The sequence below is a fragment of the Anguilla rostrata genome, chromosome 4 (assembly GCF_018555375.3).
Source record: "Anguilla rostrata isolate EN2019 chromosome 4, ASM1855537v3, whole genome shotgun sequence".
Classification (NCBI taxonomy): Eukaryota; Metazoa; Chordata; class Actinopteri; order Anguilliformes; family Anguillidae; genus Anguilla; species Anguilla rostrata.
The window spans coordinates 56,614,831-56,686,551 of record NC_057936.1 but is presented as its reverse complement, the minus strand read 5'-3'; the positions used below and the strand labels follow the sequence as shown (position 1 = coordinate 56,686,551).

Genomic DNA, 71,721 nt, shown 5'->3' with positions numbered 1-71,721 from the left:
TAGACAACAGTTTTTAAATATCCCAAGTTTCATAGAAAATGGTAGAAGGAAAAGCACTGGCTGCTGAAGTTTACCCAAGTACTCCCTGTCTATATCACTCATGATGGTTGTGATATTACAATTTACATTTGTGGAACATTTATTTTGCAAAAAAGAAAAAATAATAATTGCCATAATGATTTGGAGGATTTTCCAGAAAAACACCATCAATAGGCTATAAAGTGTAAGTGTACCATTTTTGCTCTTGTTGTTCTCCAAATTAAACCATGTTTATTATTATTATTATTATTATTATTATTATTATTGTTGTTGTTGTTGTTATTGTTATTGTTATTGTTATTGTTATTATTATTATTATTGTTGTTATTATTGTTATTATTACTGTTATTGTTTTTGTTGTTGTTGTCGTTATTGTTATTATTATTTCAGAAAAACCTGCAGGTACATGTGATGTTCATGAAAAATCTTATAACTCGCACTACATGACTTGTTTTTCACGCCAAGGTGTATTTCTTAAGAATGAAACACAGCCTATCATTAGCACTAATATAGCTGTCAGGCCCGACTGTGTAATGGGCCTCTTAGAGAAAGCAGGTTTTTTTTTCTTCAAATTATACCTAGGTATGTGTCAAGAGAGCATGCAGTTTTGAACAGCCAAGTGCTTTTGTATTTTCATCTTCAGAAAAAAAACTTCTAATCAAATGTGTTTTATTTGAACTGACTGACTGCATTACTAAGCTTCATTGCCAGAGGTGTCTGACATGTTTATGGAAGGTAAACTGGTGATGGTCTTGGAGACATGGTCACCTGCTTACAAGACACAAATTCAGTACATTTTCTCAGGTTAATCTTAGTTTTTATTAGCAATTTATCTATTCTCTGTATCTGACACAAATATATTTTTTTTTCTACTTCCCGTTCAATTTTCACTGAGAAATCAAATTGGAATTCTATCTGATGTGAAGCTGCTTCAGCCCAGTTGGTAATAACCATTCATATTTCACATATCAGCCATGCCTTACATGTCAGCAACAAACATCATTTTCCAAAATCATACAAATTCATACAGCTACAAAATCAACTGTGAAGAAGTGAAGAAAACCTGGCAACACACTGATTTCAAGAAAGGAAACAAATATGCTTAAAGAAAACATCCCCCTGGAGATGTGCTGAGATAAGAAAGAATTGTGTGCATGTTACTTGTGTACATGCCAATAGTCAGAAAAATATCTATTTTTTTAGCACAGAAACACAAGTAAATCATGAAATTAATTGCAATTGCAGTAGAGCCACAGATACCATCCTATTTTATCAGTGATTACCGGAGATTAATTATATTGAAAGCCTCTGTTTCATCAGAGGTCTAGATCACCATAGATTTCTACAGAACATCAATGTCTACTTACCTGAGGTATATGATGATACACAAGCCAGTGGTAGGCTACTGCAGTGAACTTCGACCCAGACCCAGACTAACCTGAAAAGATTCACATCATCAATTAATGTGAGCCACTCTTTGTTTTAATAAACAGTATTCAGCTAATTACAGGTACAGCTGTCAGACACACACATCAAAAAGCATGTCAAGCAAACAGTACAATTTTTGCTTAGTGATACTGATATTCCTGTTTATTCATATGTAAGTAAACAGGAAGCAAGCAGAGGAAACATACTTCTGAATATATACAGTATATTCTGAATTGTGAATATTGGCTTAACTTGCAATATATATATATGTATATATATATACATATATATGTATGCACTATAGGTATCCAATGGAGCTATTATTTTACTTACAGAAGGAGAATCCCTGGCTGGGGTGAGTACAGTGACTATAGTACAGAGCTCAGTTTAGTTTAAATGCTGAACTTAGCAAACCCGAATGGAGAAAAGCACAACCCAAATTATTATCTGCTTATCATGTGAAAAATACAATTCAAATGAACATGGTCAACGTGTTTCCCAACATTTCGGGTTTGTGCCTCTGCAGCTGAAGACTGGGTAGTTATTAAAATTATTGTATTTTGTTCAGTGGTCTGAAAGAGCAGCTGATCTCAATTTTCCTTGAGGGAAAAAGACTGTGCTAATTTGTTTGAAGAATCACTGGGGAGCAAATGAATACTTTCCCTTGATGCCACCAAGGCCTCATCCTGATTGGAAAGCTATCCATTTTAATGGCTTGTTTTTACTCAGCTAACTAGGGGAACCCTTACATTAAAATAAAGAAGTAAATGAAGCTTCGTCTATAAAATCAGTCTCACTATTAAAAGAGAGAAAGGCTGAAACTAGCAAAACAATACAAGCTAGATAAATCTTCCTGACAGAGGAGTTAGTGAGATTTACAGTCTACTCAGGATAGTGCAGAAAAAGATTCATGTGGTGTGGGAATAGTATCTGCATAGTATTTTACTAAATATATTAATGCAATTGTTCTAATTACACTCTTTGTCCTTTTATTCCCCGACATATATCTCAGTCCTTCCAGATTGTGCCTGGCTTTGGTAAGTGAAATCCAGCACACAGTCCACAAACAACCAACGATTAATCCATGAGCTCAGTTCTCCAACAATAACATTTGCTGCGTGAAAACAACTGACGTTGATCTGAATCAAAAATGCAGCGTTCGTAAATGGAGAGATTTCCCAAGGTCACGTTGCCTGGCAGACATTAGATATTTACATTGCGAGGAATACACTCCCCAGGAAATATTAATGTGTCCTCACTAACATAAAGGCATATCGAAATCAATTTGCTGGCAAACCGCCTCTCGATGAAAAGTAATGGATTTGACCTGTCATAAAGGGGGGCCATGTCTGCACCAAGTAGAACCATCTCTGGGAATCCCTGACAGAAGCCATTACCTCTTTTATTATTTATTTCTCTTGTTGGAGAGGGAGCCCAATTGATTTCCTCCCTCCCTGTAGATCTGTCCAAGCAGCATCCAACACGAGACGAAACCAACCCTCAACAGATTTGAAAATGGAGTAATTTGTTTTTACTGTATATCAGAAAAAAAGAACTTGTGATGCTTATTCAGCTTGTGTATTGCATACTGGCATCATTGATGATTTATATTCCAGTTTAAAAGATAGTTATTGGTTATTCAGCACACTCTATGAAGAAAGGGCCAGATACCCTCAAACAGACATGGTCCCCTATTTTATATCAGGGCCGTAATTAGCAACACATAATGATTATATAGTACCAATAATGAATTATGCTAAATATTTGCACAAAATATTCATATTGAATAATTTATAAATAATCCATATTTCATATGTTCGTATGTACAGAGCAAAGTAATTTCATTATAAAGATTTGCTAATGGTGTTTTCAACAGTAATTATAATTCCTGGAAGCATAACTGGACATCCTCAGAAGAAAGAAGAAAGAAGAAATCCTCACAAAAGAAAATGAAACAATATGTTGCAGGGATATTTAGAGAATGAATAGCTATGAATGTTGCAAGTCTTAAAAATGCAGATGCATTCAGGAATCAAATATAGTGCTTATATATTTCTGTACACAGATATGAAAACGAGATTTGAAAATATCTCATATTAGACAATATTATGATTGTGTCAATATAGTTGTGTAGGCCTGTGCTGTCTCATTTAGCAATGTTGAACCATAAAATATTGACGGGAGAGAGAAGTTATCACAAAAACAAAACTGGTAGAGCTATCATAATGTCAGTTACTCAATGATTTTAACCAATCCTTATGTTTTACTCCGGAGAATAAAACCTGGGCTCATTGACTGCTTATTGTATATCCCCCCATTACAGTAACTAACATTTTACCATCTTTACACTAAACCCCTTTGTCATACCAATCAGACACAAACCTTGGAAAATAGGCGGTAAAAAATTATACTTTATTCATCCAAGCTTAGCATACCTCCTTATCAAAGCATCTCATTTATAAGACTTGACATTTGCACAGGTAATATAATTAAAGCTGTTCCCATCATTGAGAAACTAATATATTTTGAGCTTGGGCTATTTTCACTTGACATTTACATACATTAATAGCAGATCAGCTTTAATGCAATAATTTTCATAGGCAGCTTTAATGTGTGCGTGTGAGGACACACACGTTTATTTTTGCACCAGTGGCGGCTGTTCAGCTGACAACAGATGAGGCGGAGAAGTTCCCTTTAAACTGATCATTGGTCTTAACAAGGTTTCATTTTTTTTTTTTTTGATGAACAAGTGTGCCAATGATCTGAATAATCCACTGCCTATACACAAGATTTATTTCTTCAGTTCAGGCCATGTTAGGGAGATTAAATTATAAATTCAGCACAAAAAAAATACTGTTTTAAGTATACACATAGCAAAAAAGATGCATCACTGTTAGCTACCACGTTGTCAGGATAGCCCACAATAAAGGTTATCTAACAAAGCCTGTGCTTCAAGATCATTTAAATTTGTGATGAATATTCTCCCAGTGTGGGTGTGGAGAAAGAAGAGCATATACATCTACAATTTAAAAAAATGTTCATGAAACGGGCACAATTTTGTGATGCAAATAAAAAGAACATCATAACTTGCCTAAATAAATGGCTATATCTGATGGTACTGAGTATTTGCTGAATTAACTGCTGTATTGTCTATCAAGGAAAATGAAGGAAACCAGGTAGAGACCAATGATCAGTTTAAAGGGCAGTTTTCTGCCGAATCTATTTTCAGCTCAACCACCGCCACTGTTTTGCACTTCAGTATATGCATTACTTAAATTAATAAAGAACATAATGAAGCAGACCTTCCAGAAAACGGTTTCTACTTCATGTTTATTTCCATAAAACAACATTTCGAATGAGCTATAAAGGTTTGACTATTTAAAACTTCCCCCCATGGTAAACTGCATTTCTTAGCAGATAATCAAGGTTCACATCTTTATTTATAAGCTTTGCACATTTTACCTTTTATCTGCTTTCTGAAGATGGTGGTTGATAACCATGAGTATTGTGCTAGTTTGGGTGAAACCTGCACTCCAAGCTGTAAAGTCCATATCTCCAATATCACATCACTTCTCATATCAGATTTAAAAATGGCCCAGATATGACAACTGGTAATTTAAGAGATTATCTGGTGGTGGTTATGGGTGCAGACTTATCCCAAAACATCTGTGCATCACATAATGAAATAGATAAAAGGAAGGTGGTTTACTTTTAGTGCTACTTCCGCGCATAACATTCCCCACAGTCTTCATGAACCCATTTGATCTGTTGGTTAGATGGTACTGATAGGTGTAATTTCCTCTAATGGTATCCTAAAAAAAAATGCCTGAGGCAAAAGCGAATTAATGTGTCTGCATGACACAACCAGGTTTTAAAGTGATCGATGTACCACAAGCACCTACTTATAGTGCATGCATTGTTTTATAGCTGTTTAATAAAAAAACAGTAATGACAAGAGCACCCTAATAATCCGATTGAGATACCCACATGTAAACCTACATACCCCTAAGTCCAAGACCCCCATAGGCCAAGAAAAAGGTCACGGATATATTATAATGTTAACATTTCCCTGAAGTTTAACACATGCCATTGCACAAATTGTTCATCAATTAGAACTGATTGAATCTGCCATTTATTAGTTTTGACAGGGGGCAACACCGAGATCTGTCTCTTCTTTTGTTCAATTGAAGCCTGTTACAATTCAGTCAAATTCATATCTCCCTACAATATGTCAGATTATTCAACTACAATTGATTATGTCAGATTTATTTGAGACAGATTACTTTGGTTATTTGTAAAACATTTAGTGTATTATTTCAGTACTGTATGTCTTGTAAACCTGTTTGAAACAAATGTGACATATCTGTTTGGAACACACAAGAAAGGTTTTTCATAAAATGTACACACTTTTGTATATTTTATATTTTCCTGGAAATACCCAGGTGTCCCAGCTTTAAAATGCTGATCAATGTTCATATTACATTATGTTGCACTTTAACACAAAAGTAAGATTAATGAAAGGTGATATTACATTTTTTAAATCATTTGAGCGTCCAAAGATATTGCATACGACATCTGGCCATTTCCACATCAAGTGAAATGCCAACAGTAAAGTGTGGGATTTCCACAACTTTCCAGGGGTTGAAAATATTTAATTTCATGTCGGAAGCTGTTCATTATATTTAGTTTTGCAAGAGTAAAGAAAATGTAATTAACAAAATCTTTCCAGGTGTGCATGGGTTGTTATTTATAAGCTCTGATTTGTTAGTGCTGTCCTTTCTTGTCTTGAAGCCTGGAGCGCTTTTCGTGTAATGACCGCGGCAGAGTCAGGGAGGTCTCTTAATGATTCCGCCAGGATATGAGGATAATGAAGGCCTTTGCCCCTCAGACTGACTCCTCCAGAATGCCTCACCATAATAAGCAGCTAATCTGTGTTTGCAGACTTTTTTCCACTCATCCTTTTCTCACCTGTCTTAGATGACCCAAGGATGAGAACACAGATATCCCCAAACACTTCAAAGCCACCGAGTGGCAATAGAATTCATTGTTTTCGAAGCTAATTGCTTTAAGTGCCTGTCAGTGTATATAATGAAAATGAAATATTTGACAAGGACTCTCTGCCTGCCGCTTGTGAATACATCATACCACACACTGTATTATGATTGCAGAAGAGTAACACTTGCTTTAAGGCAGGTAAATGAAATAAAACTTAGAAATTACTGTAGTCACCTTGTGCATGGTACAGAGGGCAGGGCAAGGGTTGCGTGAAATCCAAATTGCAAAAGATTTATTCATATCTTAATGAACTTTGGCCAGGTTGGCTGCACTGCTGCTACCAAAAATAACAAAATACTTCCATTTGGATTTTCCAGAAACCTTATTGAAGCAATAAAAAATTACCATTCCAGTTGGAACTGGTCATCAGCAATATGCTTTAAAAAAAAAAAAAAAAACTTAGGAACCAACACTATACCGCGGAATAATTGAGTTTATTGTGTCTATAATAAACAGATGTTGCTGTATAAAATGACATTTTTTATCTTCAATGCCCTATTCACATTTACTGGAACTACTGTCTGTGAAATAGCAAGATGAGTCTCTGGGCCTAGGCAATGAGTCACACATAGCTGGTCACTGAGTAAGATCATTAAAAAAAAGGTACTCACACTCAAACCGTCAAAAAGGAAATACAAGGAGACCAAAAGAGAAGCTTATCTGAGTTTACTAGCAAACCTGGCTGAGGTTCAAGGTGCAAAAGAGTACAAAAACGTCTCGGCTTAAACCTTCAGAGCGGCATCGAGGAAGGCATCTCAGCAAAACATTTTCTCTTTTCACGTCACACTTTCACTTTTCAGTTTGAAGGTAAACTGACTTTTTTTGTGCAAGTCCCTATTTCAAGCTGCAATCTCCAAAAACGCTTGTATTTCTCTCCTGCCCAAAGGAGAAAATGTAAGCAAATGCTGATCTCATTACCGTGATGTGAATTGCTTAATATGTTCAGGACAGTCTGTATGTGCAATAAGATCCTGTATTGTAGTTCTGCACTCCAAACTTACTACTGAGAAACCAGAAGAACAGCATCCATTCAAACCGCTGTCAGTCTGCTTGCCTGGAGGTTATTGATTATCTTGGGCGGTCTTTCTTTAAAAAGCACATAGATTAATCAGGATCTTTATATGAATGCAGATGCTGATTGTTTTCTGGCGTTTTTTTCCACATATACTGCCTATTCAGGTGAAAACAATACTTACGCTCCACAACTACACATATGAGTGTCCATCTTATGTAAGGAAAAACACTTCACATTGCATGCATAAAAATAATTACACTGTTTCCTTATACATGGCTGAATACTGCTTAACTAATAAATGACAGTCTGACATACATGACAAGAAATGCTGAGCATATTTCAGCTGGAATTCAATCAGAAAATAGAATAAACATGATAACACTCTGTGATTCTCTGTTATGGTTCTGTACAAATTAAAACTAAGCAGAGACATTAACCATAACAAGATGTTGACTAGAAAATATCAGATATTAAGGAAGTCATTACAAGGTTTGTTACTCCTGTGTTCACTGCTACTTTTACACACTTCAGCTCCCCTTGAAAAACCAAACCTGGTTTTTAGAAACTTGAACAAGGTGAGAATGTGAACCTCAATGAGTCAGAGTAATCTGATTCTTAAATACATCTGCTGGTAATGAAAAGAACTGTAGTATTTGACAATGTTATCAGAAAAGGATGCCAATATTGAGACATACTGAACAATGCATGATTTTGTAAACAATTGTTAGTGCCATCTTTGACACAAACACTAGCTGTCAAGCACTTGGCAGCTATTCTTGTATCAACAACAAAAAAATCTATGAAAAAATCCATAGTCTAAATTGAATAAAATTAACATAAGTTCTAAGGCTTCCCATTTTCTGTGCTGCATGTTTCAGAAACACATAATAGAACTTAGAATAATATCTTTTGTTATTATATTGCCGAACATATACCCCACATATTATCTGACCAGAAGCAGAGGGGACTTGTATCTCCCCCATTTTTAACACAAGCCTAAAAATGATACACCCAAAATAAAATGGTTACTTTTCTTGAACCCTGTTACAGTTATAATAATAATAATATTTTTTGAAGAACACGGTTAAAGGTGCTTACTGTGTGTGTTTATGTGTGACGGGGTAATGAAAAGAACTATGCAAAACAAATCTGCCAAAAAACATAACCCTGGTCAGCTAAACAGAAAATACGGTTCCTTTAGAGAGCTCATGAATTTTCTCCAGGCGGTATTTTTGACACACAAATGACGGCACAATCTCCAACAGTAATCATTCTTGAACAGAATGAAAAGTGACTCGTTCGCTAGCTTACAATTCCATAAATTTGTATTTAACCGGTTTCTATCATGTTTCCTTTTCGCAGGAACAACTTGCTGCCTTATGCCAGTCATTCAGCGTACATACATGTTTACAGCAGGCTACGACGCCTTCGTCTTCGAGTCACCGTATTTACCGTGCGGTGTAAGGTGACCTCGGTATATTGGCATCTAGGTGTTTTGTGGCACGTGACGATGCTGATCTTGGGGATAAATGGATTCCCCTTACACAGAGGAAGCAGTACGCTGTCACTGTGGAAGGAGTTTAATATTACTGAATTTTTATGTGACTGCAGATTGTGTTAATCGGTGTGGAAATCTTAGGCACTGGCATGCAGGGCCTCCCTGATGTCTGCTTGTGACAGCCGTGGTCTTTTTTCAGAGGAGTAATGAATATAAGTACTCATCTCCTTTTTGTACCAGAAGTCAGAGGTGCAGAAAATTGTGACGATTATTTTATAAATGTTTTCATTTAACATTTTTAACATAATTTTTTAATGACTATCACTATATATACATACATAAACTGCTGGCTCTAACAAAAGGGATACAGGGGAATTGTTCAGTCTCTTATATAATCACCTAGTCTAGTTCTCTTCAGATCTGCCTGGCAGAATGATGTGGAGGGGGTGTGGTCTACTGTTCACATTCGCTTACTAGACAGGCCAATATGACATGCGATATTTTAAATTATTATTATCTTGTACTTTTTCGCAGTTGTGATTAAAGTAGGAATGTCAGGAGTCCTCAGTGAAGGCTTTTGATCATTTTGCATTTCCGTATATGTGTTGAATGGTGGGAAATTAAAGCTTGCTGTAGAAAACCCTGATAAAAAAAGATGTGATAAAAAGAGGGGAAAAGCTTTGGCACAGTAGTACTGTTGTCATAAATGTGAATTATAAGGCCTTAGGAAGCAGAAAGTAGGTAATACTCATTAAATTTCTCTTGGTAAATCTTCATATGTTATGGTGCTTTTGACATAAAGACAATGGCCAGGAACTTTAACTCACAATTAAATGTAAGCGTTACATTGTCTGCCTAACATGTTTTAAAGTTCAGGGATGGATTACTATTTTTGTATAATTAAAATAACTGCACTAAATGTTCAGTTAAATTAAATTAAAAGAAGCATGTTCATTTTTAAGTAATGGTCAAAAGAGGTTGATTAATTCTAGTCCAGTCTCTTAAAATGACCATTTTTCAAAGTTGTGATATCATGCAAATGTTATGGCCTTGATATTCATTTTGGGTGGTTTTTATTTGCCAGTTTCTATGTTTGATAGGGTTTATGATTTTAGAATTAGTGCCTCATTAATGCCTGCTGTTCGTTTTTTGTCTGTCACCCGAAGCTTCTTCTTTAATAAATTGTGGAGTATGCGGTACAGTAGTCTTATTTCACTTTGTGCAGGAAAGATACAAAAAGAAAAGAATAACAAAAACAATAACGATAATAATAATAATAATAATAATAATGTTTTATTTGCCACATGTATTCTCTTCAACTATCACAATGTACCAGCACCAGCAACTTCAGATATATGCCCCAGTTTGCCCATTTCATGTGGCCTGCCGGCTCAAGTATACAGTTGTCTCATCAGTTTGTGACTAGCAGAAATCCTTCTCTATAAATTTGTGCAGGATAATGTTTATAACACAGTTATGCAACATTTATCAATACCCCATACCATGAGTATTAGGTATAATGTTGTTTACATACAGGGAAAAATAATCACTAATAATAAATGTCAATGCAATGCAGTTTAAAAAATCAGATGAGCCAAAACACCCACAGTTTTCTGACCACCAAACTGTTAGACAAAAAGAGCAGCTGATAATATTAAAATAAGATTTTTTATGTGTGGGCGGTGTCAAGCTAGAATTGACTTCAAAGATTTCTGAGTGGGAAGGGGGCAACCCAAAGCATATTCATAAGAACTGGACATTGGCGAGAGTGTTTAGCCATATGACATTCAAGCAAAGAATCACACAATTCTTACAAGTTTATTTACTTGAAAGGGGGATAATGGGAATTGCTGCTAAATTTGGCTTTCTTCCCATGAGTGATGCCAGTGCCATTGTGATAGGCTGCACCACCAACTTTAAATACTGGAACCTAAAAAACGTCTTGGATCTGGGATTGAGAAATGCAGGCCAGCAAGAACAAGTACAGTTATTAGAAAACAAAATGTTTTATTGGTGATTTTACATTATTTAGTCTTTTTTCAATGTGCTTGATTTTTTATTTATTTATGTTTTTTTTAAAAAAACAATCATTTATGCTCTCAAGGGTGCTTTTGCACCCATTAAAATGTCGGCAGAAAAAACTTACAAGCAATTCACAAAGCACATTCAGTGGGTGGAAAATGCATTCAACTGCACTGTCGGGGTGATAGCAACACAGTGCGCTGTTGAGTCATGCATATTGGCTCAATAAATGGTCAAATTTACAAAGATCACTCACAATAAGAATGTCATTGTTAAGGCAACCTGAATCTTTCTAATAATGTGTTGATTTAAGAGCCATTGGATTCAATGCATTGGACAGCTCCCTGAAATTCTGCATGAACAGTGTCAATGGAATTCTCCTAGATGCTAAATCAGGTTAGCTTATGCTATTAGAAAATAGGTATTTAAACGTAGTCCTACAATATGTACAATACACAAAAACAAATTTTGTATTATGGCATAATTTTATTGGCCTACCTTCAGCATCCAACTCAGCTTTGTCAATACTATACAATCTAATTACTTTTCCTGGTTGAGTACTTGGTTGAACAGTTTCTTCCAGATCATAGATTATATGATAATCTGTTCAACTGCTCGATTCCAGATCCCTGACTTGAATTGAATCTTTGGTCCACTTTTTAAAACAAGTCTATTTTTTTTTTGTTTACACTTTCTCCATCTTGTTGAGCAACACTTACATTTTCTGTGATTGTGTTTCAGATCTGAGACAGCTTTCGGTTGATTTTAAATTTCTCACATTTGTCCATGACAAGTTGCCAGGTCACCAAGATCCCAAGCTCCTGTTCTGAAAACCTGAAGCTTCTCTTCCTCCAAGGTATTGTTTTCACTCACTTACAGGTATCTTGGTGTTGTGCTTTTGTACCACCACTAGCTTCACTTGCTAACATTTTGGACATGGTTGATTTGCATCAATGCTTGTCAAATATTGTGCACCTATATTGTTGAGCTTGTTTACTCATTGATGTGCCATGCATACTTGTTAATATGACCCCTTTATATGTTGGCTCTCCTAGCAGACTCCAGTTCCACTGGATGCTACATGCTATACTATATTTTTATGATATGCTATCATAATACTGAGTCTACAGTGAGGAAACCCACTGTCACATGTCATGGGAAACATTAATATCTAGCAGAAGGAATAGCTATGTTTCTGCATTCAACCATTACTGCAATACAGTATGCTGTAAATGAAATGGCAATGCAGTGCATTGGCATAGCAATGGAATAGCAATTAACAACAAGCATAAAATCATAAATACTGTCAGATGCATATCCTGCAAGATGTCATCTGAAGTGTGTGCCTTAGGCACCTTCTATTTTACACAGAAGAGTTTGAGCGTAAATTGAAAAAAAGAGAAAAGTTTCAAATGCAAGCTACGATTTGTATACACAGTATTTTCCGGCAGTAATCACTAAACTCATCACTGACACATGCAAAAAATTAATGATTTGTTACATGGAATTATGGACAATTTGGCATTTATATTGCTTTGCCCCCTATATACTATGATACAAAGGCATTACAGTTTTATTTATTTATGTTTGTTCATGCTAGATGTCTATTGTGGAGGGAGACTGTAATACTCAATTAGATTTTGTTATGGGGATGAAAAATATTAATATCCCTTGAAATGTGTTTTCCATGATATTAAAGGGAGCCTCCACTGGGGAAAAATGCAGAGAATGGGAAATTAAGAATATCTCTCATTTGGTTCCAGTTTCAAAATTGCTTATTTTTTCACTTTTTAAAAGATTGTGTCATTTGTTCATAAGCAGAATTGAGAAGTGCATTGTGGGATGTCTGGTTTACTGGTTACAAAGTGTGTTCTTTTGAAGGAGCAGTTCATTGTTCTTGTGATGTGGTTTTACGTCATGCATTTAAATTAATGTAGATCAACAATAAACCATGTGCTGGACATCCAGAGCAGTTTCCTTTACATGTGATAAAGGTGCAATAAGCTACTACATGATATTCAGATTTTAATCATAGAATGAAGTATCCCTATTTGAAATTGGCCAGCAGGATATGGATAATTGAAATGTTTATGATTATTTGTGAATATGTAGGACATAAGCCTACTTAATTTTTTTCTTTTGTTTTTTTTTTTTAACTTGTGGTTTCTCATTTCAACCAGAAAAATGAAAAAAAGAAAAGAATATTGAGTACTTATTCAACCAACAAAGGGCAAAATATTCAACTGAGTATCTGGGTGGATTCAAAATGTTATTAGAATGTGGTTACATTTTCACCATCCAATCTAAATGTGAAGAGAGCCCCTGTCAAAAATCAATATTCTTTAAAATGTACAGTTTTAAAGTTTTTTCCTTGCACTTGGACTTGAACTTGCTTGATATCTCTCATGGATAATTCTTATTTTGAAATTGTTGCTTGTTTTTAATTATTTATCATTTTCTTTCGGCAGTTACCTATACTTCATGAATGAGTCATGAAGTATAGGTAACTGCAGACATATCCAGACATATCCATTATTTTCTTCCTGAATATGCTCTGGCTTTGGGATATTTAATCTTCTTGCCTACACTTGAGGGAAAATGACCATCAGGCTGTCCTCAACATGGTTTCCATCCCTTTCCCTTTCAGCCCAAGTTGCATGCTGTCATGTAATATATGTGATTATCGATGTTCCTCACTTTCCTGCACTGTCTTCATCGATGGATGAGACCATCAATCATTACAACATTATTCTCAATCCTCAACGAACTTCCTTAAAAAGTAAAGGGGTGTGCCACCAACAGGGACTCTGTGCCATGGCATAACAATGCCTTGCGATTGATAATAACAGCAGGCCATTGATTAGTCTGTGGAAAGGACCAGGTTGAGCTGCTCTTGCTCAGCCTACAGCAGACTATCAAAGGGTACATATGGCTGCATGGTTTTATCTGTTATGGTGGTACTGTTGAGTGTGACAATAAGAACTCCATGTCCCCTTCGGACAGACATACCTAAACCCTCCTCCATCTTTAAATACAGAGCAATGTGAAAAAAATCAAGGATGTCTATAACACTCCCCAATCTACTTCCTGCATTTACCACATTTTGCACATTTACTTGCTTTGCACAATTCAACATCCATCCATAGTGAGACTGCCAGCTACCTTTTAGACCCTATCCATACATTCAAAACCCATCTATTATTATTGTGCCTATTATTCGCCTAGCTTTAGCAAGCATCATAAATATCTATTGGCACTAGCACTCTATTGCCAAGAAAATGACTTTCTGTTTCGATTTCTCCTACCTTAGGTTAAGACTCTGATATCAACAGCAATTGCAGACTCACGTCCAATCTGCCTTTACTAGTGCCTTTATCATCACCCTAGTTTTATATTGATGAGTGGAACCCTTTCCGTGTGGGTTTTGAATGTGGCACACCAAAATCACTCCAGAGTGACTTAGCTGGCTAAGAGGCTGACTTTATTAATATCAACCTGTTGCTGGATCAACACCATCTAATCCTATATTATGAGATACCAAGAGAACATTCTTCAGAGGCTCAGATCATAACCTAATCGTAGACGTTTGTTTGCAGGCCTTATTTCTTGGCCTACTGTTATTATATTCAATGCATAATTTTGTCAACAACAAATTGAAAGTGATTTGAGGTTAACTGCTTTGACACTTTAACATCTGCCTACAATAAATTCTCAATGCACCAATAACACTATTGCTTTCTCTCAAGAAAATGAATGTTATGATATAAAAACTGCACATTATTGCACATAGTGTTGTGTAAGAAATATTATTAAATTGTAATATTTGTTTTATTTCACATCTCTAATGTAAACAGCGATCACTTTACAGCTTATTTATCTTCATTGGTTGAAAATACTATCTTATTTTTTTATTTTTTATTTTTATTTTACTTTAGTAGGTAGATAGTTGATTTCCTGTTGAGTGTGGTAAGCTGCAAAAAGTAGAATGTGAACACCAGACCTATTACCTACCCGTTCCTATCTCAGGTTCCATATGTCGTGTGATGTGAATTAAAGTGGTAAGACCAAGAGAGATTGACTCCTTGACCTGCTCTTGTTATACTTGAACAACAATCATACAATAGCAGTTATATTGTAGAAACAGAAGCTAGAGGTTCTGTCCTTTGAAAGTAACTGTCTCTCCTTTTTTCTGGCCTTTGAGTTTCCTCTTTTTAAATCTTTTTGTTTTTGGGGAAAAAACTTTTTTGGTTCATTTTGACTTGAACCATCTTTCAATATGTGCTGAACATTTTTTTTCAAAAATGCATTTCCAAAGCCTATGCCAGGTTCAGATGGTGAGAAACAAGTTTTATAACATCCATCACTGGCTACTGCTCTAAACACTCTCATCTTGCAGCTAGAGGCATTTCAGGATACAGCAGTGAGAGTCCTCTTCAATAAATCTATCAAGGGTTACTTTTGAACCTCCATTAGCACTCCATAAAGTCCAGTACTGAATTTAAGGTACTCTTTTTCATGTACTAACCTCTTCACGGGCCTACCCTTTCTCATTATTATATCCTAGGCTACCCTACTGTCCTCGGACTACCATCTTCCTGCTACTGTCCGCTGCCTATTGATCTGCACACCAGGGGTCCTGGAACTGGGCCTTCCTACCTTCCCAATTTAGGTCAGCTATTTTACTGTTGAGACATCTCTGTCCCCTTTTGTAGCCAATTTGTATCCACTATTTTAAACTCTTGCTGTCAATTTGGAAAGCTCACAAGTAGGGATTTACCGATTGATCAGCCAAAGATCGTTATAGGCCGATAATACAAAAATCGTATTATTAAAAACAGCCGATGGTCTGCTTTGATTATGTCTTGTCAATCAAAAGAAAAAAGGTCTATAGTTTATTTGTAATCCAAAAGTTTGTTTTCATTTGCCTGTCAGATACAAAATTATAGCATTTTGTTTTCCACATTCATTGCTTCCCCTATAATTGCATAGGCTGAAATAAGAGTCAACCTCCGTGTTGTTGCCTGGGAAACTTGACGTGATAAGTGTCACTGCGGTGTTCTTTGCTGCTGTCAGTCTCACTGAACTGGTCTGAACTGGAACCCTTTGCTTATTTCTGCAAAGCAAAGTGAAAGTAAGTTTCTGATATTTAATATTTTCTTGCAGGACTGCACAGTCAACCTAAAGTTACCATATTGTGTCGGCATGGTTGTTGAAGGTTGTGGTATAATGTATTTTTACTGTGAAGAAGAAAATTTTCCTTACTCAACCAACAGGGTTCTATGTATGTAAATGAAATTCAGAAAAGTGTTAACACACTATCTATAAATGGCAACATATGCTAAAGAGTTAAGAAGTGATAGGTAGCTAGCTATGTCAAACTTTTGTCATTTTGTATTCCTGAAAGTAACACTGATGTTATTTGATACTCTTCATTGCTCTGCATAAGAGTGACTGCCAAATGATTGTAATGAAATGAGAACTCTGCAGTAATTTGCATTTGAAAGTACAGGTAGTTAGGTACCAGGAAAGGTCCTAGCTACCTGAAAAGTTGTGAATTTGTTGTGAGTGAAAGTGACCCACAGAACAGGCCTGTGCCACTTTGCTTCACATAGAAGTTTGTCATTGGATTGTGCTAGCCTGAGAACAGCTAAGGAAGCCTGAGCATAAGAAAATGAAGTTCAATGTTCAATTCATTATTATCGATATAATACACTTCAATGAACTAACACATTCATCAGGCAACTTGGCTATCTAGCACCACTGATCAGCAATGACCTGCACGTGTTCCTGTGACACCAATAAATTAGTAACTATCAAGTATGTATGCAAGTATTCACAAAACAAATGGTAACTAAATTAATTATCATATGTGAGTAACTGGTGAATCAGGAAGTCTTTTTTTTTTTTGTAAAAAGTACTAGCATTAAGGCAATGTCTGTGACCTGCATTGGGTTAGAGTTTGTTCACCTGGCAATACTCCATTTAATCATTGGCTATGTCCAATTATATATTGCTCTGCAGGACTCCTGACCAGTGTCAGAACATTGTATTTTGGACCATGGGGTCTTTCACTGTACACTAAGGACACACTCAGGAGACAATTGTCTATGTTTAAATAATGTATGTCTTAAGAACATACCTTGCATCTATATGTGCTCATTTATGAATGAATGATTTTGTTCAATATGTTACGCCTTAATTCTTTAATGTTTATAATGGGTTACAAAATAATGATTAAACATTATTATACCTGTACTGTGTATCACTGGAAAATGCTTAATAAAAACAACATGGAGAATAATTTATTTTCTACATTCTACAAGAAATGCAAAAAAATTATTTCTTGCGGGAGGGGTATTAATACATGTATCTGAATGCCTGACTTCTTCTCAACTTTTAATTTTCATTTCATAGACATATGCTGTTTTACTGATGCATTGATTAATAAACAGTTTTACAAACAGTCTGGTTTCTATATCTTTCAAAACATCAAGGCTTCAAACGTGATTGAGGGTGATATAAAACGGGGACAGAGATCAAATTAAAATCTCACCTCGCAGTCACCCATCAATAACAGGCCATCGTGGTGATTATGAAACTCTGTAAGTCACAAATTGATGGAACGTAATAAAATGGTTTTGTTTAGCGTGACAGGATAAAGAATTGCATTCTCCTCCAAGTCAGTTCAGAGCCTTGTAATCCTCCAGTGGATAATTAAAAAGTGTGTGCTACAGTCACACAAATTAAAATAAATAAATAAGTGAGCGAAGATGCTTGGTGCGGGTCCCCGGGGTATCCATTAAAGAATGTTTTCTTGAATTGAGGTTAGGTACATTGATCTCTGTCGAGGCTGGCAGCGCGCTAGAGTTAACATTCCCCACTGCAACTGTGACTCATTTCATACATTATTCCAATTAAAGCAGCGAGATTCACGCCACAGCCTGGGAACCACAGGCACTCACAACAATGCCTCCAGTGCCACCACACCACCAAATTAAGCTTTAAAGACAGATGTGACAGTAAGGAAAGAAATAAGGAAGAGTTCAACCTTTCCTTTTCACCCATCTAATCCTTTGCAGATTTATTCTTCAAAACTATCCAGCATTACCAGAGCAAAAAATTTAAAAAGATAGTAGATATTGCACAGCAGAAAAGAATGAAGTGTTCTGTTTTGTAAATTGTTCATTTATGTACCTTAGAAAGAATCTGACATATAAATGAATGTTTTACTGCATAACACCTCAATTCTCCTCACTAAAGGTGCATGTTCTTTTCAGTACTGGAAAAATATGTGGCCACAGATGTTGTCAGAAATCAGATTTTACTATAGAGAAAACAGTGACAAACACACATTTTCAAAGCCACAGGTAAAAGCTTTTAGCTGACCATGTACGCAGACACGCGTTCTCAACTTGCTTGGCTTGCTAGTATTCCAGCAAAGCTTGCTACCAGGCACATGTTATGTTATAATACTGTTCTGTATCACACTCTTTTCTCTAACATAAATTAATGATCTCATTAGAACCCACTGTAACTTTGTTAACTAACCACGTGAACAACAATATAGCCTGAGGCTAGCACACAAGCTAGCTATGTTATTAATCGGTTTAGCCAACATTGCCTTACAACATTCTCATCTATAAGCATGTAATGCAGTCAATAGGAATATGTACGCATACTAAAACTATTGAACATTGAAAACTATAAAAAAAATTGTGCTTCATACAGTCTCACCTGCAAACAAAACATAAAAACTTTTAGCTGAGGATGTACATAGACACTTGCTTAGCTTGCTAGTATTCTCCATCAAAGCCTGCTACCAAGCAAGTCCTCCTGTGCCTGCAAATCCCACACAGACTGACGGCCATTGACTGGAATGACAATAACTAACCGAGAGACAAAAGATGTTTGCAGGTAATTAGTATGAAGTCGCAGATTGTTATATTACTATTTTAAAACACACACACACAAAAAAAATATAAAGACATTGTCAAAATATTGTCAAAACCAACCACATATATATCTGCCTTCGGAACATATTCAGGGCATCCATTCCACAAAATTCTGGGCTAGCAGTGAATGTTGACAACATGCCATTTAATTGTTGCTGATAATTCTATTCACAGTAATGCACAGTGAAAAAAGACATGACAACAGCAGTTTGTATGCTTACTTAACCTCACATAGGTTAGCTCCACGATTATATATTTCTTTTTTTGTTGGCAGTCATCAGATTTAATGCAAAATAAAAGTCAAATTTGCAAAGTAAATGAACTGCACCTGGAGTCTACAGCAAGTTTAAAGAGTTGCATTTTTTGTTTGCTGAAGCTCCCTGAAAAAGAAGCTATCCCTCATATCTGGACTCTAACAGAGATTACTACTTTAAACTTGATCAGGGGTTCACAAGCTTTCTCCAGAGCACAGTGTGGATCATTAATCTAGGAACATGAAAAGAGTGTGCCTGGTTACCTCATGCCAAGTTAAGATCAAATAACAGTCATTTAAGCTATTCCTTACATGGAAATAGCAAAATTAGCTTCAGAGAATCTTTTATTTGTGTGCCTGTGTGTGTGTGTGTGTGTGCGTGCGTGATTTTAAGCACTTAGACGCTAGAGGCTGTGGGGAACATTTTAACTAAAAAGGTGTATTTGAATTTGCTTTGCTATTGTCTCAATGGAAATGAGCGTGCCTTTGAAGTCTCTTTCTTCCATACCTCTATCGATCGCCTGACTGATGGAGACATCAAGCGGAGAGAGAGAAAGAGACGTCCTCTCTCTCTCTGTTGACATCAGCAGGTCCCCTAACTGTGAACTGCCGGTGTGGCCCATGCAAGAATCACTCCCTAATGAAGCTTCAAGCCTGTCACACAAACATTTAAACAGACCTCAGGGAAATGGTAATCCTAAGAGTACAGCTGAGCGGATCAGGAGCCCTCATGTCACAGGCCAGCCTGCCTTTTATTCTGGAGTCAAACAAAATGCGATACAGAAGTTTGGAGCTTTTTTCAAAAGTATATTGAAATTGAGATATGTTAAAATGTATTACAAAATCGGATTGAAAATACATAGCCTAACTAAGTTGATGATTGGCCATCATGGCCCTAATATTAGTTTTTGGCTGTTATAAATGGGATGTTTTTACTCTGCGAAAACTTGATGAGCTTGAATTGGCATAAAGCAAATTGCTGTTTTATTGCTTGTTAAATGTATTGTTTTGCATTGCAGGCCAATTAATGCATCATTTACTATCCTAATAGTCCTATTCACTGTGGTGAATTACAAAAATTGTGTAGCCAAAGAGATTTATTTTTTCATATTTATTTAGAAGAAATGATTCCTCTAATTTTATAAGAAAAATATGTTTCATTAAATAACTAATGACCCAAGGTCATGTCTGCTTCTTTTGTTCATGCACCCACCCACACACACACACACACACACACACACACAAAATGAATAAGCACAGATGAAAACTTATTTTTCTTTTACCTACTGCATGTTGTATAAAGTATATTTAGCCTATATTTGGATATTTTCATGAAACAGTTTTAGTTCTCAGATAACCATGACATTATCATGTATTGATATTTTTGGTTTTTTTTTTTTTTTCTTATGTACCTAGTGGTTATAAAGAGACTATTCAGAATGTCTTTAAGAAGCTTTTTTTTTCAGATAGAACTATTAAAAGTAAAAAATACAGTAATTGAAAGGACTTGCACACATGCCATGAGGCCCTATTTTATGGGCATTTGTTGCTGTAAAGGTCCTGGAAACTGGATTCAAATTGTGGTTATGGTCCCCAGAAGTGATTGTAATAAACACTATATGGTTACTGTTCAGCTAATAAGGACAGGGTAGGTGTATATCTAATATTCATATCCATAAGACACCTCATATGTAAACCATTCTTCATCGCAAGGTTAGAGCAGGCTGTCTAGTTCAAAAGAAAGCAACATAAGCTAGGTTTTACCATTGTATAGTTAAACTATAGTTAAAATTGACTATCATTCAATTTGTAATAACTTAATTATCCATCATTCATCTGTTCTGTGACCATCAGGAGAGTCACTGGCAGCAACAGTTGGGAGGGAGGAAATGCAATGTGCAAAAGTGGCAAGAGCATCATTTTCATATTACGAGTAGAATGGATTTCACCAGTCGTAGTGCTTTCGTGACGTATTGTACCCAGCTTACTCCGCCTACTGAAAGCCTGGCATTTAGCCAAGGGGGAAAGCAAGCCAATTTCAGCAAAGGTTTTTCTTTTTTTGTTTTTTTTTTGCAAAAATGATTAAAATATTTATTTAAAATAGGGCCCAAGGAATTTTCAATTATATTGCAAACTGGATTCATTTATATTTTTATTTCAAAGAAATATGAATCAGAACTCTCACAGGCATTCTACATAATTAAACTGTGAATGAGTATTTAAAGGAAAAAGGTATCATCAAAATAGAGATAAATAATACTACATAATAGTAAAACTGTCTTTAATGAGGTGGCCATTTGTTTTGTGATGTTTTGAAAACACCAAAGAGAAAACAAACATAGATAGTTACATACAAACATACTTATAAAGTGCAATTCAAAACCCAAAATAATATTTTTAGATCCTTGTGATGTTTCATGAAATATTTTCCACCTGTTGTTGTTTCAAAGCCTTTGTGGATTTAGAGGAAAGGTTATGTATTTCATTACCTTAAGCCTCTCTCCATTTTGACCCTCCCTGACTGAACTTCCTGATACCCAACACTAATGGAAATGCATACAGGATTTCTGTAAGAGGCCCAATCCATTTTAATCCTACAAGTAATTAAGGCTAAGGTCTACTTGGTTTTAGGGCCAAGCTAAGCAGTCAGGTTGATTGATGATGAAAAGCAATCCCAACATAGCAGCATAAACTTCGACCACCAAAGTCCAATCCATCAAACGGCTCAACTGAACATCGGTGACAGTTATGTGTTTGGTCATAACTTTATTAATTGTAGGGCTTGGTAAATAAAAGGAAGAGAAAATTAGAAAATTATGAATGTGATGTGGATAAATTTCACAAAAAGTCAGAATCAAAATGGATTATGAATGGATTATGTTTAGAATCCGGACCGTGCCAGTGCCGGTAGCCCCACAGGGCAACACACAATTGGTTCTATCATCACCCAGGGATGTGAGGCATTCAGTGTGCCAGGATTAGGGCCTCCAGGCCTCTCAAGCGATTCCTGCTAGTCAGTTGTGTCCCCGTTAGTCTGCCTGTTGACCAGAACATGAAGGGTTCTATTTTCTGGCTGACGCATGGTGTGTTGCGAGTCGTTATGCTGCACTGCTTGGGGTGTGCCAGGCAATACTGCATAATGCAGTGCATTTTTGATGCAGCTCATCAGAATTTTTGGGCAAATCAAGTTTGCCATTTGCACCTTTTGCCACGCGTCTGCTCAAACAGAATCTACAGTGTAAAGCGTAGGCCATCGTATAGTGGATTGCTAATATTTGAAATTTCCCAAGCAATTTCAACAAATGTTAATGTAATTCAACATTACATCTGCAAATGATGTGCAGAACAGTTGTAACAGTGGTGTGGTACAATTGTAACAATGAAAAATGGTATAAATAAATATAAATAGTTAATATCTGCAATATTTATGAGAAACACTGTTGGTTCAATAGACCATACTGTGCATGGATGTTTGACCCAGCAACTAATTAGGAGAGTCTTTTTTTTTTTGTTTATTGACAAAAATGGTATGCGGGATTGGATGGGTTTGTCATGTTTAAATGCACTTGTCTATATAGTTATATCAATAGGGAAGAGTAAAGAAACCTTTTTCAGCCAATCTTAATTTTCTGTAGGATTTACGCCATTTGTTGGCCAGTTTCTAAGCATGTGTGAGGTGCAGACATTGTGAGAAACGTCTGATAATCCTCCTGATTATCATTAATTATCCTCATCTTCAACTGCAGCTGTAGACTACCTAAATTGGCTGTACAAAATCATATTGGACCATTTGCACAATAATCCCAAACCCAAAACTGTAAAATCAAATATATAATATATATATATATATAAGATAATTAATGTGGACTCAATGCTAGAAGGGCATAATACAGAGATACTGAGAGGCATGGAGTATACAATGGAAAACAAGTGAAAAATATATCTGGAGAAATCGTCTGGAGTTTGTAATCTACATCTAATGGATTTAGAGATACATTTGGAATTCTGCAAAAGCACAGACTCTGTGTTCCATCTCCAGGGTGGCTCTTTGTGCACTCTCAAATCAGCCTATGTAGAAAGGTCATTTAGTTTGTTCCATAAAGAGCTGGACAAATGTCACCCATCTGTGCCAGTTGAACATTCTATACTTCAATTAGGCCATTATTAGAGATGTTTAAAAAATTAAGGATGGTGTGATTAAATGTGTGCTTTAACATGATTGTCTTCTGCCATAATGTTAGTGGGACTAATGATTGCTCTGGGGTATTTAATTTAGTAGTGAAATGGTTTCTTCAGTTTTGTCATTAAAATTGACCAATTTAGCATAAGGTTAGGCTTTCTGTGACTGAAAAATAATTGTTTATGTTATTCACCAGAAACTAAAGGAATACATCAACTCCCTGCAAAACAGTTAGATAAAGTATTATATTTTGTGCTATGCCATGAATTTAAAGGCACAGTTTCCAGTGCTCTGAAATGGGGCTATTCTCACAGTGAAAATAGAATGAGATGCCCTCATATTAAATCTGACTTATAATAAGTCATCAATACAGCTGTGGATCAGCAGAAGGTGGTACTATAACTTTCACTTTAGTGTGCCTACAAACCATGATACCCTTGGGTCACATGTGATCGGATCTAAGTACAGGTAAAATACAGCTTGCATAAAATTTAATCAGACTTGCTAATGATCCATTTAGCTTTGGTTAATCAAAACAAGCATTTCACTTCACACACAAGCTTATGCAGGCAATTTGTTGAGACCTTTTACAAAGTTAAAAGTAAAATTAATACAAAGTAGGCAGATAAAACGGGAGCATTTTAATCATTGCAGTTATGCAACGGAATAAATTTACATTTTTACATAGACACAGATCTATACATGTTAAGTATGTATGTTGTATCAATTACTTAGATAAGCAGGACAAATTATATGAGCTTGACACAAATCACAGGTCCACGTCCCAAAGCTTGCACTATGAACAACAGTCTTGTGAATTCACAGAACATAACTGCTGAAATACTGGCAATAATATATAGACTACACACTACCAAAAAGAAAAAATAGTCATATGCCACACAAGCTGAGTCTCGGTTCAGTTCCCAAAAGAGCCTGCTTGAAAATTAATTTCATTTTTTTATCATTATGCACATCAGGTCTGTTCTCAGGCAGTTATTCAGATCTTAATCATGTCTGGGCAGGACATTCTTGGATCAGGCTCACTGTAGCATGGTAAATTACTGCTTTAACTTGAATCTTCCATCTTCCATCATGCTATTTCTCACATAATTACTTGGAAATGCCATCTACAACACTTTAAACTTGTAGTTGCAGTAAAATAACAGCCACGCCATAAAGTTACATGTACAATATATCTCCTGTATTATTATGAAATCACAACCAAGGGAATAAGGAGAAAAATCGATCGATCTAAAATATTCAGATGGTGTAACTCAAAACTTAAGTTTCTAGAAATGTAACATCTAGTTGTTTAAGTTTGTGGCAATAGTTTTCACAGCATCACTCCCTCCCCCCTCCCCCCCCTTCAAAAATGAAATCTCAAAAAACTGAGCTCACCATCAGTCCATCCCAGAAAAAAAATCTATATACACCAACCATGAAATAATGGGCATTGCGTTTCCTCTATCGAAGACGTTGTTGGATTTCTAGTGGAAAACTAGTTACCGTTCAGAGGGAAGCCGGATGCTTTTGATGACTTGTATGAGGGGGGAAATGGGGGCAGTAGTCTCTTCCTCTCCTTATTGAACTATACAATTAAAGCAGACCTAGAATTGAATGTCACTTATAGCAGTCACATATGCAGAATGAACTAATTAGCACACTAGCAGTGTGGGGACTGAGGCTACAGTGGAGGAAACAGGCGATTCCTGGTACACAATTAAAGTTGATGGAACCCATGTCCCCACAGGGTGTGAAAAAATATCCATTGTCATTCGATTTGTGGATGAGTCATATGAAGTGACAGAGCACCTGCTAACCATAGCATTTATAAATAAAGGTGATGCAAGCCAGGACATTGACAGATACCAGTACTGCAGACCTGACCAGTCTGTGTGGTTCTTGGGGGGATGGGGGGAACCATTTCAAGTTTTGCCAAGGGTACCAAATCAGCTAGAACTGCCACTGTGTCCACTGTTTAAACCATCAGTTGCATTCAGTCGCATGTCAGGAGAGCCCACAATACAGATTGTTTTAATATGCGCAATGCCCTGTGCAGATTCCATAGGAGGCCCACCATTGCTGTGCACTACAGGGGTGAGCAACTTAAATTCAAGAAAAAGCGGCCATGTGTAGAAATGCATAGGTAATGTGATCTTCCATTGGAATGGATCACAGTTGGTTTTGCCATCTGATGTTCAGCAAATGTAGCCCCGTTTTTTGTAAGATAGGCATTACAATTAGGGAGTCCAAGGCAGAGCAGATCTGACATTTTCAATGATTTCTGCTAATGAATACAGATTTCCTCCAAAGCCATGTTTTCCCCAAGAGTCGAGGAGCTCTATCCAGCCTCGGCTATGCCAAGCTGTGGGTCTCATGATTTTTCAAGATGTGCAGTTGTCACATTATCTTTCAAGCATGTCTCAAGCTGCTGATAACCTACAAAATGACTTATACGTCATTTATATTTAGGCCCATGAATTAGCATTTTCAACACTCAAGGCACTATTTTTTCTTTATTTTCGCATAGGAGATAACTCTCGTTGCATCAGCGAGAGAACATAATCACCATAAACAACATTAATACCGAGACATAACGCTTTCCCTCATTTGCATTTTGTTTTGCTGTGATCACCAGTTAGAATTCTGGTGCATCCACATGCTGTTAAACATTAAAGAAGAGAAAGAACATTCATCAGCTGATGCTTGGAGGGGAAAGAAACTTTTACATAAAGCCCATTATGGTACAATGATCACATGTCTTTTGTGCATTACCCCTCACAAAAATGCTGATTATTGTGCAGGTATGTCAAATTTTAATTTCAAAGTATTACGGCCGGCAAGATGAAATATCATAATTTCTCTGAATGTGGTGTGCACAACAAAAGCACAGAAGATGAGAGGAGAAGAATAAGAGTTTAGTAACAAAGTGCAGACTGAAAGAGAGTAAACAGCCCGAAACTGTAGCAACACAAGGCATAAACAAATGAGATGAGCGACTGAAAGATAAAACATTAAAAAAGGCAGCAAGTGTCAAAACAGGTTAAACAAAGCGAGTAGGTGGGTGAAGAGGTCTTTGTAGGAAAAATTCTAATAGTCCCAGAGAGAAAGCCTGAGGCAGCAAACAGAAGAAAGAAAGAAACCTCTACGGGAACTGCGTTCAGTGGGGACACCCTGGCCCTAGGGGCCAGCAGTCCCCACTCTCTTTGTGGCCCCTGATGATAGATCGGAATGCTATTCATTAGTATGGCCAGGAACAGTTGATGCTATCCCATACCTTGATGTCCCACGCTTATGTGCATTGGTTGGTCTTGCAGTTTCATTGTTGTGGGGCACCATCATGGCACAGATAAATAAGCATGTGACATAAATTAGGTTTGTTTATGCAAGCAGTATATCCTCCTGAGAAGCGAGTGACAGTCCTCTTTACTTTTAACATTAACCCAATTTGTTTAAGCAAAAGTTAAGCCTTCTGGGATGATAAAACACAAAGAAGGGAGCCTATTCCAGGGACCTCCCTGACTCCCTCAGCTATTTATATACATGATGGTGATAGGCAGGCCCAATGTCTGCTGTGGAACTAGTTGTAGCAGTGAACAAAGTATTCCCTTATACAGCTATTACGTAGGCAGTGTGCTCCAAACAACTTACTGTACAACTTACAAACTTCATGTTCTTCATTATATGTCAATCCATGCCAGGGTGGGGGGGGGGGGGGCATACACACACTTGTTGCCCAGGTTTTTACAAGTTGCTTTGCAGGAATTTGAGTGCATTTCATTTTCTTTAAAATCCCTGTGTGATGGATAATGAAGATAATGATATCCTTGCACAAGTCTGACATCTCAAGACTCATGACCATGACATGGTCGTGTCTAGATGGGATATAGGAGATTTCAGAAAGTGGTTTAACCTGACTTGTTAGCCAAGGATAAGGACAGAAGTGATGAGATCAACGGGAAAATAAAACTGAACTCTGGCCGGTCAACTGTGATGCAACCAACCATGTGATCATTGGATGGACCACTTGCAGACAGGGGGAGGTCTGAGAGCTGGTGGGCTGTTTGCAAACTGCTTGTGAACAGTGTGTGCTGGAGCTTGCACATAGCGTGCCATACGTACTCAAAACGACCATGTGTTTTTGTTCGTCTCTTGTTTGAAATGTGTCATTTCAAACAAAAGTTCTGTCTCGTTTTGAGTATGCTGGCGCCTTTAAGGTAGGTCTCATGCACTGCACGTACAGTAGAACACATGGTGAACACAGCAGCGTTTTGCTAATGACTTCATTTTTGGATCGCCCAGTCCTGCGCAATGTTCTCTCAGTAGCGCTTGCACAAGGAAATCGTTTTGCCATAGGTTAAATATTTGCTTCCTGTGATCCTATCCCCTTTTGATTAAAAACATCAGCCCCATAGCTGACAGGTTGTGAGTCATGTCATCCCAGGATATTTTCGGTGCTGAAACAGGTGCGCTCTGCCCGGGGGCCCGAGAGAGCGCGTGAGGTACGGGAGCGAAGGCCGCTCGTCGGAGGCCCCCCCCCCGGCCACGCCACTCTGTCACGGCCGGGCCTCAGTCCAAGAGTCGTTTGTGTCAAGAGGCGAGCCTGATTCTGCGCAACACGACTGTCAGGGGCCCCTGTCGAACACCGGCACCGGCTGCTGTCACACCACCAATCACCCGGACAGATCTGACGCTGGCTGGAGACGGCCCGGAGCTCGCCCTGCGTGTCAGCGGAACGGGAGACCCGGGGGCGGCTCTGACTTTGCACAGCCCCTGAGCGGGGGGAGAGAGAGACAGTGTCACCGCCGAAGTTCATTAAGGCCCTCTTAAGGATCAGGTCCATCTGTTCCCACTGGCCAGTGACTCTGATTTCTCATTTCGCTGGGCAGCAGATAATCTGCCGCTAATTTCCCATCATGCCCCATAATGTATTATCACTGATATGTTTTGCCATATCAAAGTGATAAATGTGCTGTTTTTCTGTGAGCCCCTGTATTTGGATTGGGCGAGGGCCCGTCTGAGTGCCTCGCTCCACACTTCATCTGCTCTCCTAATGGTTTTATTGACCCCCGTCATTGACTGTGCTGCTCTAAATTACCACAGTTCTCTGAGCTTTGGACAGTCTGATTCTGAGTTAAGTCTGGAGGTCGCTGCCCTTTAGGCTCATGAGTACCTTCATAAGCCTTTCACCTCAAATAATAAATCACACAATAATGGATAGGTCTGCCGCGCATGTGGGCTGCCATGGATGCATTCTGAATTTTGTGCGTCCAAATTGCTACAGATGTGTAAGTCCGTGCAGAAAATAGGATAAATGTTAGGTCAGTGCAGAGGTGCTTTGTCTCATTTTTTTTACTGTGACCATAGACTGTTTTTCCATTGGATGTTGTATTGTCTCTTCAGTAAAAAAAATAAAATAAAATAAATAAAAATAAAAATTGAAATAATCAGAGTATTTCAAATATTTTGAGGGTTTAGACATATAAAGTCAGCCACCTTGATATCAAAAAGGCAGCAGCTGCTAACATGCATTCATTTAGTTTGCATTTCCAAACATAATGTAACTAATCAATATCTCTATCGCAATATTTCATGACTCAACAAAAACAGGATTTTATTTTTAATTCAGTGACCTAATTTGTCGAAGCCTGTTTAACTCTATTTTTAACATAATGTCATACACTGGCAATGATAAAAATAGAAAAAATTCACAGCTGTGAGTTAGTGGAAGCCATGACAGGTGACAGTCAAATCCAGTGTGGTGATTTTGTGATGCACAGGGTGCCCTGTGTAGCCAGACAGAGGCCTCAAACTGAGTCTGCATTGATCTCGAGATCCACCTCCAAATCTCATGTGGATTTTTTATATTTGCTTTGAATTAATTTTTCATCCTGAATCCTCGTGGGTTGCTGTTCAGACATAACCCCACGGGGAAGCCACGCTGGGAAGGTCCCGTCATTTCATGCAAACTCCATCGGGGCGTGTGCCAAATCAACACACCCGCGTGCTACACGGGACGGGGCTAAAACATTTCTGGGTTTTCAAAACCCAGAATAACAAAACTGATCACTGCCGACAGCTTGCCCACTTACAAAGCACAGGAGGATCACCGCGCTTAGTTGTTGCTGAGCTTGGCTGTGGAGCAGGTCTATCTCGTGGCTAAGTGGACCATTATAAAAACTGACCCGTCCCATTTTGAAAGTGAGGAGGATGAGCTTTGGCTATTTTTATCATTGTAATCAAGGAATCCTGCTGACTGCATTGGCATCCCACTCCCCGAGACCACACTGGTGAGGGCTGGTTGCTTGCCATGAGAACAAGTGCCCTTACAGCCCATAATCATAATCACATTGACAGTCCCAGGAAAGAAAGAAAATCTCTCTCTCTCTCGCTCTCTCTCTCTCTCTCTCACTCAACACTCACTCACTCACTCATGTACACACACACACACACACGCACACGCACACACATACACGCGCGCACACACACATGCGCACACACACGACAGATCTTCCACAGAGCAAACCCAGTCACTCCAATCCGTGGGTGTGTCTGTCCTTATCGTTGGAAATCCATTTTGAAAGCATTTAGAATTAGAGGAGGCTGATAATCTCCGATTATATACACAGAGATGCTTTGAGTGCTGCAATCAAATCTGCGGATTGAAATGGTGCAGTAGTGACCTCACTAATACTTTCCTATAGAAACACTACCAAGGAGAATTACTCTGTTTATTATCCTCTTAGGAATGGTAAAATAGAATACTGGGTTCCCCACGGACTCAGAATGCATGCGTGTATTGATTCATAATATACTCTGTATCTTTTTTTTATAAATTGCCACATCTTATAATAACACATCAGTCATACAATATGACACCTCATGCAACAAACAAGCTATAGTAGGAACAGCGCCAAATCCCACAATTTTATTCAAATGAACAGCAATATTAATCTCAAAATGGGGAACTGTCGCAAATACTATGACTTTTCTCAGGTCGTTAATTTAAATTTAAATTGATGAGGGGTGGAATATCATTTGATTGATCACTGCTGTCTGTCCTTCCTATGTTGAAAGTTTCTGATCAGCCCTTCCCAACAGGAAGCATTGGTGACATGGTAAGATCTTGCATAGACAAGCTCACTTGATGCTTTTAAAACTCATAAGCAAACTATAAAGTGAAAAACACAGCAATTTCATTCATCAAAACAACGTGCAAAACCCCCTTTGTGGATTTACTCCAGCTGAGTTCCTTGTTTTCAATCAGTTCTGACACTGAGTTAATTATTTCACAGCAAGCATATTATAAACTCTGAGTGAATTGTGATAAGGGTGTTTATATGAAAATGCAGTGTCACGAAGGACATCAGTGGTAGCTGTGGGGTATTTTATTTTTATTTTTTGTAACTTCTGGGTCATTGTCATTATGATGGAAATTCAACGTTGCCCTTAACACTCAGTCCACTCACAGTATGCATGAGTGTTTATTTTGAAGAAGGTGGCATGACAGCGGAGAAAGAAGAGTCATTCAGCAGTGGGAGCCGGGTGACTAAGAGGACAGTGGCCTATTATAGAGAGATTTAGGAACAATTGGGGGGTGAACAAACAAATTCTACTGCAGGCCCTTGAGCCCTTCCAGAAAGCTAGTGGATGATGTATGTCTCTGTAAAATTTACTAATTTATTCACTTTAGTGTATGAATTATTATAATTTCAATTGAGTGTTCTGTAAATTATTTTTTTGCTTACTCTCCCTTTTTTGTTTATGATTCCATAAAGCCTGTTAAATGTAGCCTGTCAATAAGCACAAACTCTAGGAAAAATCATGAATATAATATCAGAATATTGATAGTCTCAATGACTGTAATTTATACTCAGTGATTAAGTATAGCCAGACCTAAGTTTAAAACAACCCTGGACTTAAAAGGTTATGGTTAAATTAAATTTAAGTATATACAAAGAGGAGGGAAATCCTTATTGAACAACACTGTCATCTGGTGGTGTACTTTATTCTGGGCTCCTTTTAACTTTCATTCTGGGGAAATAATGCTCCAGATTTCTGTTGGCACATGAAAATCAATATATTGTTCTCTGTGTACTGGTGTGCAAAATCAGTGTCATTGAAAAAAAAGCAAATATTTTTAGACTATTAAACCAAAGGCTGATGCAAATATAATGCAAAGGCGTAAGGCAGTTTTATGACAGTTTTAAAAAGAAAATGCCTTTTGGTTTGTACCATCCTGGCAGCAGGCAATATTTTCAGAATAGAATTATATATCTGATTTTTTATGTTAATTATGGAAAATAGTTTATGGTTCCCTATTTTGGCATTCCAACTGGCCTTGTGCATTCATTACACACAACTAACGCTTCATAGTTGACAGTGTGTGAAAGCGAAGAAATAACAAAAGGTTTTCAAGCCACACATGATCTCAGTAATGCATTCATGCAGAACTGTCACAGCGGTAGTGAGCATTATTACTGCAGATATCTTTGAAACTGCCAGGGAGAGACAGGAGCCTTCAAAGAAAGACGCCAAACTAACCATATGTCTTGGCTGTTATCAATTCTTGCCATCTTGGAACATTTTATCCGTCTTCTCAACATAAATTCATCATTTGCAGGGAGATGTCCCATCCCTCTCAGTTAAGAAATTGTGTGTGTGTGTGTGTGTGTGTGTGTGTGTGTGCGTGTCCATGTGTGTTTGTGCATGTGTGTGTGTGTGTGTGTGTGAGAGAGAGAGAGAGAGAGAGAGAGAGAGAGAGAGAGAGAGAGAGAAATTAGAAATTGATGTATTTATCAAAAGGTACTGTTGGGCAGCTCTGGAAATTATGTAACAATAAAACAAAAGATTAGAGCCATGTGGCGCAAGTATTTAAGGCAGGGTCTTAATTATATCTATCACTATCACTGTTCCAATATCATTGTGCTGTTATTCAGTTTCCTCACTTTTTTAAAATTTCACTTTAGAGATTCAAAGTGGTGTTCACGCAGCCACTGGAGAGTTACTTGTGTTACAATGTTAGTTTGCTCTTAGCGTTCATTTGTCCATCATCACTAAGTCTATTGTGAATCTTTTAAACTATTTAAAATTTGATCATGCCTCCAGAAACAACATACAGAGTTAACTTTTCAAAGTACTCGCCGCATTTCCTGTGAAGCTTCAGGAAACATGTTCCTCCTCTGGTCCTATAAATCCTGGAGAAAATGTGATGCACTGGGAAAAAGTGTACTAGAAGCTGACCGAGAGGGAAGACTGTTGTCAAAGGCATACAGAGGAACATAACATACGTACCATTATGGGACACAGACTGAAAATCAATCTAAAACGTCCATGAAGACAGGCATCTTTAGCCAAAATGGTCCTTTGCGATGGTGCACAAAAACAAGCACCGTGGGTGTTGCAATGCAAGATCACTGTCGAACAAAGTGGATCAACTCAAACTGCTCTTGAACTCTAAAAAAAGCACACATCTGCTGCGTAGCTGAAATTTGGGCTCATGAAAGTATTTGTGATGTATCGCTTTACATACAAGATGCTCAGCAGTTTGAAAAAGACAGGGGGACAACAAGAGATGGGAGCAGAGAAGGGGGCGTGGCCATCTATGATCAGAATAACTTGCAAGCTAAGAGAAGGCCTTTCCTGGAAAAAGAGGAATTTGAGTTTATACAACTCCAGCTTCATACTGATAGACTTCCCAGCTCAATTCATCAATGGCAAATCAGACACTTTTACGGCAAAATGCAGTGGATTAGCTAATTAACACAATTTATGTGATCAGATCCATCTCTCCTCAGAAGGGGCTTAAATCTCTTATGTGGAGATTTAACCACCTGTCCATAAAAATTTTGATAAATTCCCACTCAGACATGACACAGGTGGTTAAAGAGAAAACCCTGGGTGATTCTATCCTAACTTTGATCATAACCAACCTTAAGTACCACTACAATGTTACCACCCTCTTGGACCCACTTGGTTCCAGTGATTTGTGTTTGTAAGTGTTTGTTCCTCTCCTCAAACCGCCAATCAGGAGAGAGAGCTGAGATAAAGTGCAAAAAGTCCAGACAAAGGGACATGACAGAAAAGAAGACTCTGCGTGGCGCATAGCAAGCACTGGTCGGATGTCGGTCTACTAGGTGGTCAGCATCGACTCCAAGACTGAGATTTTTAACTCCATCATACATACTGCCCTTAATGTTTACATGAGATTTGAGAAGAAAAGAATAATCACATTGGATAAATCATGGATGACAGAACAAATAAAGGTAACCATCTGGAAGAGACAGAAAAGAGAAAAACAGATGTGAAAAGACAGAGAAATGGAGGTAAGCAAAATTTCTTGAAAATTTACAACAGAAATATAATCCAGGACTGAAAGAACAATGACCCCAAAGAGTGGTGGGATTTTTTAAAGAATGTCTTGGATGGAAAAACAATCAACAGAGATGGTGGGGAAGACAACCAAGTAGCTGATATTTTACATGTTTTGTTTTTTTTTTTAACAGAAGAAGGGAGCAGGACCACTCCTGTCTCTATCTTTCCTCTTTCTTAGTACACAGAGTTGGATGACTGTGCAGTATAGACCAGATGAAGCAGGCCCTAATACGACTAAACCCTCGGAAGATCTGTGGGCTTGATGGCATTCCAGCCTGGCTGTAGAAGGAGCCTTGGTCCTGTCCTCACTCGCATACTTAACACATTTTCCGTCAACGAGAAGGTACATGCACCATGGAGAACATCCGATATGTGTCCCATACCCTAAGGTTGTAACCCCAGTGATCCAAGTGACTGGAGGCCCATCTCCCAAACATTGTGCCTTGGATAAATACAGGAACACTTCATCATGAAAAAACTCATGCCAACAGTCATCTCAGAATGCAAAATCCAATATGTCTACCTGGCCAGCACCATAACTACCTTCGTCAGAGCCACACACCTGGCTAACAGCTACAGATGCCAAACAGCCAACAATAGTGAGAGTGTTGCTGGCTGACTGGTCCGAAGCTTTTGACAGAATGAATCATGCTATCGCAGCACCTGGTTGATATAGAGCTGCGTCCCGGAGGTTTTGCCTGGATACACAGCTACATCACCGGAAAAAAGGCAGAGGTTGATGGCCATGGGCAATTACAGCAATTACATCACAGGTGGCATCTCATGTGCCGCAATCTTCAAGAACACTGTGGACATGGGGTACACAGACACTGGCTGACTGCCATTCTCATCGACACCTCCACGGAGATGGAGGCCTAGTAACTGAATGAGTGGGCTGCATTCATTAATAGGTACATTTTTCCCCTGCTAAATGGGGAAAAAATCAGTGGCCCTGGGAATTTTTTTTTTTTTTCAGGAAGCCACCACAACCCCCCCCCCCCCCCCATGGTAGAGGTACCGTTATGGTTTGAGCATATATGGCTGCCACAGGACCTGGCTCACTTGTCTTTATTGATGATGTGACTGTGGACGGCAGCTGCAGCATGAATTCTGGAGTGTACAGAAACATCTGCTCAGATCCAATCACATACCTCAAAATGCATTGGATGGCACTTCACCTTGCAGCAGGGCAATGACCCCAAACATACTGTTAAAACAACAATGGGCCAGAGAGTGGACTGTTCTTGAATGACTAAATCAATCACTTATCCTGAAATCAAATGAACATGCATTTTACTTGCTGAAGGCAAAATGGCCTGAAAACAAACAGGAACTGAAGATGGCCATAGTACTGGTTTGGCAGAGCATCATCAGGGGAGATACCTAGCATCTTGCAATGTCTATTCATAGACTGTAAATGTATAATATATACAGTATATGGATAAAGTGATTGTGATGTCACCTACTGACTTTCCCAGGGCTTGTGAAAAGCATTTTGAAGCCATGGAAGTGCAGTTTTTATGCCACCATATTGTACAATTTGGAACCAGAGACTGTGTGGTAGGGAAATGTGGGACCCTTCTATGGTTATAAGTCAGAGCCAGGTCCAGTTCATCCACTAAGCGCATGAAATACTGCCCCTCTGAGTGACGCACTATGACTAGACAGTGACGCAAACTTTCCCTGACATTTTGCTCAATAATATTGTCCAGATGACAGATGGGGGAGGGGGGATTATTGACTTCGTACTTTGTCCGCATTGATTCCATTGACTTACACTGAAACAGGTGGCTGAAAATCCTATACTGGAGCCAACTGCGCTGGTGCTAGAGAGCGGCGTCTCAACAAGACCAGGAAGTGAGCTTCAGAAACAAAGCTCGGCATTCACCCCTTATGTCTATGGGTTGCAAACTTCAGGCAGTCATTGGATGCAAATGATTCGCAACCAAGTACTAAATATGATTAATTTGTTTCAGAGAATACAATGTGTAAAATGGGATGTGATTTCCACACTGATCATCAAGTTGGGATTTAAATACTCCCTGCACTTACTACACTCATTGTTTTTATATCAAATACAGTGTGATTCAAAACAACAAAAATTGTATTACTGACCCTATACTTTTGCATTTAACTACATATATATATATATTTTTTTTTATATATATATGTTTATCTGTGCATGTGTCCTTTATCATGCAGTGTTTTTGTGCTGTATTGTCTGTTATGCTGTGCTTATCTACATCTAATGTTTATTTCATAAATTATTTTCAACCCATGTCAAAATTAGTATGTATTATTTCATAATGAATGTCAGACAGGATTTTAAAAAATGTCAGCATTTTCATCATACCAGCATGAGCATTTTATTTGGCAATCAAATAAATACAGCACAGATTGTTTAATTCTGGCTTGGTAAGACTCCCATACATCCTACATTAAAGCGTACTGGCATTCTTTTAAGTTTTGGATAGAACACTGGAAGTTCTTGCAACTCTAATACATAAGTAAAAGTCTTCACATAGAATTATAATTTAGTTAGGAAATTTTCTGGAGTGCACTGGCTACTGGCTGCATAACAAAGACCCTCTATTTTTGGAAAGATTGAACCAAATCACATCATTGTTGACCAAGACATCAAGTCCATTTTTGAGCTTTTTTATTGTTTTGTTTTTTGTACGTGTATGCAGACATGCATGCCTGTTGGTGTCTGTGTTTATGAACTAGAGCCAAAGATTTTCACTCTGATCTTTCCCTGGGTACCATCAGGCATCTGTGGCCTTGTCCCTCAAACATCAGACAAAAGCACCCTGTGTGAAAAGCAGGTCATCGTGTAATTACGACTTTCCTTGCTTCGCATGGGCTCTTGTTGTCTCCGCATAATCACCTCCATCAGGGGTGAAATATTTGATTTTCCTTTTATGCTAATAATATGGATCCAGAGTAGCAAGGAGCAAATAATCACGAATGTTGTCTCATGCACATGACATTTAAAGGGAATGGAAATAAGCACCGCATTCCAGAGACACAGTGCCTGCCACGCAGTTGTGTACAAGTCCTTCCTGTCTAACTAGGCTGCCCATCTGCAGGGAATGTGACCTTTAGATTGTATTTTATCACACCCTGTTTTTTGGGCCTTTACTCATCTGTGCCTCATGATCGAGGTAAATTAGGTCCTACTCATGCATGCTAAGCCCGCCCCATAAATTCCTCGCAAATATGGGCTGCGCACCAAGCCATGCAGAGATAATAAATGTGCTTTCAGCTTCACCTCTTATTCGCCACCGCACTTTATTTTTATCCCGCATTCCATCATCGTCCTATTGTCTTTTAATTGCACACATTTACCAAGCTAAAATGAAATTAGTTTATTGTATTTGCTGGAATTAATTTGCATTCTACAGTTGGATTAAGAAATTGTATTAGCTTTCATTTTGATAAATTTAAAATCTTACTTATCACCCAATTGCTGTTGAGAAAACTAAATGTAGACAAAGTTTTTTTCTTTATTGTGAAAGTCAGCTTGGCAAAGCTCGATAAGGTTTAATTGAAAAAATTATAGTTTAATATTATTTTAATTAGGGGCTGCTGGATGGCTCATTTCGTTAAGGTACCATGCTGTGGTGCAAGGATGAACCCCAGGGCCTGAGATCTAATCTGGACCATGCCTGTGCTGACTATGGTCAGTAGCTCCATCCAATGAGTAATTGCTGATTGTGTCACGAATGTATGGGATGGTTCTGTCGATTTGTGTTGCCCAGGGTATGGGATGGTTCAGTTGATTAGTGGTCAGCGTTTCCATGCTCTGTAGTCTACTGACCCCCACTAGTCCATCAGGTGACCATAGACTGCATGTCAAAGCTTCATATGAAAAGTCTTACTAAACTTTTCCACAAGCCACATTTCCAGTTCCATTTTTTTCAAACTGTTAAATTCAGCAAATAAATAGCAATTGTATATTGAAATTGGCAGACATATGTCTTAAGTTAATTCCCTGCAGAGGTTGTGTTTTCACTTACAGATTCAGTAAAACATTAAATTTGAACAGGGGTGCACAAACTTCTGCATACCGCTACATAAGCACCATTTGCCCACATGTCTGTTAGAGAGTCTATGTATAAGACCTGCAGATTTGTTTCTATTAATGTTTAGAACAGTTTGCATTTTGTCGCTTTTTTAACTTTTGAAGAGTACTTTCAACACCCTCTTTTGTCATGCATAAGTTGACATGGTCTTCAGCGTTAGTCAGTGCAAGTATTTGACAGAGCTGACCTGGTAACTTTTCTGAGCTATCTGTCTAGTCACCTACTGTTCTTTTGGTGTATAGAGAGCTTACATCCCGCAAAACTATATGTGGTACCTGATTTATTTCTTAGATTTGTCTCCATCCCGACAAGGGAACTTCAGTGAATGTCAGTCATCTCAGTGGCAACATTCTCCACTGTGTGACCTGAGCACTGATATGCCTGCTTCACATGGAAATCCAAAACAGCAGCTGTCTTGATGGGGAGCAGACTAGCCATGTTCCAGAGCAGGTTGCCACTTAAACTTGAGACATCAATCATATTATCCCCTCAGCCACAACTTAAACACTATTTGTCACAGGTTCTTTAGTAAAATGTTATATTAATCTTTCAACGTTTGTGCTTGGTCTCCTGTGTTAATTAAAGTTAATCTCCAGTATGTTGAAGTATGGTCATTGGTGTAAGACATCAGTACAATTTATAATGATGGCATATTTCAATTGGCATCAGTTAGGGGGAAATAGCCTGGTGAAATTATTTGCAAAGTTAGGAAGAAATATCTTAGGGGAATCAACAAATAAATATCAGCAACACTTGGTGTTGTTATTCCAATGGTGAAAGAGAATCAAAATATTGTTTCATTGTCTGTGTGCAGCTTTCAATGTACACATGTATTAATTATGAATGGTTGGAAATATATCAAATATAACTACTCTCTCTAATTAAAGGGCAACATAAAATGCCATCTTTACTCACAATGGGATTTAAAGTGGATTGACATTTATTTCTCTTCAAATTCCAGGACACAGTCAGAGCTCACCACTCTCAGGAGAATACATTCCCAGACCGACAAGAAAAGCTGTGCATTAGAGAGACATATAATCAGTGTTAAGTGATTGCTGGAACTAATACCAGCTGAAGAAGCCTCATCGTTTTACAACATCTTTGGGTAACGTTTTAGGATATATGTTTGAGTAGCAATTGTTACATATACATTTCTAAGGCATAAATCTTATTTTTAAACATTTTTTCTGAAACTGTGGAAAACATAAGCTGTCAAAACAGAAGTGCTGAGCTTTCTAGGTAATGTTTTCCCACTCTGTGTTCAGGGGTTGTCAAAGCTGAAAGAAAAACTGTCAGCCTATGTAAGATTTCCACCGGGGCAAGCCACAGAAAGCGGGCGTTATGGGGCCCAATTTAACGCTCCATTATGCAAATTGATCATCTCAATTGACCATCTCTCTGATAATGACACAGGCAGACAGACAGGGAGTTTTAATATTCCCAGGGAGGACATTAGTAAAAATTCCAGAGAGCTAAAATAAGACTAGAATTAATACATGGAGCAACACGCTTGGCTGTCGTCAATGAGGCATGACTCAGCAGCGTGGCAACCGGCAAATGGCTACCGTGCTGACCCCATAAGCAGTCTCCTTAAAATGAAGCTCTAATCTTTCCAGTACACAATCCCCCTGCAATGCACTGTACAAGAAGTGCCTTATGAAAATGTGCTGAAGTGCTGCTAAACATGAGTTCCCCCTGAACATGGAGGGATGCCTGATTGCCCTGGGAATGACACAGGCAAGTTCAACAACATGGGGAATTCATTTTGACAGTGCATAATTACATTCATTGGTCCAGCTCATACCTCTTAATCTAGGATTATGATGATGCATTAGCAACTGTGATTCACTGTTTACAGGGCATTTATCATGGAATGTCAACATAATGAGACAAATTGCACATATCACATTAATCATTGACGGCAACAGCTATGTATGTCATAGGCTCCAGCTGAATCAAGTGGGTCGATGACTTTGTACAGACAAGATCTTCATTTGTCATATTAGACAGACGTTCAGTCCATGACTCATGCTCTGCTTAGGTATGAAACAATTGCTCTTTAAAATGGAGCTCCTTTCTGAGCACATGGTTGCTCAGTATTGTTTTGACAGACAAAAGAGACTTGAGGCTGATAACAAAGGTGTCCATAGATGCAATTACTAGATAAAGACATAAATGCATTACACTTTGTTAACCACATTGACTACATTGAAAACAAATGTACTACAGAAACACATCTTGCAGAAGTGCATTGTGTTACACAGAATTACTGACTGGTTAGCTTTCTCTATTAAATTCATATTGTCCATGTCATAGTATTATCATGCAAATAGCTGGGAAAAAAGTAGGAAAGTTTTGTATTAGTTTTCTTAAAGGACTTTGGAGAAAAATCAAACTGGCAGAGAGCTGGCATGCTTATTATTTTATTGCTGCAAACAATTGTTAAAGAAATTAGAATTTAGATTGCTATATCAGGTATATAGGGTATGATATTCCACTCATTAGCTGGCTAATTACAAAAAAGGATAGGTTGCAATTTATTGGCTTGAACATTATGTTGCTGGCCTGCTAGAAAATCATTAATAAAGATGTCTGCCTTGATTCTGTTTCTTCCCATTTTAAGTTTCAAAATGTTTTCAGTGGTCTGTGAATGTATCTGCTTGTCCAGTCATTACTGAAGACAGAATATTACTCACTGAATTTTAGCATCTTGTATTCTTCACATTTTTATATGATCTCTGCTCTCATAATGGAAAATTATGCTACTAGAAGGTCACATTTTACAACTACATTATTTATGTGATATTTTTTATGATTTTTTCCAGTAGATTCCCAATCTCTTCAACATAGAAAGAAAACAGGGCATGTAAAGAAGCTAGCACATTTACATGCTAATTATTAGCCTTATATCCTAATTAGATAATTATATTCTACATATTGTACAGGAATCTTGTACTAAATGTTCTGTTCATTTCAAGGTGATTTATTTCCCAGATTTAAACATTAATCTAATTCAGACAGACATATTTTTCTACGACCAAGCTGTTAAAAATAATGCGTGCTCATTTGAATATGTGCCTTGCTTTTCATAGTCATTTAAATAAACTGAAATGAATGGAAGTTATAACCACTTCATATTGAAAAATATCAATTGATGATTCATTCTCATTGCATTTCCGATCACTTCTGAGAGTGGTTCAACATAATTTTGAGTGTCTTTCATTCGTAGAGTGCTGGTTCCAATTTTTTTTTTCTTTATTGATGTTCCGTTTTCTGAAGCAGTTCACATATGAGTAATAATTACGACTTAAGAATTTGTATGAAAACTTTTTTTTAAAATAACAGTCGTCTTCTTATTGACCTTGAAGTAAATGGCACATATATTTTATGTTTTGCGTGAGTACGCTGCTTTCATATATGTCGTGCGCACCATTTATGTTTGCCAGTTTGTCAACTCAAACACATTCACTGCTGTAGCCTACATCTGTTCACCACCATAATGTACTGCTAATTATTTTAACATACACATCTGGTTTCAAACATTAAATATATTTACTTTAGTATACCATGTTCAATAAACGCAATGTTAGGAGTTGCTACTATTTGTTTATTCTGTTTGTTCCATGTTCAAACTGGAATGATGTAATCCGAATGTCACTATTCTATGAAATTTTATTGGAAGCGCAGGACAAGAAGAATTGGCTATTTTAGACGGGGGGACACCAGAAAGTGTATTCAGTAATATTTTCTCGTACCCAAGTAGATGGGTGATTATTAAATATAAAGTAGCAACTGATAATATATGTATAATGATTTATATGTGTAAAAATATATACTGTCATTTCTTCTGAGATCATTTAATATTGTTTGGAAATGGTGTAGTCCAGATAATGTGTAGTATATAAGCAGGTCATTTGCTGTCACTAGTGTAGCTGGCAGCAGGTGGGTGTTATTGCATGGGTATAATTGGATCAAATCTGTGAATCCATTCGGGAGTTATGACCTTTTTTGTGATAGGCCACGCCCATCGCCACGCCCCCTCTTGGTCAATTGGCCTGAAAGTTACTCAGCTCTACCTTCGGTCATGACCAACCGCCATTCCAAATTTTAGCCCCCTGGGGCAAAAACTGTGGCCGCTACGGGGAGGGACACTTTTGTAGATCAACCGACCGACCAACCAACCGACCGACAGACAGAGCTATAGAGCTGAGGTCTCAGCTAATAAAAAAGGCGAATCTCCATTTTATTTTTCTGCTTATTTGACAAGGAATAGTTGCACTTAAAACAGATTGTTTTATGATTTTAAAAGTAACCTTTATGAAAGACTGCTTCGAGTGTTAATATACTCTGAGCTTGGAACATGTTACAGAAAGATTGCCAGTCCTGTTGCATTGGTAGAATTGAAATATTGGGTTCAAAACACGATATGTGAATGCTTCAAAGAACCAAATCCCATGATTTTATCTCTGATTATTTTTCACCTTTTTGCATTTTATCTGTTGTTTTATGTCTTTATACTAAAACGCTGTATGTTCCCTCTTGGCCAGGACACCCTCAGAAAAGAGATATTAACCTCAATGGGATGTTCCTGGTAATGTACATGATAAAAAAAAGACATGCACACTATTACTAAATTCATTTAGACACTTTTTAACATAATGTAGCTTTCCCATGCAAACTTAAAGTAGTACTGTATTTCTTTTGCATCTTTCCTCGGACAGATTTGTGTGGAGACATAATTAAAGTGCAAATGTGCTGTGAAATGCTCTGCTGTAGTGCCTCAGTGCTAAAGGTACAACAGTAAATTCATCATAACATAAATGGAAAATGATGTGTTTAGCTTCCTAGCATGCCTTTCTCCACAATGGTGCTGCATTTGGAGATACCATTCTGTCTAGATGAGGCAGTCATGAAACTGTTCACTGTTTGCAGTTTTCCATCATCTTATTTCATTCTGCATTTCCTCGCCTTTTTCTCTCTGTTGTAGAATATTTTTTAGTGCAAAGCCCATATTTACCACTCTGGTTTAGCCATTTAAATGCAGATTCTTGATTCAATGCTGTGTCAGCAAGGATGCTTGTGCGTGCCTTGGTTAACCACAATATGAACTACTGCTCCAAATCACAACTGAATCTTCCCAAGTTCAGCAACTTTCAAGCAATTCGGTTTGATTAAAACCTAAGCATTTCTCCAAATTTGACACAGACCAATTCAATTTCATCATCATCCTCTCTGTCCATTAAATGAATTACGCTTACACTTTTTTTCTACTTTTATATACAAAATAGTACTGGCAGTGTAGTATAATGGTTAGGGCCCTGCACTTGCAACTTAAAGATTGTTATTCTGAGCCTCAGTGGGTACACTGTCCATGTGCCCTTAAGCAATTTAACCAGAATGACTTTTGTAAAATATCCATATAAATTAATTGTATTTAAAGATGTGCTCTGTATAGATTACCATAGTTGTGAGAACATGCTAAATGCTATAATGTAAGAATATATTTCATTAACTTGACCAACCTCCGAAAAGCATAATGTTACAGTAAACTTAAAGGGGAATTCCACCGTAAAATGAACTTTTACTTGTAGAAGAGTAGCTGTCCTCCTGTTTGAAATGAGCTCTCAGCCACCTGTAGTGAGTGCAGCGATTAGTGACGTTTACACAAATGGGGGGGGAAAAACCCGAAAACAAGCCCGACGTTAAATTAGTCCATCTATCATCATCAATTATCCTAGCCTGCAATCTCGCTAATAAAATGCCCCGGTGGATACACTGGTAAAAACTATCCTGTGTAATTTCAAATGGTCTAGTCGATTTATCTCACAGCTTGTCCTTAAACACAATGATATACTAGCAATTTTTTTTTTTTTGACTTCTTCTGGTGGGGTTTGTGCATTGTTCCCCGTTTTACTTATTTACTGCACTGTAGTTAATTACCTGTACTGTTTTTTTATACTGCTTTCTTTATTAATCTTTATCAAGGGTGTGATTGATTTTGGATGATAGCATACATATCGCATTGAACTAGACTGAGAAAGATAAATAGTAAAGTATAGCAATGACTGAAACATCATCAGCACACTAGCAATTAACACTTAACAAATAGGTCCATATTAATAAAAGCATGCTTGAAAAAGTGACAAAGAAGGACAACTGAAGTGCTTGAAAAATTGCTTGAAAAAATTGTCACATCTGCCTACTGATTTTGAATGTAACACCATGGTGTTTACAGTATATGAGGGGAAAAAGCCATGAACAAAAACCTTACTGATGAAGTAAGAGCAGTCTAAATAATGCGGTTAAAATACTATTACAATTTAAATGTTGGAAATTTTGTATTGTATCAACAAAACAATTCTATCTGCAGTTTAGAAATGAATGTTTGTGAAACAAGAAATAATTGCCATATCTCAAGACACATATGAATAAATGCTTCACTGCAAACTCAAACAGTGTGACTCACTCATAAGAACAGGGTGCATCATAATTAAAGTATGTGAAATAGTTATCCCAGCATGAAACCATTGAGTACTCCGGGCTAGAATTGTATTTTTCCTGAAGTCATTAGTCATTACATAATTGTTTTAATTCACGATACCTGACGTCATGTACATGCACACATTCTGGCACAGCTGTTGGCTCAAAGCAGTGTCTTCTGAAAAATCTAACTATATATGACTACCCCCAAAAAAACTACAGATATAACTTGATAGATATAGTGATGAATGGGAACTCACCTCACCCACCACTAATGTGTAGCACTCACCTGGGTGATGCACGGCAGCCATTTTGCGCCAGAACACTCACCACACATTAGCTAAGGTGGATTAAATCAGGAGATGATTAGCTGCAAAGTTGGAGAGCCAGATTGAGAATTTAGCTAGGACATCGGGGAACCCCCTATTCTTTGTGACAAGTGTCATGGGATCTTTAATGACCACAGTGAGTCAGGACCTCGGTTTAAAGTCTCATTCAAAAGATGGCATCTCCTACAGTACAGTGTCCCCGTCACTGCACTGGGGCATTGGGGTTTATTTGACCAGAGGGAAGATTGCCCCCTGCAGGCCCACCAGCAGCACTTCCAGCAGCAACTCAGTATTCCCTGGTGGTCTCCCATCCAAGTACTAGCCAAGCCCGCATTTGCTTAGCTTCAGCCATTCGGCAGGAGCAGGGTGCATGGTGGTATGTCTGCTGGCAATTGCTTACTGTAAGTAAATATCCAGTTGTATAATACTTTGTAAAAATGTTGCAGAGGCCTGGGACAAGAGTGTGCTAAATGCAAGTTCATGTCAGCGGGGCACAACACAGTCCTTGCACCGGCCTGCCAAACAGTGAATGTGAATTATGGAATCAAGAAGGTTAGCTGATGTTCTGTTGCTGTACTGTTGAAAATCAGCTATATTTTATGCTTTGTGAAAAATAGGTTGCTGACATGATTGCTTATATTTTTCTTTCTGTGCATTGTGGTTGGTTACTTACAGGAGATGGATGGGTAGAGGTGAGATGGGTGATGGTGACATTTCTGTTGAAAGAGGCTGACCATTTTCATGTGCTGCAGCTGCACTTGTGAGAGTAACAGTGGTTTGGCATTTATTTGTCTTCCCCAACAAACACAACTGTGCCTTATATTGTGATTGACCCTGACCTTCGGTAAGACAGTACTGAAACAAATAGAGTCAAATGTGTTGTGTCTGATGTAAAGGTTATGTGTGAAATAATACATCTCTGTTTGGGCCACCATATATTACGCAGACAGTCAATCCATTCTTGGCTATGACCAGTTATACAGTATGGTTATACAGGGAACTACAGAATGAGATTGAATTTTTTTTTTTTTTTGAAAACTCCCACTTTCATTTGTCCTGTTTTCTGTTTGCCATAATATGCTGGTTACAGAGCAGAATACATTGGCCAATCATTGCTCCTGATGGAATCATACAGTATGTTTTATATCTGCATGTGCCATTGTCAAACCACCATAATCAAAATTGTTTAAATATAGCCATTCTTTTGTCTTTTTTCTTTTTTGTCTTTTTTGTTATAAAACCTCCTTCATACACTATGAATTAGAATGGGGGAAATCATATTATTGAAGCATTTGAATTAAAAATGACATTTTGAGGGGTTTTACTTTTTTAATGTATTTTTCATATTTACCACTGGGCTGAAGTGAAAATCAAATTAACTTCTTTCTGTGCATGCTACCAAGGATATTAGTTGTGCCATTGCTTAAATTTAATTAACTTAAAGTTAAATGGAAAACATTTTTAGACACCCACGTTTGCACTGTATTACAGACCTGGGATAAAATAATTGCAAGCAATGCATACATAGTCTCTGTTCACCATTAATTACATTTCTTTCTTTTATCCAGAAACCACTCAAGGCAAGTTCTGATTGATATGGATACATATCCAGATCTCACACAGCAGGAAATGGCTTAAATGCTTATATAAACAAGATGAATCATCAAGCATGCTTTTCTGTGGAGACAAAAAAGCAATCAGTTTTCTACAGTCTAGATGTCACTGCCACTGTGTGGCATTTTCTGTGACTGTCGGGAAATGAATGCAGCTGAATTATACAATAATATTAAAAACCAGGCATGATGATGTATTTTGTTTAGACACACCCATCTCTAGCACTTTTTGTTTTTAGCAGATTTTAAAGTATGCTAAAATGTGCCATCAGCTAAGATTGTTCTTGAAAGCAATATAATAAAACACCCTTTTATCACAAGTGCATGCTACAATTACTTGAAATTTATATCATTCTGTTTGGGGAAAGTGGTCACATTTTAAATCAAATTCAAGCTGAATTACCTGTGACATTACACAAACAAGTGGTTACCAGGTCCATTTCAGTTACTCTATTTTTTGTCTTAATTTATTTATCATGTGACATGCCCAGGGGCCAGTTGTATAAAACAGTGTAAGGCTGATCTAAACTACACTGAAAAGAATCGATTGTTGGGTTTACTTACTAAAATTATAGAATCAGTTTGCATGCAGTATTCTGAAGTGTATGTGACTTTAACTGATTAAGCAATGGTACAAGTACTTCATATTGTGTGCAGCCACTGTCCATAATTCCATTAAGTAAAGCCAATGATTCATTTTTTGTGTAGTAATTTGAATTATGGCTTTTTTGTGGGGCTAGGTCTTTTGCCTGTTGATCAATTGACTCATATCTTCATTCTGTATTATTTTTGGTTTTTCCAATCATCTGTTAATGAAGCAACAAGCCTCTGGCTCTTCTAGCTTAGAGCTAGAAAAAAATATATATATTGTGGAAACTTGATTCAGCAAAAAGCACATACCGCAATGGATATTATGTTACAGTCTACAGAGAAACCTTTTGCTTCAAATGTGCATTCCTATATAGATCTCCTTGGCAAGTTTGGGTTGTGCAATAGACAGAAGGCGCTTTCACACTGAATTATGTTTGCCAGCGTCACATGCCATGTCACACCATTGGGAGGGAGACGTGGCAATTCCGGGGCTTGCACCGGGGTATCGTCACACGGAGAGGGAAAGAACGCGCCCACACCAACGCGAAAACAAACAAATAAACACCTTCACCCTTCCCCCTCACGGACTCCAGGCAAAAACAATAAACTCAAACACGCCACTGGCAGGTGTGTTCGTGACAAATCCGTTCGACTGGATCGAATACCACTGTTAGCCTTGAGCACAATGCGTTATGCAGTTAATTATTGGATTTAGCAGCATACGTGTTTTTAAAAAAAATATATTGTTATTTTTTGTTATTATTGTTACTGATATTTGAATTAATAATATGCATTTTCAAGCTACTTTTAACAGTATTAACCACATTTTGTTTGCTGTATAGTCATTAAATAAAATTTACCATTTTTGGTGTCAGAAGAATGGTGCTTATGTTGAAAAGAACATCTGTCACTCCCAAGGCCTGGGTGAGGGTAGGGTTACCACCAAGGTATAATTAATGGTAAAAAAAAAAAATGGAAAAACCCAAAAGCATTTATTGTTTATTGTGGTCAAGTTCAGTGTATGAATACAAATAATAAGGATGACAACATGAATACAAATATGGCTACCTATCTGCATGCTATTGTGTATGTGTCTATATATATACAGTATATAATCCATGATGTTTGAGAAATTCATAAATTCCAATTTGATTTCTTTGCATTTTCTGTTTGCATTTTTAGTCTAATAGAAAAGCTTCCAGTTCTAAGATGGGTTCTGAAATAAAATATCTTGTATGACTTTGATTTTGTCCATTGACAGCATTTGGATTAGACAGGAGTTATCGCCCGAGCACCAGCGCATCTGGGTTCCTGTACATCCGAACAACTGCTGCTCTTGCATAACGGTAGAAAGAGCGGGAGGCATCTCGCAGTCCGCTCACCCGCCGCTGAGTGTGAACAGAGTGCTTCAGCGGCTGTGCGTGACACGGCCCCGTCTCGTGAATGCAAGGGCGTCGAAACGAGAGCACCTCTGAGGTTCCATCTGAGAAAATCCTCTCAGCTGCCCCATTGCTCCTGGAATAGGGGGGCGGTGGGGGGGGGGGGGCAAACAGGTTTCTCTGGCTCAGGTTTATCGCTGAATTAGGGTATCTTGAAAGGGGGAGCACGACAGAGCATGAAACCCCCCTCCTCTCCAGGAAAAACTCCCGCCATCTGTCGCTGCTGGGAAACCCGGCCGGGTTTTTACGCGTGCGCTCGAAACACTTCAGTTGTCCTTCCTTGTCACCAAAGCATCTAAGCGTGAGAGCTGAAGTTCCAAGCGGAACGGTGCACTGGACTGGAACGCGGTGTCTGCTCGGCTGAACTCCTCTAGATATAAATGAAGAATTCGGGTTATTAGGCTTTTGACTTTGTCTATGACCAAAGAATGTGTGGCCGCTGAGGAGAGCAAAAAGGGGGCAGGTTTTAACATGTCTTTCTATTCAGGTCCCTTTACATGACCAGGGTGGGTGGAAGAGGAGGATGTAGGCCTAAAAGAGATATAAACGCCTGATTTATCCATCTCCTCTTAATCATTAATAAGCTTCGTGGAAAGAAATATGCAACGCAGTGTGCTAGCAGCATCTGCTCATGACTTATTCATTCATTTGCTTATTCATTTGTGCTCCTGTCCTTTGCACTGTTTCTGTGCAAAGCATACTGTGTGCCAAAACCCTTTTTTTGTTCAAAACGTTCCTTTTTCCCAGTTATTACACGGATTTGATATAAAAGCTGCCTCTCCTCCTCCAAATGAATTGAGGGCAATAAAACAAACACAGTGAAAGGAGGCAGAAATAACTTCTGATTTGTGAGCCACGTGAATACTGGAACATAATGGGGTGAGTAACCCATAATTTGCAAACATGTGGTGAAACAAAGAATACAGCACGACAGAACCAGCATGGTCATTTAGTAAAACGTGTGCTGATTGTTTTAAATGTAGCAAAATATGTCATGCCAGGGGATATCTCATCTCTCCCTTCTCAGACACACAATCACTTCATTACATCTTCTGATAATCGCTACAGTGCTTGTCCCTTTGTCCCAGTGCTTGTGCAGACAATTGAACCTCATTTCCACACAGACTAAAGTGCAGTATGTGAATGATGTTGTATGAGATGTACAGCACCTGCCTCCTGAATCTGTTCTTTTCATGTATGTTGTGCACGTTTCTTCAGAATTCCATATTGATCAATAAAATCCTCTACCAGTACATACAATGGGTCAGCCCATTATGATAGCTGAAAATAACATGACTCAGATGCTGCGCTCCAGCTGTGATTTAGAGCCCATAAGCTGTGTGACTTTGGCCAATAATGACTGGATTCCAAAGGACAGACTTGGCTTGCTGGGCAGCATTACGGACAGTTGCCATCTTAGTCCCCACAGGACAGAGCATTACCAGCGAGAGGTGCGTACATTCTCCATCTGGCGTGAAAACAGTTGCGCCTTCATGCCAAGCTTGCTTTGAAAAATAAAAAATCATCTTCCTTCCAGGTCTTAAAAAGAAAAAAAGACACAGAGCCAAGACCTCTGTTCTCTGTGGACATCATTGTTGAATCATATTTGCATGATTCCTTCAAAAGTGTTCTTTGTTCAATGGCATTTAAATGGCCCATGCATTTTGCCCACGCATTAATGAACTGGTTCATTTTCTTTCTTTTTTTATTTCTTTTTTTCAGTCCTTACAGATATTTGGAAAATAACACATAACCTACGGTATAGATTTTCATTTCAGTTTCACAGCCAATTTTGAAGTGCTGTTCTATTGATTTGATGTACTAAATTAGATGATCAATTTGGCTTCCCTTTGAAGTATCAGAAGAAAAAACATCACATTTGTCATGAACTTGGGGCACTGGGTCTTTGTTACTGCCCAAAGGCAAAGTATGATTTCAGTTTTATGTCAATAGCAGACATCTACATGAATTCCTCAGTATAAGAGCAGCAAAACTGCCATCTGGTGATGGCACATTGGTGGTGCATGAATTTCTTGAATTTATTTAGCATTTTTGTGAGTCCATAAAGGACAAATTCATGAAAAAACATGCTAGCCAAGACTCAGATATTTGTTATTTGTGTATTAAATATGTTATGCCTTATAGTAAATACAATTAGCATTAGCACAGTACATGTATAAAGAAAAATAAAACATTTAATTTTGACATACCTCACAAGGAATGTACCTTCTTTAAAATGGATTTGCTTGTTCTATTCATAATGGCTATGAAAACTTAAAGAATAGGAATGAATGTATTTTTAACATAAGATAACTTCTAAAATAATATCTGAGAACAGATTAGGTCTTTTTTAGGTTTCATCAACATAGGTTTCTATTGCAATAATTTAAGTTGTTAATAATTAAACTGTATTTTAAGGTCAGTGCCAACCTTCACCTGCCAGCCCTCAACACTGCTCTTAAACTATATATTCATTTACAGTATTATATTAATAATGTTAATTATAAATGCATGATATAGGAGCAGTGTTGAGTGATGGCTATATATTTTTGATTTTCTCCTGTTGAGGGGAATTTGAAATTAAACCACTGAGAAAGAGTTGGCTCCAAACAATATTAACAACAGTTTCAGATATACACATACATTATGATAATAATAATCAAATAATCAAAACAAAAAACATGGTGATTCTGCTTTTTATTTGGGGGGGGGGGGGGTAGTGGTTGGGTATTACATTCTTGGGGCAGAAATAATTCATTGGCTCCATGTTAATGTTGGTTCCATATTTTAAAAGTAGAAAAAATTAATTCAATAATCCACTGGGTGTGTTTGTGTCTGTTTGCCTTGTTCTTGCTTGTGTTTTATAAATTGTATAAAGGCTTAGGTTTTGCTTACCTGCATTCCTCTGTGGTGTGTCATGTGTCCAGGGGATTCCAACAAATCCTTTGTTTGCAAAGGGGAAAACACTGTTTAGTGTTTTCTTATGTTTTTTGAAACCCTGATGATGACCTTGTGAGGGTGCAACGCGTAGTCCAGCACGTTCTCATTTTTTTGCCATGTTTCAATAAAGGCTTTTAACATCACCATTAAGAGTGCTTTGGACTCCCACTTATTTGCCATTTTTACCTTTTGACTGGCAAACTTAACCCTTTTTTGACACATTGGTATTTCCTTCTCTTTCCAACAAGCAACTTTTTGGCTACTATCTTTGTCCATGCAGCACTCTTCTCTAACTTTTTAACCCTTTAATCTTTCCGCTGTAATGGTTTTTAAACTGTAAAGGTTAAATGAAGTCATACCTTTAAGCTTAAGATACAGTACAATAATACTCAATGAATTGAGGCATGCTTGTTCTCAAAAATAAAAAAATAAAAAAATGGTTCCACATCATTGCACAGTAGATTACATGCATATGATTAAATATGGGAATACATCGTAGAGCCTGTTAAGAATTAATTAATTAATGAATAAACCCACACCAAAAGCCAGCGAACCAAACGCCCGCGAGGCCTTCACGCGCACAATCTTGATTTCAGTACTGTGATCTTGATCATCGTCATATAAGAAAAGACCCCTGTGCGTCCATCTCCATACGTGCCTGAATAAAAAAAAGTCGAGTTCTTCAATCTGTATCAAATTTCGATGGCTTACTTTTATCATTATTCGTTAAATTGATATTTTAAGTATTTGAATGTAGTTCTACTGCGTGAACTTAATGTTAACTGCTTTCTCAAAGAAGAATAAATGGTTGTAACGTTGCATGTGTCTTCCTTCAGCGAGTTCCTTTATCCGGCTTTATATAGACTACTAAATGGAGGCAAAGATGTCGGGGAAGAGTTTTCGCGTGAGCGACGGAGATTGGATTTGTCCAGATAAAAAGTAGGCAAAATAGTTAACATATATTTAGATTGTCAGTTATGTGGAAGGCCTGAAACTCAAAGTTTCTGTTGGTATATAAAGATTAGTTAAGTAACTCAGAAGTAAAAAGCTTTCACTGAGATTAGCTCTCAAGTTAGCAGGCTAGCTCCGTGACTCAGGACAAGGCCCACTTGCAAGACCGATATGGTAGCTTAGCTCGCTTGTTAGCCAATTTGCTCTATCTAGCGAAAATGGCACAGATAATTTTTTATGTGCTTCGCATTTTCCTGTGGTCTTTTGTATTCCGTTTTCGTAACACGTAGCTGGTCAATTAGCCAGCGTGTTGTATGTATGTATGTATGTAGCTGGTCACGTAGTTTGCTAGCACTACACTAGTCTAACGTTACTGGTGGTAGTTTGCTAACAACGTAACTTGCACTTAGTTGCATGCTCGATATGACACGATTACACTTGATAAGTGGCTAACGTTAGTTTGCTTCTTTTTTTGCGCTAACTTCCGTTATAACGAATGTATCCCGGCCCTTCGTATTTCGTTAAGTAAATGCCTAGTTATTCTCTGGATGACGAGCTAACAGCCCGCCAATATAGGTAGCTAGTTAACATTAAGAATCTAATTTGACTGTTAACCGTGTACTTTTTATTGGTTTCTCGTTGATAGATGTGGAAATGTTAATTTTGCTAGACGGACAAACTGCAACAGATGCGGCAGAGGTACGTCTTGTGTGGACTCCTGTGTGTTCGTATTTGAAATTAAGATGTCGAGCTAGGCTAAATTATCTGGCTACCTTTTTAAGTCAGAAGTTAGATATTCATATCTTAATAGTTGGCTTGCTATTAATTTTTGAATGCGTGACTTTTGTAACTCTTCGCCACAGAAAAAACAACCGAAGCAAAGATGATGAAAGCAGGAGGAACGGAGATCGGGAAAACCCTTGCAGACAAAAGTCGAGGCCTCTTCAGTGCACATGATTGGCAGTGTAAAACGTGAGTGTTCTGTTTCCACCCATAAGAAATATGCAAATGACTTGCCTTGTAAAACGTGAATGTGCAGTTGTCCTCCTATTTAAAAAAGCCTCTTTTTTTGATGAGTTGATAAATTTTGAGGGGCCAACCTTGAGTGCATTATTAGACCTAAACACAGTTATGCTTTGTTGTTTAAACATTGGATTTTGCATGATCTAGCCACCGCCAGGGTGATATTTTCTGAAGTGATTAAATGGAAGTGACCCCCTCTAGTCTAGTTGTTCTGCATGCCAAGATATTTTGCTAAACTGAAAATATTTTAGCTTGTACTTTTTAAGGACATGACCGGACTTTTTTTTTCTGTTCAAGGAACCTTCCATTTGTTTCTTGTGACCCATAAAGTAAAAACTGAATATAATTACCCTTTAACCAAGAATATCTACAGCATTCCCTCCATAATCCTTTTGATGAATCCACGATCAGCCATTTTACCAATTAAAAATGAGTTTCTACACAAGATCGCAAATAATTAATCATGCATATAAGTTAATTTTCACAGAGTTTGTGTAAATTCTGGATACGTTTACTGTTATAACAACTTCTATCGACAAGAGGACTCATAGAATCTTTTTTGAAGTTCAACTGTTTGTTTTCATCTTCTGTTAGGTGTGGGAATGTGAATTGGGCTCGAAGATCAGAGTGTAATATGTGCAACACTCCTAAGTATGCCAAACTTGAAGAAAGAACAGGTATGTCTAATAAAATTTCAGAATTGTAAATTGCCAACTTATTTTCTGATGCATGATGATAGTAATGGTTTCTTTCAATGTTGTGTCTATATTTTTGATGTAATTCTGTAGGGTATGGAGGAGGATTTAATGAGCGGGAAAATGTGGAGTACATTGAACGTGAAGAATCTGATGGAGAATATGATGAGGTGAATATTCATTGGTGTGTTATTGGTAGCATAGCAAGGAGGCTTGGTACTAAGGAGTAAAATGGTTAAGATAAAATGCAATGCACATATGGTTTTCCATGCATAAAGTGTTTTGCTTATGGTATAGTTTTTCAAATTTAGTCAAATTATTTGATTTCTAATTTGTTTTAATTGGCAGAAAGACACCATGCAGCATTTCATTTCTTGTAATTGTTCCTGCAACTTATGTATGTTTTTAAACTTGATAGTTTGGCCGTAAAAAGAAAAAGTATCGTGGAAAAAATGTTGGAAGCAAATCTGTCCCGAAAGACGATGAAAAGAAAGTGGTGGAACCAACGAAAGATGATGACGATGACGACGACGAGGACGATGATGAGGAGGAGGGTGGAGATCTTTCAAAGTACAAATTGGATGTAAGAAAACTATTTGGTCAGGCTTGAATGTAAATGTAATATGAAAATGTCTATCATGATGGCAGCAAGATGCAGATTAAAATTGCTTTTACATATTTTTTTTGTTTTTTACGTTTGTCCAGGATGATGATGAGGAAGATGACGATGAGGAGGCAGACTTGTCAAAGTACAATCTTGATGCCAGTGATGAAGAGGGCAAGTCTCCTGTGAAAAAGGGCAGCCCCTCTGGCTCGTCGCGCTCATCCTCCCGCTCCTCTGGCTCCAGCTCACGGTCCAGGTCCAGGTAAACGGGTACAGGTCAAGGGTAACTCCGGGAAAAATGTCAGTATCAGTTCAATTTTTCTTCAAATTTATCCTCACAAATAATGTTCTTTTTTCCCCCCCACACGTGGTATCCCTGTCGTTCTGTAATTAGAATACCTGTATTGTGTCTTCTTTTTTCACCTCCTTGCACAAACTGTGGCCTTGTTCGGTTTTTCATGGCAGTAAGTTAACAATCCTATTAAGATGTACAAAAGTACATCTGACATTTTAGGATTTCAACAGTGGATGGATAAATTAAACCGTAATCAACATGCTACTGCTTCTGTACGAATACCCTGGATGCTTCCACACGGGGTTCTTTGGTCACCAGCTATTTGGTTAATTAATTTGGGTCTGTGTTGACATTAAATGCGTTGACTGACGGCCCCCATTCAGGATGGTGTCTGCTCTGTTTCAAGCTATAATGTGGTTCCCCATCAGTCTTCCGGTGTGAGAGCAGTTATCATATCACTGAAAGTGTTCCCTGGAAAAAAGGAATTTATGCATCGTAATTCATGATCTTAGTCCTGTCTTGCTCAGTGTTCATTTCCTATTTGAGATTTATGTATTTTTTTATCTGTGTGACTTGAAAAATATGCTCCAGGTGATGTTTTCTGGAAAATTACCTACTCTCTTATAAAAGTTTGAACTTAGGCTTTCAATATGCATGAACACTAGGTATGGAATAATCATTTAAAAAATCTTTAGCCTGGAAAATATGAACGTAGTTATGAAGGGTTGTTCTTGACCCCAGACATGTTAGATAATTTTGTAGTCCTAACCTAATAAGGTTGTGAAATTTTATATGATAAATCAATATTTGCTGTCGAAGCATTTAGTGTGCAGCTGTGTTTGAGTCAAAGTTTGTCTCACTAGATAGATAGATATAGATAGATATTTGAAGTTCCCATTTAACATCATGAAAAGTGCAAAACACTTATTACTATAAACTTTCTGTTTGCTGATGAAGATTAAATTTAATATCGCGTTTACTATGTCATTTTTGGTTTGTTAACCCCCCCCCCCCCCCCACAGTAGCAGAACATTTAAAATTTTATTTTATTGTACTTTTTCTGTTTTGTGTGTTTGTTTGTTCCTTTTCACTTTTCCTGTTTATTTATTTTACTTATCTGTCTCTTCTGAAAATATTGGAAAAATGTCATTGTGTTTCTTTCAGGTCCCGATCCAGGAGTTCATCCAGCTCCAGGTCCAGGACTCCCTCGAGCTCGCAGGACCGAGCCCGTTCTCGCAGGTCCAACTCCAGGTGAATGATGTGACATGCACTGCTCCAGAGAGAGTGCATGTGACATGGCAGTGGCTGTGGACAAACCCTTTGCTTTTTTTCTGTCCTTGAGGATTAGGAACATTCACAATTATGATCTGAGGGGGAAGAAAAAAATATATATATCTTCAGTACCAATTTGGTATTCCTGCCTTCAAAAAAAAATTGAATGTTTTATGTTGTACAAATTTATTAAACCTCCATTAAGTCAACAGTTATTCCTTTTAATAAGTAAAGTTTTTAGGATTTTCCTTAAAATGCCCATTTGTCATCTTGTCTTCAGGAGTTGTACCATCATTATGTGCTTTTACTCGGTAGCTGTTGGAATACCACATCAGTAGACCTGCTCTTGAACACAAACCCCCTTTGTTTTTCAGAAACTCACTGTTGAGTGATAAGACAAGCAGTGGGTAGAGTGTTTGCGTGGTATTTAGCTAATTTTGAATACATATGGTTTATCCCCTCCTCCACCTGCCAAAAGATCCAGCTCAAGGTCTGGAAAGGGCTCGTCTTCCCCGCGGAAAAGGTCTCGTTCCAGCTCCCCGTCCTCCTCCCCAGAAAGAGGCCAGAAACGGAGTCGCTCCAGATCCTCATCTGGAGAGAGGAAAAAAAGGCGCTCTCGCTCGCGATCGTCCGAAAGGTTTGGGTTTCCGTGGAATAGCGACATGCCGTTTGTGCTTTATGCGTTGCATTGTCTTCTCCCAGATCAGCAGTGGAACATTGGGATATCTAACACGTCTTTGTCAAATGTAATGGTGTTTTGTCAAATAAAGAAGCATGCTTTCTTTCTTTTTTTTGGTTTGTTTGTTTGTTTTTTTTCCCCCCTCAAAAAAAATTCCTAAGCAAGAGTACATGGGGGGTAGAGGTTGCAGCATTTGTCTGTTCTCCACTCACAGGTTTCTCTGGTTTCTGTTTTTTCTTCTTTCAGGCGGGGTGGCCTTTCCTCAGGATCCTCTCACTCGGGCTCCCAATCATCGAGTTCCAAAAAGAAATAGGTTCAAATACTCAGCCCTTCCAAAAAAAAAAAAATGAAAAAAAAAAAAAACATTTTAAAAGGAATACCAAGTAGGTCTGAGCTAAAATGCATGTTGTGTTTTAAAAAAAATACAGACAAGTTGTTGATGCTGTTAAAAAATGCCTAAGAATGGCAATACATGCTAGACATTATTTACATTGACAACCGTGACATGTTGATCCTCATTCTTGGAAAAAGCTGCTTGTCCTGGTTACCATTAAACAAAAAAAAAGCTAGCCCTCCTCCTCAACCAATCATGGATCTCAAACATCTGCTGTTGCATATTATATTTCTTGCGCGTTTTAGAAATGAAATGCATAGTAAATTTTAAATGTGGATCCCGGGGCCCAAAAAACACCTAAGATAACCAAAGTTTAATTGATGTGCCAGCATCTGAGAGCAGAATCTGCTTCTGACATGTAGTTCAGAGAATGAACTTCAGATATTTAGTCTATACATACAGGATATTTCTAGTTAGTGGTCTTTAAAAACCATGAGTAATGCAAAGTGGTGTGTGACAACCGGTTGTAAAATTGGGTGAACTGGATTAGTGTGTTACCAGTGCAGTTCTGTAAAACCGCTGTACTGTATGTGAACATCTTCATGGGGTCTGATGAGTAACTCGGTACTCGTGTTTGAATTTTTAAGGTAAGTATTGTTTTTGTTCTTTTTTTGTTTTGTTTTTTGTTTTATTTTTCACTCGGATATTGCCTCTTCGCAAACACACAAAGTTCCTTTGTTGCAGTGATCATCAGACTGCATTAGAGTGCATAGTCTGAAGTCACTTGTGTGCAGCCTCTGAATATTTCTTCATTTTGTTTTTGGAAGCACTCTGCTTAATGAGAATAATTACACATTCTCATCAGAATGTGACCTGTATTGAGGTCATCTTTTGAATAGGTCATATCTCTGAGGACAAAAATATTGTTGCTCCATTCCCGTTCCATTTTTTTATGGCAAAATTGCTGTAGGCAGGGTAAGGTAGTTGCATAACATATCTAATCCTTTTTTTCCATAATGACAGCAGTGATAGAATGTGATTAACGTGGTTTCAGTTGATTTGAACTAATTTGTATCGTAAACAACATGTAAATAAAATTGTCAACAACCTGGTCTTTAGTGTGTTTTGTCATTTATTGTATTGAGCCAATGGATCAGCAATTGGTTAAATGAATTTATTTAATACAGTATCAGATTTAGAAAGTGCAGACAGTTTCAGTTTTACCATCAGACTTATACATGCTAAAATTGCCCATTTTTTATTTTCCTTGTCTCCCGTAGATTCCAGTGGTACCCGTAAGTGTGTCAGTGTTCCCTAGAACTGATACATTGTATACTATTACCAATACCCCTTTGTCATTTGTACTGTATTTCACTCAATACCTGTCTTTTATGTGATGAGTATATATAAAAATCCAGAATTTGGCTTATGATTTTCTGTGAACAAGTGTTCAAAGTTGACATGGCGCAATATATTAGTGTTTACAGATTGTGTTCTGAGATTGCACTGTCCTTTAATCATACAAGCCTTAAATAAGGAGGTTACCCCTTGAGGGCACTAAGTGCAGTGTCGGCTCGGGTGTTTGTGGGTTTTGTACTTTGTTAGAAACATTGGTATATGCTTTCTACAAACAATATGGATAGGATTTGTGAGAACTACTGCAATGCGGCTTGCTGTTTTGTGTGCTGACTCTTATATTACTGGTCTCTAGACCATCGTGCTTTACAGTAAATGCAACTTTTGGCCAAAAGCATGGTTTCCCAGTGTAAATATTTTATTAATAAATGTGGAAGCTTCATGTAATGTAAAATACTAATCTAATATTCTGACAAAGAATGTTAGACTAGTGTGTTCTCTATGTTCTTTACACAATTTTTAAAAGACATCTCTATTCAGATGACTGTATAAACAAGACAACCCTTTCAGGTGTTTCTGCAGATAAAGCTGAAAGATCTGGCATGATTTAAATAATTGTCCTATATTCCATGTCTCAAAAATAAGGTGTAATATGACGGCAATATAATGTAGAAGGTGCTGAAGATGGTGATCTGTGTCATTAGATCCGGGCAAGGCACACCATGCCTGTATATCCAATTGTATTGCCAATCCAATTGGGAAGGCACACCATTCGATGTATATCCAATTGTTGTACCCGTGTTTAAACAGGAGGTGGCACTTTCGCCTTTAGAAGCAAAAACGAGTTGCGGTCAATGGGACGCACATTAGTCTGGACTGGGCGGACTCTGCTATACGAAGTAGTTTTATGGCCTTATTGTATTGCTTGCGTTTACTGATAAATAAATTCGTACATGTAGGCTACAAAATAAGGTGGATGAGGACATGCAACTATAATTTAACAGTTACTGCTCAACCAGAAAGCAGATTAGGCTACGATTTGAAATGCAAGAACATATACTTTCGTGTATCATGTCTGGAATAAAGTCGCTTAATTATTGGGAAATTGCATTAGTGTCTGAAAACAAGATTCGTATTGCCAAAAGTAATTTTGATGCGTTTACGTTACAATAGATTTACTTCTGACTGTCAAGTTTTTTTATTGTTCTGATGTTTTAGAGGCAGTGATTGTATGTTTTTGCGTCTACTAAATGAATGTTGCTTGTCAGGTTACTGGCTCTACGATTGGTCCCTGTTCGTTCGCATAACTTGTATGCTTGCTTTGTGGTTTTCGAGGGTGGAGAGTTTGCCCCGCCTCTCTGTGGTTTTAAGGCTCCATCTCAAATGGTCACTGCTCTTGAGCAGCAAGTTTGCGTGGAAGGAGATGGCGTGAATGAGTGTCTCACCATGCGCGCATATGCAAGATGATCTTTGATAACTGCGATTCCCCCGAAACTTGGAACAAATCTTCTCAAACGATGTGGGAATCGAATATTTCAAAGTCTGCACCAGAAAACGACTCCGCCAAAAGCGGCAACTGCGGATCGGTCTCGGTTGCCTTCCCAATTACAATGATGGTAACTGGAATGGTTGGAAATTCACTGGCGTTAATACTGGTGTATATTTCCTATAAGAAAAAGGAAAATAAAAGAAAGAAATCGTTTCTTCTCTGCATAGGATCGTTGGCGTTGACGGATCTTTTCGGACAACTTCTCACAAGCCCGATTGTGATATCCGTGTATAGAGCAGATTTGGAGTGGGAGCGCATCGATTCCACTGGAAGGCTGTGCGCTTTTTTTGGGGTGTGCATGACAATGTTTGGTCTGTGTTCACTTTTCTTGGCCAGTGCAATGGCGATTGAAAGGTCTTTAGCCATAACAAATCCACACTGGTACTCTAACCACATGAAAACAAGTTTCACAAAGCTGGCGTTGGCTTCAATCTGGTGTATTGTGCTGCTTTTTTCACTGTTGCCCGTTGCAGGAGTCGGACAATACACCTTACAGTGGCCCGGCACCTGGTGTTTTATTAGCACTGGGGACAGGAACATACGAGGAAATATGCTCTTTTCAACCACATTTGCTGCTCTGGGGATATTTTCACTACTTGTGACTTTCTCCTGCAACGTTGTGACGATCAGGGCGCTAGTAATCCGTTGCCGAACTAAGCCAGGGTCGTCGCAGTCGTCCAAGCAATGGGAGAGGCTAACCACAGAGACTGTCATTCAGCTGATGGGAATCATGTGCGTGTTGTTCACCTGCTGGTCCCCTTTACTGGTATGTATTCAAACTCGTTTGACAAGGCATGTGTGTCAAATGCAAACTACAGCCACGGGTTTACAAACTGCATTTCAAAATATTACTTATATAATTTCTCATAATTACCATGTTTTCTAATTAGATGTGAGGCTGGTTAGGTGTCACCTGTGATGGGGTGTATGCTGTTTTAGTTGTGTATAGTTTAAGCTGTTTATCTTTAAATGTGTGGCGTGTTTATTTTAACATGGAGACAGACATACAGTATCACTTTGTTTTTCCTCAGACAACGAGCGACACCAAATATACCCCTTTCCGTAGGCTATTAGGTTAATGAGTTCAAGCATCCGAAGTTCCAATTAAATCGATCTCATATCTGTTATTGTGTCCCCTTGTAAATTGTCTGTACGCGTGATGACACATTTTTGAATATTGACGAATGTATTTCATACTGAGCAGTCGCAGGCATACCGCCATGTATCCTGCTCCTGCTAAATGACTGAAGCTGAACAAGTGTGGACTTGGTTAGTACAAGTATATGAGACCTGGGTGAACTACATTGCGTAAGTGGTGCTGGTGGGCCAGTAGACGGCAATCTTTCCTCTGGTCAAATTTTTTTTTTAAACCTCAATGCCCCAGTGCAGTGATGGGGACACTGTGATGCAGGAGATGCTGTTCTTCAGTTGAGATGTTGAAACTGAGGTCCTGACTTACTATGGTCCTTAAAGGTCCCATGATACTCATTGCAAAGAGCAGGGGGTTCTCTGATATCCTGGTAAAATTCACCAACCTGGCTCGCTATCTGCCACCTAATCACCCCTTAGTTTAATTGGCTAAACGTTGTTATCTTCCCTCTCCCAACTGATGAGAGGTTTGGTGAGCATTCTGGCGCATACTGTCTGCCTTGTATTACTCAGGTGGGTGGTATATTATTGGTAGTGGTTGATTAAAGTGCACAAAGACAATGAACAAGTTAGAGATTCGCCTGAGCCTAGCTGGGATTTGAACCCTGACCTCTCACTTGTCCATAGATTTCATAGACAAAAACATTTCCTGTCAGCTATATGATGAAATCGCCCCTAGTCAAGGGCAACGTTGTTATTTACGTTATAAATTTAACGTTTAAGAAAGTGAAGTTTTGGAGCTATAACTTTTGAACTTTTTGGCATATTGTCAAAATTCAGATTCCCTGGCTCACCAGCAAACTAATTTGTCCCATAAAGTCCACCATATTGGATTTTTTGCAAATTTGCATTTTTTGAAAAAAATAAAAAACTTAAAATGCTCCTCCTCTTACAAAAATGGACTGATTTACAACTAAATTGATTTATAGCTTCTTTAGACCAAGCTCCATCAAAATACCAATCAGAATTTTGATAAGTTAAAATAATGGGTGAATAAGGAGCCAATGAATGTTCATGTGGGTGTGGCTTTTCACAAAAATGCTTACAACTTTTGAACACAAAATTGAAACTGGGAAGATACTTTCAGCATGTCACACCCAGGATGCTTGCAAAATGTAATTCAGTTTGGTCAATGGGTGGCGCTATTGCAGGGGAAATTTTTAAAATTGTCATGAACCAAATGACTAAATCCCATGAAAACCTGTAGGCGGTGTCTTGGTTAAAGGTCCAGAAAGACCAGACGTGACTCTTCAAAAAACATGGCCGCCATTAACCAATTCGATTTTAGCATGGTTTAGACAGACTTTCTGTGATCTAATCATCTTGAATAGGCCAATATCAATATCATGTCAAGCATTGCTTAAAATAACAGACAAAAGTTATATTAAATTTGAATAACCTAAGATTATTATCGCTATCAAGGGGAATTTTTTGACGATTCAACATCAAAGATTGTTTTATCACACAGCTCTATGGGTGAGACCTGTGAAACTTGGCACAGTGGTGCAGCTGTAGTGGGTGTAGCTCGGCTCGTTTGCTGGTGAAGCACGGTGAGGTGTGATAATGTAAAGGCCTTGTAGCAAATTCCTGTGACGTCACTCTGACGATGCAACCCTCAAATAGAAAAGTAATGACTGCTCCTTTAGGTGACTGGTAACGTGTTTGCCTGTCTCATGGGTGAGTGGGGAGGCCTGGTCTCAAATCCCACCTCAGACTCAGGCAAAATTTCTCACTCGTTACCCTGGTGCCTATTGACCCGGATCAGAATCTAAAAAGAATAAGTCGTTGCTGCGGTGGTTTAAATGGAGGGGGAGTCAAAGGGGGTTGAGTGCAGTGGGTGTTGCTCAGGCTAGTTCGCTAGTGAAGCACAGTGGGGTGCAGGAAAGCGAAGGCCATGTAGCAAATAGCCGTGACAGCATTCTCTGGCGACAAAACTCTCAAATTCAAAAATAATGATATTGCCTTTGGCTACGAGGTGATTTCGCCTTCTTCGCCTTCAGCTGACTGGTAAATGCATTTGTCTATGGAATCTTTGGGTGAGTGAGAGGCCCGGGTTGAAATCCCACCTCAGACGCAGGCAAACTGTCCTTGTTACACAGGGAGGTACCTACGGCCACTTAGTGATCTTGATACGCTGATAGGCTGCTTGTTAAGTGGCATTATATTGGATGTGTGCTTGGACCCCATGTATTGCTATTTGCAGCTGTTGTTGTTCTTGTTCTTGTTCTTGTTGTTGTATGAGTAATATGGATACATAAAGACATACACATGCTTTCTCTTTGAAATGTTCTGCTTGCTGTTTTTCCCCAATTCCCTGAGCTGGGGTGGGGTGGTGGTTTGGCAGGCAGGCACTGAAGTCCTGTGAGTGCTGATATAAGTGCAAAATTTGTCTAACACTTATAGGCACTTGCATGTTTACATTTTTAATTGAGAAGAGCGAGTGACTTGCTAGAGCATCCATTTCATGTTTCTTCATGCTCGCTGAATCACACATTTGTTTGCCACTAGTAATTAAACACTAGCCGAGAATAGGGTTGCACATGCACATAATGCTCTTATGAATCCCTTAACTACAAAGAAGTAGTATTTTTATTTTTAAATGCCTTTCTGTAGCCACAGATCTACAAAGTGTACACATTTCATGGAAAGCTTGATATTGTTTTTTCCTGGTCTGTATAAAGATGTTTCAGTGTTTTGAAATAATGCCTCCAATAAAAAATGACTGAATATACGCAGCTGTTTATTTTGGGGTACTTAACCTCTACACAGAATTCCACTAGACAGTTCTTCATAGGTATTTATCAAGTAGCTATAACACAATGTGCCCTTTACATGGATAATTTTTTTTCCATTATTAGTCCATGAAAATACATTTGTGCTGCTTTTAGGGTTAATGTCTATGGTATATAATTATGGTATGATTTTCCTTCTTTTTTTAGATAATGATGCTGAAGATGATATCTACGCAGACGTCCTCGCATCACTGCAAGCCAGCAGCAGTCACGTTCTCGCCTAGCCGAGATGTCCAGGTCGACTGCAACTTCTTTCTCACTGCCATTCGCCTGGCGTCCTTGAACCAGATCCTCGACCCTTGGGTCTATTTGCTTCTGAGAGAGATCCTGTTGAGGAAATTTTGCCAGGTGGCGAACGCAGTCTCAAACTGCTCCCTAGATGGACAGAAGGAGATGCATACGCTCAACAAGCAAACCACTCATGCCAATGCCCAGCCAAAACAGTGAGCTGTGGCAAGTACATGGATTAATCTGACCAGCCTTTATTATTTATTTATTTTATTTTTTTGTGTGAGGGTCAAGTTTAATCTTCCACAAAGCCTTTTGTCCTAGTGACTAAATAGGAACCATTCATTCACTCAAAGTTCATTCATTACTCACTTCTGTTGTAACTGTTAAAGAAGGCTCAAGAGGGAAAGAACTATATGTACTTGGATTTTTTATTAAACATTTTGTCAGGATTGCTGTCACAAGTGGCTTTATTGCAGATTGAAGAGGACCCTTTTACTCTTTTGGAAGTACAACAATCAAGGGGTAATCCCCTTCATTATGCACTCAGTTACTTTCAGTTCAGTTGAGCCAGTCCAGATTTGGGCACCAAACCAGCAGGTGATCTGCTGATCAGTCACTCCTGAGAGTTAATTGTCACAATGAATGTATTTTAATGCATTACAGACTATGAATCATAAAATCTAAGTATTGGGCTACCAAAGAGTTTTCTTTCCCTGATTATAGTGAAATATGAAATTGGACTTGGTGTCCTTACCAAGTCATTGTTACAAGGTGCTTCACAGTGCTATAGGCATAGTATTAGAGGCAAATCCTTAATTAACAGTGTAAGTATAAAACTGTGAAAAAACAAAATGATCAGTCTGTGCTGCAGAGAACTGTGGAAGTCCAAGGTTCAAGTTTATGTGCCGTCACCTTCAAGTTCTCTTTTAATTGTTATTTATTTAGCATGATTTCTTATGCAGAGCAACATGCTGTGATACAGTATGTAACCATAAATTATCTCAGCACTGAAAAATAAATCTTTGGCAAATTAATTAAATCCTGCCTAGAACAGAAACAAGCTGAAATATTTAAAGCTGCAGTAACGAACTTTTTTTGAAAGATATTGGAGAACAATATCTTAATTGGTAGCAATCATGGAAAAAGCAACTGAGAGAAAAATCCAGCACCATACACTGTGTTTATACTCTAAAGTTCTGCATTGTAAAACCAGGGATTCAGCCTGAGTTCTTGTTTTCAAAACAAAGTGGTTCACAATGGGAAGAGACCAACATTGAAACTGACCTTGCACATATTTGTACACATAGCTAGATGTAAATGTTGTGAGTTTTTAACCAGTGGTGGACAAACGACCCACTCCTGCAATGGCAGCCTTATCCAATGCCAAAAAGAAGGAAAGAGTTGGATAGAGCTTGCTTTAAAACTAGAATAAACATAGAAGCAGAATTCAGTAGGTGTCGGGAACTTTGGAAATGGGTGGGGTTGAAGACACGGAGCTCGCATTTTTTCTACTCGAAGGGTAGGTCTTAATTTCAAGATACCAGGATTTTTTCAGCCAATTGTACCTTCAATGAATTTAGCCACCGAAGTAGATTGGTAGCTGTTGTTGATAATGTTGCTTCATTCTGCGATTAGTTCTTGCAAGAAGAAAATGTTTGCTAACATTATCTGCGTGAAAGGTGAATTTAGGTAGTTTACCTACCTAGGTAGGTAGGCAAGGTTAGCTTATCGGATAGATCACATTAAGTAGAACCAGCTAGAATCCTGCCTGCCAAGAATGATTCATAGCTAGAAAAATTGATGCATGTTTGTAATGATGTGTCTGGAGAAAGAGACGGGGCAGGTGGTGCTACTCTGTCTCTTTCTTTGTAGATAGCGCTAACGGGTCTTATGATTTTCCCAACATTGCAACTGTTGAAAACGTTTGTTACTGCTGCTTTAAAATATACTTGTTATAAGAACGTACAGAAAAGAAGTCACTTGCATTTGTTTCATCTTGCTTCTATATATGATTGAACTTCTTTGTGTTTTTAAGAACTTAAAAGGCACCTTTGTGGTCACCGGAAAGAATATCCGTAGTTTATATCAAAATATAAACTATATTGTGTTGTTACCTTTATGACTTTGTTTATGGTTGGAGATTGGTTTTAGGTTCTCTGGATGAAAGTCATCAAATATTTAGGAAAAAAGTATAAAGTAAGTAAAGTAGTTTAGTTGGAATTCTAAGCCAAACATGCTTACTGTAGAACATATATCCCCCTGTTTTTATGTCTGATGTAAATAGATCTGGCAAGACAAGGTAGTCCTTCCACACTTTTTCCTTGGGGTTTTGCAAGTTTGCTTATCATACATGGCACTACCACTGCAGCCTTGAGTAAGGTACTTCTGAAACACATCAACATCCATCTGTAAAAATGTGGAATGAATGAAAATATGAGCTATGAAAGTCCTCCTAAGTAAGGATAACATCACCTTTCTTTCCTCTGAACAGCCCTAAGTGCCTTTGAAGACAGATGTGATTCATGCTATTTCTTGCATTTGCGGTGCCAGACAGAAAGTACTGTTATGCCATTAAAAGGAATCAATTTTCTGGGTACCCTTAATGGCTTTGAAGGCATCACGAATGCACCAGAATTTTGTCACAAGAGTAATTTCAACACTCAAATGGTTCTGTGACTTTTTACATGTGATAGGTGCCACCTTTTGGTTGCTGGGTTCTCTCAATTGCATTTAAATTCAGAAATGGTCATTAACAGAAAAACAAAAAACTTTAATTTGTGAATGCGATCTGGGCCAGGCCAGAAGAGCATTCACAAATAATTTTTTTTTAATTTTGTTTGAGTTTTTTTGTTTGTTTGTTTTTTGTTTATGACCATTTCTGAATATTCAACAAAATCATGAACTCCTCTGCCTGATATTTTGACATTGGCTGCCAGAAATGTTTTTACTTCACTAAGGAATTTCTTTTGTGAATATGTGTTTCTTCTCCCTGTGTTCCTGTTCATATGCTCGGATGAACACTTGTACTTGCACTGTAGTTAGTGCATGTGCTGCCATGGGAACACTTATCACCAGGTTTCATGTTTACACATGCAAATGAATTTTGCCAACAGCTTCAACATATGCTTGTTTACCTTCTGATCCTCCTCCCTATTAGTCAACACAGCTCACTTTAAGATGTTTGTTCTTACTATCTTATTGATCCCAGAACTGCTATACGAATCTGATCCTTATTTTAATTGATTAAATAATCATACTGCAGGATAAAAAAAAGTGAAATGCAGTATGTATCCTAATATGTAATTGTAAAGAAAATATAACATATTTTCTTTATTAAAGCAAATACATGTTTTGCCCTTACTGTCATAGTTTTCAGTTTGTTCGAACTTGAGTGCCAAAACCCACGGGGGAGGCAATGGTTTTACAGCCTGCTTTAGTTTCCCTGCCATGCTTAATGGGAAAACAGTGAATATTAAAGTCTGTATTGCAGGCTGAATGAAAGAGCATAAGAAGCAATGTTATTAAAGTGGCATTATCCCTCCTGCAGGCTTCACTCATTTAAGAGGCCTTTGATACAGAGAATTTGTGATAATGGTTTGAAGCTAAAATATACCACATCAATGGCAAAAGGATACAAACTGAACTCGGTGTCCATCCCTTGGGTGAGAAAGACCCAAGCTCTATTATAGCTCTATTTACGAAAGTCCAGAAAATGTAGGGTGCTGAGTTAAAACGGCAATCAACTGAAAGATTTGTACTCGCAAGAAGCAACTTGGGATCCTTGGAGTTTTGGGGACAGATATAGTTCCTTTGGATGTAAGGATGTGAAAACAATGTAAAACATTCACAACTATACCAGGCAACCCAAGAGTACTGGGTTGCCAGGTGTAATCGTGAATGTTTTACATAACAAATGTACTGCATTGAATTCTGCTCAGCCCATTCTTGAGAATGGGTTTTGTTGCTGTCCATTAGCCAGTACTGTGTCCTCTCTCTTTTGTTGTTCCCATGGCACACATTCAAGGTTTCTTTTACATGATGACCTCTATTCTCTTATTTTGCATCAAATATTTTTCTCAAGGTGTCTGTCAGGATTTGTGTTATGGCAGTAGCTGGATTATAAAATAGAAAGTCTCATTAGAACTCAGAAATGTCTGCACGGTTCATTAGCAGTACAAAAGGCAATGATGATCAGTACCCAGGGATGAGCACCACCCAAATCAAAAATACTTACACATAATTACACTGAGTCCTGATGGACTCCAGTGTGTACTAAGACTCCACTGTTCAGACACTGCAATAGCAAGACTTGCACTCCTGTTTCTGAGACTTGTCTTCTGTATGGGAGGCAAACATAGACAAGGAACATTAATGGTTATTGCTCAGAAATGTGCTGGGAGAACATTATATAATTTTATGACCCTAATTTAAAATGCCTAGAGGATGCACCAATGTAAAATTGCTCCAGATTGTTATTTCCAGTCATTCATACATTGGTCTGATTTAAAGGTTTTCTAGAGGAAGACGTAATCAGTTCAGAAGCTAACAACGATATCAGGATGCATAATATATTGTATAACTTTCCAATGATACACAGACATTCATTTTAGTGTTTATTGCCAAACTGCTAAATTAATATATATTTTGGAAGAACTGAGGAAAAATGAATGATGAAAAATAATATTTCAAATGAATTGCCAAGGAAAGATCTATTGACTTTCAGCTAATAACACTATGGTGCCTCTTTTTATGTTTTTTCCCTTTTACATTTTTAAGACGGCAAACGTAAGATTAATTAAATGTACAGTATTAACACAGCTTGCAGAACAAGCCTTTGGATCAGCATGCTTCTTGTTAATTTTGTTTTTGTGAAGCTGAGCCGTGGTACAATTGTGTAAGTCGCTCTGGATAAGAGCGTCTGCTAAATGCCTGTAATGTCATGTAAAGTATGATAACAATTAATTAGTTTGCCTGTGTAGTGTAATTCAGTTGCAATATAATTTACCCTCAAGATAAGTTACTGTACATAGGAATTTATATACATAATCTGCCCCCCCCCCCCTTCACCATTTCAGGACACCATAATATTTGGGACATATTAATGTGATGTAAATTAACGTAGTCATTGTTTGTACTTTGTCGCATATCCTTTGCAATGACTGCTTGAATTATCTGACCCATAGACATCACCAGGTTCTGCATATCTTCTCTGGTGATGCTCTGCCAGGCCCACACTGCAACCATCTTCAGTTCCTGCTTGTTTTGGAGACTAGTTGCCTTAAATTTTCTCTTCAGTGTAAGAAGCGCATGTTCAAGTGGATTCAGTTTGGTTTTTGACACTAAAAGCTCTCTTGCAGTAAAGAAGCAGTTTTGCACACCCAACTAATCAGAAACGCCTGCAAAGTCATTTGTCCCAAACGTTATGGTGCCCTGAAATGGGGGGCTATGTAAAAAAAGTTCAGTTACTTCTACACAGTGAAGCCAAAATGTATTAAAATACCCTTTAATAAAGCTGAAAATCTGCACTTTAACCACATATGAATTGTTTGACTCCAAATCTAGAAGTACATAGTATAGAGCCAAATCAAGAAGAAAACAAGCGCGAATCCGCAATATCTGCGACTGCACACGCGTATGCATCCATGTGTGCATGCATCCATGCACACACCCTCACACAAACACGAGACCTTTTCTTTGGCTCATGACCAACCTTTCCACAAAAATGTGTGAAACGCTGTGAATGCGTTCAGGAGTTATGCGCCTTTATGTGATAGGCCACGCCCACTCTTGGTCAATCGGCCTTGAAAGTTACTCAGCTCTATCTTTGGTCATGACCAATGTCCATGCCAAATTTCACGGCGAAAACTGTGGCCACTACGTGGTGGGACACTTTTTGTGGACCGACAGACAGAGCTATAGCTGCGATCGCAGCTAATAAAAATGGCTTTGTTCCAAACAATATGGAGCTCACTGTATATATGCTAATTTAAGTTGTTAAAAAAATGTTTAAATTTAACTGTCAACTTGAAAATCCCTGAAAAGTCTAACCAATGAAGAATGAAGAATTTCCATGACATTCTAAGCTGAATCAATACATGTGTGCATGCAACAAGATATGACTGGTAATAATTGCATGAGATTCCACCAGCATTTCAAGACCTTGATATGACTTTCAAATTGTTTTACCCTGATGTTTTTTCTATGAATGCACATGTGGATGTCACCATATGTCACTTCAAATGTCCTCTTTTTTATATTCAACATACCAAAATTAATTTTCAAAATTAAATGTCTGGACAAAGGTAGGCTTTCGTAAAAACTATTAATACGATATTTGTTTTTGTTGTCTCTTGTCAATGCTTCAGAAAAGTTTTGTGAATTTATGCTTGTGATTTTTTCTGTTTACATGTTCTCTTAACCTTATTGTTAGTAAAAACGTTTTTTAAAAAAGGCCAGTATTTTCTGCGTCATATTCAAGGCTGAGAAAATGTGGTTACTAAATATATCTGTGTTTGTGAGCCTTTTTGAAAAAGGGAGACAAAAAATGTGCTGACGTAAAGAGGAATGTATTTTGTCGTGTCTGTTGTCTTCTGAGCAATGGCCTGCGTCACTGTGCTCAATGATATGCTATGAAGAGATGAGATGGACCTCTCCACTGCTTCAGTACATCTGAGGTTCATAGGAGTAGACACTCATGTTACACCTGAAAGTTCCATTTAATTTGTTTCCTTCACCTCTTAGTACTGTGGATGTTCAACTGACTTTTTTTTATTTGCAGTCCATGCTGGTCGGACTTGTGTGCTGTTTGATCATGGAAATTAAATGGATTAAATAATTCATCAAAGGAATCTTATTCATTTATTCGTTATTTTTTATTTCTGCACTTTAATTTTAAAAAAAAAAACATGTATTTGAATACATATTCCAGGACATTGAGTAATGATTGTGACATCTTTGCCAAGTTTTACATATTTGAAAACAATGTCAAATTTTAAGTTTAATTGGTTAAAATGTGTGGAAGATTGAAGCACTTTTGCATACCTAAGCCCCCAGGTGAACTGTGTTCAATTGACTGAAATCTTTTTTTATTTATTTTAAACCACAAGTAGTCTGATGCCATTGGCCTGTAAGTAAAATAGGCAGTAAAGTTGCAAGAAATATGGCTAAGAAGGAGTTAGGCTTAGATGTCCGGAGCCAAATACACATATTGTGGCAAGGGTATTCCCAGCGCAAAAATGCAAAGAAGCTTAAGATTTCCATATACAGTGTTCAGTACATGCCCAGGAGGGTCCAGCTGATGGGCGGACCAGCTGAATTTTAACAGGAGAATACCAGAAAGAAGAATAATAACATCAGAGGAAGAAGGCAAATATCTTATGATGTCTAGCAAAACAATCATCATAATACTGCGTCACAACTACAGGAAGAACTCAATACAATGCATATACTTTAAGACCAGCAGATCATAGTCGCCGTTTCATTAGTCAGGGATGTG

At 38.0% G+C, this 71,721-nt stretch overlaps 2 protein-coding genes across 3 annotated transcripts; both read left to right on the top strand.

The window, feature by feature from the left end:
* Window positions 1–51,965: 51,965 nt before the first annotated feature.
* Window positions 51,966–58,261, top strand: zranb2 (zinc finger, RAN-binding domain containing 2). 2 transcript variants are annotated; one of them, XM_064333386.1, is made up of 10 exons: window positions 51,966–52,235; window positions 52,894–52,946; window positions 53,111–53,219; window positions 53,865–53,947; window positions 54,059–54,135; window positions 54,384–54,548; window positions 54,671–54,831; window positions 56,029–56,115; window positions 56,615–56,773; window positions 57,062–58,261. In XM_064333386.1, exons 1-10 carry the CDS (start codon window positions 52,168–52,170, stop codon window positions 57,126–57,128), a joined length of 1,029 nt encoding a protein of 342 aa, XP_064189456.1. In that variant the 5' UTR covers window positions 51,966–52,167; the 3' UTR covers window positions 57,129–58,261. The 2 variants fall into 2 exon arrangements, with proteins under 2 accessions (XP_064189456.1, XP_064189457.1); XM_064333387.1 differs by lacking the exon at window positions 51,966–52,235 and adding an exon at window positions 52,339–52,421.
* A 1,514-nt stretch (window positions 58,262–59,775) lies between these two features.
* On the top strand, window positions 59,776–64,675 carry ptger3 (prostaglandin E receptor 3 (subtype EP3)). The gene is made up of 2 exons (XM_064333385.1): window positions 59,776–60,820; window positions 64,143–64,675. The coding sequence occupies exons 1-2, from the start codon at window positions 59,969–59,971 to the stop codon at window positions 64,440–64,442; spliced, it is 1,152 nt and encodes a 383-aa protein (XP_064189455.1). The 5' UTR covers window positions 59,776–59,968; the 3' UTR covers window positions 64,443–64,675.
* The last annotated feature ends 7,046 nt before the right edge of the window (window positions 64,676–71,721 follow it).

Excerpts from the sequence above, each read along its gene's own strand:
- ptger3 (XM_064333385.1), top strand. The coding sequence starts at position 59,969 with ATGATCTTTGATAACTGCGATTCCCCCGAAACTTGGAACAAATCTTCT. Across the intron at positions 60,821-64,142 it reads CCTGCTGGTCCCCTTTACTG|ATAATGATGCTGAAGATGAT; the intron begins GTATGTATTCAA and ends TTCTTTTTTTAG.
- zranb2 (XM_064333386.1), top strand. The coding sequence starts at position 52,168 with ATGGAGGCAAAGATGTCGGGGAAGAGTTTTCGCGTGAGCGACGGAGAT. Across the intron at positions 53,220-53,864 it reads CATGATTGGCAGTGTAAAAC|GTGTGGGAATGTGAATTGGG; the intron begins GTGAGTGTTCTG and ends ATCTTCTGTTAG. Across the intron at positions 53,948-54,058 it reads CAAACTTGAAGAAAGAACAG|GGTATGGAGGAGGATTTAAT; the intron begins GTATGTCTAATA and ends GTAATTCTGTAG.